Source organism: Drosophila virilis, chromosome 3 (assembly GCF_030788295.1).
Source record: "Drosophila virilis strain 15010-1051.87 chromosome 3, Dvir_AGI_RSII-ME, whole genome shotgun sequence".
NCBI classification, from domain to species: domain Eukaryota; kingdom Metazoa; phylum Arthropoda; class Insecta; order Diptera; family Drosophilidae; genus Drosophila; species Drosophila virilis.
Genome location: NC_091545.1, coordinates 5872738 through 5936466, shown reverse-complemented (window position 1 = coordinate 5936466; position 63729 = coordinate 5872738). Strand labels below are relative to the sequence as shown.

Here is a 63729-nt window from a genome sequence, read left to right as displayed (position 1 = left end):
GCCAGCAGCCACTTGCCACTTGCCAGCGCTTAATTGTGCGTCCACGCACCTGTTGGGGTGGCTGTGGCGCCACCAGCACGTGCAACCAAGCCAGGCTCCGGGTGCGGCGGCGGCGGCGGTGGTCGCGCCACGCACGAGCTGCATTTGCAAGTGGGCGTGCATAATTTATGTTAATTCGCCTGAGAAAGCCGGCAGCAACACAACTTTTCTGCAACAACTGCGAATTTGTATGCACGCGGAATATATATATACATATATATATATATATATACATAACATATATATATCTGCATATTTATGTATGACTGCACTTGCAGACAACTCAGCCAGCTAATGAGCATTAACGGCATCATGAAATAAATATGAAATGCAAATGCCACAAAGTCAAGATGTTGCACAGATCTCAAGAGATGAAATAAACCAAATTTTCCAAAAGGTAAATTTTCCAAAATTACATATTAAATGATGTGCCAAGTGTTGCCAGAACATTTTAGCAGAGCTGCAAAAAGTAAAAGTCGCTGGTTCGAACTGGCTTTAGATTCGATTCGTGTGCAGTTGCTTTTCTATATGCTTAAATCCGCGTTTACTTTGGTTTATCATATGTTAAACAAAACGAATTTGGTTAAAACAATTTCATTTTTAATTTACTGCCCTTTGAACCGAAAATATTGCTAGTCATAAATATTTTCATATCCAAGATGTGGGCTAGATTTGTTCCGTACCCATAATTGGCATCTGTCAATGTGTTTAGGTAAATGCCATACTTGGGACAACAACTATTTATACTATTTGCCCTCAAAAGTCTTACAGGATTTCGTCTGATTTTTGGGCAATTAATTTGGTTAAAGGTAGCCTTGAGACTAAATTGTAATTGTAAATCGATGAATTAAATTTTTCTTTATTTTCTGCAGACTATATGTAACTATATATTCTATACTACTGTCTGGCAGATGCACTAGTACATCCTTCCTTGTAATTTATTATATTATATTTATATTTTCTGTATATTATATTTCTTATAAGAACATATTACTTCCTGTCATGAAGACTAGTACAGCTTAACTTTAAACTTTTTACCCATTGCTAGATTTTTTTCAGCTGCAACATACGCAAAGCATAACATTATTCTATCCTCTAACAATCATTTGCTGGACATAGGGTATTCGAAAACTAACAGTGCTCGACGTTTCACGCTTCATGATTTGCGTCCATGTCAATTGGCAAGAACATCATAATTATTGCTACATATGCGACGGGACAATCAACCCAGAGTGATTAAAGTTAATTTTTAGGTGTTGTATTTTGAATTTCTTTTTTATTTTTGTTTTTTTTTTTTTGGGTTCGCTTTCGCCTTGGCAATTAAAAGATCATTGTACGGGTCGCGCACTTCATTAAATGTCAATTTGTTGACGTTCATTGACGACCCTAATAACTTCATTAGGTGTTGTAAAGTTTCATAAAAGGGTTGACACATTTAAAAAAAAAAAAAAAAAAAAAGTGCTCTCAAGTGCCCAGAATATGTTGTAGACCCGCATAGGAATACCCGTAGAAAGTTAATGTTTAAGTTAAGAATTAGGATGAACAGCCTCGGACCGGGGCAATCTATGGATCTTCTTCTTCCTCTTCTTCTTTTTCTTGCCCAACGTGCAAATGCAGTGAAAATTTCCTCAAACTTGTCGCACAAAAGTTGCTGCTGATTTTTATGAATATTTCCGGTTGACAGGCGACACGAATTTTCCATTTTTCATTCTCCATTTTCCATTTTCCATTTGCCTCCTCTTGGCATTATGCACACTGCAGTGATTTCACAAAAGACGCAAGACACAGATACACACACACACACACACACACACACACACACACACAGCTTTCAAAAAATATAATGTATAAAAAGAAAAGCGAAGGGAAGGAGCATAAGCCCCAAAAGGACGAAGAGAAAACTTTGCTGCTTTGTACAAAATTCATAAAACTTCCGCTTGGTCAGATTGGGGGCGCTTGTGGGCGTGGCTGTGTTGGGTCAGCCAGCACAGGCGGTTTCGGAAGCGGAGGTGGGGTGTTTGGGTAGCCTGTGCAAACAGCAAAATGGCGCATTTTAAAGCGCAGCGCCCCAAAGAAAAACTCAAGAGCTCTAAGCATGAAAATTTCCCATGCTAAGCAGCGTTGAAATTTTTCCTTTTACTTTGTGCAAAGTTGGCGCCCGACGCCATTTTTACTTGTTTTCTTTTTCATTTAGCATTCTCTGTGGCCGTCTCCCTCGCTTTCGCCGGGGGTTGTGCGTGCGCCGCCCCACGGGATGTTGGGGGTGTGGGCTTTGCTTCGAGCAAAAATAAACAAAAATCAAAGTTGCAAATAAGAAGAAACTACAAAGTAAGTTAACATAAAAAGTTCGACGCCTTCGCCTTGTTTTTCCCAAGTTTGCTACGTTCCTTGGGGAGGGCGGGGGCGGGCTGGTGTGCCGTTTGTATTTTTCAAGGGGTGTTTTTTGGGGATACGGCATACTTAGCTACCCCCCACACACACACAGAAAACTGAAGGGAGCGGGAGATACACACAAAAGATTTTGTCGAGCACTTTTGGGCAACAAAAGCCGGAAACAGTCTCGGGCAGAAGCAGAAGCAGCGGCTGCGGCAGCGGCAGCGGCAGCAGCAACGCTGGCAACATCCTCTCAAGTGCTTCCTCGGTCGTGCTGCGGCTGCGGCTCCTTCTCAGCATGCAGCCAGCGATGTGGCCGCTCAGCCAAGCGCAAGGACGACAACGACATCGACTTAGCTGCTGGCAGCTCCTTGTTCATGCTGATCACGTCTATTTATTGTGCACATAATATGGGCGCACAGTGCTCATCCTTGTCGCCGTCTCCATACTTTTCGACTACTCCTCCTGGCTACGTGCGACGCATGCATCGCTGGACACGCTGGCTCCAACTGAGTCTCTTTCTAGTTCGTGTTACTTTTTTTTCTTTTTTTTTGCTGTTCCTGCTCCTGCACAGAAATTCAATTATCGTGAATGCGAATTTTTGCCCGATTCCGATTCCGAATCCGATTCCGCTTCGCATGTTTTGTTTCAGCATCGAAGACTCGACGAACTTTCAGCGTATCAGCATTTTATTTGCTGTTGATTTATGCAATGTGCCCCCCCACAACCAACCACCTACCCATCTCCATCTATCGAAGCCCGTCCCTTGGCTGCCACACCCACTCATTGTATACCGCCCATTGCCAGGGCTGTGCTCACTCAAACAATCGCTGCTGCCAGCGCTGTTGAATATTTGCCAAGTATGCTGATTGAATTTTTTCCAGTTGACTAAATGATATCAAGGATATTTGCCCAAGCGGCGCTCTGTGCCGCCTCTCCTGAGCCGTGTCTGTTTTAAAGGTATGCCTTCGACTTTAGTTCAGTTTTAGTTACAGCTCAATTCGCTTAGATTGAATAGTGGAAGACAACAGCATTACCACTGATATGCCTCAGAATGTAGCTATTTTCCTATTTAAAGCGAGGCGCTCTTCTATGCGATTTTCACGAGTTCATGTAATATTAATTTAAGTTTTTGCATATTGACTTGCTTTAGCTATGCCTTCTTATCTGTCTCTCTCTCTCTCTCTCTCTCTCTCTCTCTCTCTCTCTCTCTCTCTCTCTCTCTCTCTCTCTATTTGCTTTTCTGGCTTGCTTCATATGTCTCTTACACAGTAATGAGCGAATGCTTGTTCTTTACATCCCAATGATAGCCTCTCTTTGTGATTCTCAAAAAGTGAAAATGTGTTTATAAAAGGTACATATATGGGTATCAAAGGTTTGTCTGTCTAATTAAGCATTCTTGACTAGATCCGTTCAAAAATTGCCTAAATTGATAAACTATTTTTAAATTAGTTAAAATTTCTTCATTCAAAAGTGAATATACTCATATGTATACTCGTCCGCATCGAAACATATCATATGTTCTTGATATCAATAATTAAAATTCGTCTCTGCCTTTATAGAGCTTAATTGATATCAATATTCTAGCTTTGCCAGAATGGTAATTGGAATATACTTGGGTGTATATAACATATGACAACCCACATTTGGAGACTTCAATTAAATTGCAATTTGTTGCTCATTCAGCCACACAACACAAGCTTTGGCAAACTAAGAACTAAGCATTTTCCTGCTGCCTGCTGCCATTTGATACGCCAAACGAGAAGCAGAGTCAGTGACAGACAGACTGATCCAAGGGCATGCCCTTAGTATTATCAATATCCAATATTTAGACAGGCGACAAGTAATAAACACGTTTGTTGAACGTAAACGAAGCACACACTCTGCAAATACATATTATCGAGTGGCTATCCGACTGCCAAGAGTCCTGCTCCGGAGTTCTGCAAGCGGCGCGTGGGCGTAATTAACACTTTGTGCCGTGCAGAAGCAAATCGAGCGGGTTAAACTGCACAAATGTTGCTTCAGAGCACAACTCGGGGCAAAACCATCGAATGCAATAATTAATATGCCCAACGTGCTGCAGCTCCTGCTGCTGCTTGATAGTCCTGCGCCGGGGCGGGACGGGACGAGACGGGCCGGGACGGACACTCGCTGTTGGCGGGGGGTGCCATAAAAGGCGTTAAATTGACACAATTGAACACACCCTTGAGATTTGTGCTGTGTCGAGGGTTTGTTTATTGTTGTTGTTGTTGTTGTTGTTGTTGCCGCCGTTCTCATGCCTCGATTGGGGGCGAGTGCGTTTAATCGGAAATGCTAACATCTTCATCATGGCGCATAATGGCACCAACGTTGAAAAACTGCCAAGTGCCCGAGCCCAAAATCGTGTCCCACTCATCGAATTGCCAAAATTTTGACACCAAATTTCGCATCGAGATCCAAGCCCTGCTCTGCTGCACGCTTCCGCTTTGTTTGGCCCATGCAAATACGTATGTGTAACAATTGATATTTTGGGTAAACATGTGAGCCATCCACAACGTGACATGGTTAATGTCGCGGCTTACAGTTCACACTCACACACAAACACATGCACTCACACATGCACAGACTTGGTTTGAACTTGGTCTGTCGGCGTGCATAGATCCTAATTGATTTAAGTACTCTTATGGTAATATATATATATTCCTTTTGTTAAGAATATGCACATATTTCCAATATGTCGAAGATGCTAGCATTATCCGGCTTTGCCCGGCCTGGGTATATTTCTTAAGAATATAAACAAACGATTTGGCAACCGTATATCATATATTTAACATACAAGATATTGGAATAATCAGCCGTAAATTATGTTTTGCTTTAGCAAGTCGAAAAAGGTTTTAATTGTTGGGAATTAACATCTTTTAACCCAATCAAAGCCTCTAACTGATCCAATGATATCCTATTGCCGTTAAGCTGTTGGCCAGTGTTCTGTTTTTTTTTTTTTGGCTCCTCTGAGCTCTGAGCTACTTACTCGGACTCGGGGTTATCTGGCTACCATATCTGTTTCAATTTCAGCCTCTAAGCATGGCTGTCAAAACAGGCAAACAAATTGTGCAAATAAGTCGAGAAAATGTTATTTATGCTCAGACAATTTCAGTGATTAAATAACTAAGCCAATCGAGACCCCTAGATATCGAATTACAAATAGTAAAATGACATGAAAGTGCGACTCGGCAGCCCGGCCGGCCAATCCGGAGCTGGACTTGTCGTGTCAGCCAGCTTCGGTGCATATTAATGGCCCGGAGGTGTGCATGCCAATTGTCATGCGCTGAAATGCTTGTTAACAACAGCGATTGCTTTCTGGATCGGCTCCCACTCGTCGAAATGGTCTTTTCCTCTTTATAAATATACCCTCAACCCATTGAAAATGCTTGAACGGGGTATAATTGTTTTGTGCAAATATATGGAATAGGTGGAGACTGGCATGGACAATCCTAGATAGTATATATATTCCTGATTAGGAAAATAAGCTGGGTGGATTGAGCTATGCTAGTCTGTAACTCAAGATCAAGAGTCTTTGGTCCTTAAGCATAACTTTAAATATTACATATTTACGAAGATTACAAAGATTATTTTGATCGGACTGCAAAGACCGAAGTTAAACAAGACTGTCTTTTCGTTCCCATATTTGTCTTAATACGTTTGTATAAAAGAAAGCTAAAATGATTGCAATGGCAGGGTATTTTCTAGTCGAGCACTAACAACATTATGGCTTACTTACTTGTTTTAATCAAAGCCAGAGTCGAAGCTGCTGCTGTAGCGACTCCTGCTTTTGAGTGCTCCGGCTTCGTCCACGTCTCCGTCTCCGGCTATTGCAGCTCCTCCCCCGTGGCAATAACGCCACACATTTGTAATGTTGCTTCTGTTTGAGCCGGCAGTTCAAGTCGAAGTTGGCTCGAACTGCGCTTAGAAGCATTTTACAAGTTACTTTAAGGCAATCAATTTGTGGCCCAAGCAGCTGGACCATAGCTGCAGTAGGCGGCAGGTGTTAGGTGTGGTGAAGGGGTTGGAGGGGGAGGGCAGGTCGAAAAAACCAATCAAAAGAGCGTTGCGAACGCAAATTGAACGCCAAATGGCTGGAAGATGATATTTCAATACTTGAAGCGGTCCAGGCTGAGGCCATAAATTATGACCGGGGCGACGCCTGCGCGTAGTTGCTTACTTTTTTGCAGTTATGATTATCGCGCCAGGTTCAGACTGAGCACCTGAGAGACAGAGAGATAGAGAGAGACAGAGAGAGAGAGAGAGAGAGATAGGGAGAGAGAGAGGGAGAGGGCGAGCTGTTGTGTTGTGTGCAAACAAATGTAAAAAATTTTTAATTGACTTTTGGATTTGCGCCACCGCCAGTTGCACTTTTTATGGCCCCTCGCGTGCATGCAGCTTAAAAGTTAATAAAACACGCCCAATGATAACAAGCCGCAAACCACAACAGAACAGCGCATATATTGCCCCTGAGGTCTTCATCATGCCCCAGCCCAGCCTCAGCGTAATCATCATCCCCATCCTCATCATCATCAAGAACTTGCTGCTGCTGCTGCTGCTGGAAACATTGTGAGTCCGCGCCAGCTCGTAGAAAAACAATCAATTAAGCGTGCAAGTAGCTGACACAGGAGGAGCGCCAGTTGCCAATGGCAATGCCAATGCCAACTGGCACGACTTCAGCTCCAGCTCCAGCTTCAAGTCCGACTCCGAGTCCGACTTTGACTCTGACTCTGATTCGCATTCGCATTGGCCCCGTGGCCAACGTGGCCGGCTTCGACTGGCGTTTTATGGCCTGTTTTGGCAAAATTTATGTTACATTTTTATAGTTCAGTGTAAATTGACTTTTAAAATGTAAAATTTATCATAGCAAACGGCGGCCCGTTGCCGGGCTTAGGCAACACTTTAATTGCTTTATTTTCGTATATGCCGCCCAGATCTGGCAACGCTGCGCTCCGAATGCAGAATCAGAAGCTTCCGTTAAAAGCTCGCACTTCGCGATAAACATCTGCGCGTTCTCAAGCACAGCCAAAACAAAAACAACCCTCAAAAATTGAAAAACTCTTAAGTCGAAACATGAATACCCTTTAGTAAGGCTTAGATATCAATAATTTAGTTTTTGATTAAATATAATTCAAATATGCTTGCATAAACAATAATATATCAAAAGTAAAAACAATGATGCATCCAGTTCATTTATTTTTAACTAATATTTTTACGAAGGGATATAAGTAATATATATATATATATGTGTGTGTGTGTGTATGTATGTGTGTGTGCGTGTGTGGGCGTGTGTGTGTTAGTGTATGCATGCATGTATATATGCATTTATGTACATATGCTTGCAGCTTATTTGTCGAGGTGCTGCAAATTTAAATTAATTTACACCAAGTGCTCTTCTCCTCGATTCTCAAAAATGCAAGTAGGCTGTGCTGAATTTCAACAAGGCAGGAAATGTTAGCTCCAACGGCCGGTGGAGGAGCAGCGTGCGGCGGTGGAGCAGTCGAAGGTGGAGCGGCTAAGTATATAAGTAGAAATGTATGTAGATGTATGTGTGTATGTAGGTGTATGTATGTATGTTTGTATGTATGTATGTATGTGTGTATGCATGTATGCATGTATGTTTGTAAGTTTGTATGTATGTATATATGTATGTATGTAAGAATGGATGCATGCATGCATACATGTATGAATGCAGGCATGTATGCATGTATGAATGCATGTATGAATGCATGCATGTATGCAAGCATGTATGCATGCATGTATGCATGTATGAATGCATGCATGTATACATGTACACATATGTGCTTCCCCGACATGTACGCATGCCTGCATGTTTGCATATATGCAAACCAAACATGCATAGATATTATATGTACAAAAAGAAACTAAATTTATCAACCAAATCATTCACTATATCTAATAGACCTCATAAACGAAAGGGTATAGATAGTTTTCATAGAACACAAACAAGTAAAAGCTTTTTGAGTATCATAACAAACCTTGGAACAATTTCCAATACTAGCGTTGGCTTCGCCGTGCAGCAGCACGAAAGCTTTTACGTGGGAGCCGTAAATGAAGACCCACCCTCGAAGCTTCATTGCCAATTGGATGACGAAACAGTTCGCTACCGCCAGCAGCTAAAGTTGAGAGCCAACGGAAAAATCCATAAATTGATTGAAGAAGCAGAAGAAGCTTGGAAAAAACTCCGGAAAATGCTGCTGCCCAAGGTCAAAACAGGTGGCATCTGGAGCTGTCGCCAGCTCTGGGATTTGTTAATGTCACCAATATCACCTCGCAACTTGCGCACCACAGCTCTGCTGACTAGCATCTACCAGATGGTAAGTCCATATCACCACCACCTTCCACTCTTATGCATGCAGCTGCAGTCTGATAGATCAATAAATGGGGGCGCAGCGCACGGACCACCGACACGCAGACAAATCCGCAATTCGGTTGTCACCAAAGTGCAGCCGCCTGCCCCTAAATACAAAAATTACGCACTGGATATGCAAAGCCATACCCCACTGAGCACGCCAGAACCCATCAAAGGCGGCAATGTAGCGCACGCCCCCACCCACGAAGAGCGTATGGATGAGCCAACGGCGCAATGCGTCTGCAATCAAGCTCCTAACATTGGAACGTGCTAAGACGAGCGCCCTTTTTAATTGAGACCTGACACGAGACGCATATTCATCTGCACAGTGCTAAAACCGGTTGTGAATTATTGGCGCAACTGCTGAAATATGTGTCCAGAGAAATTTGACAGCCCTGCAAGATCAGCAGAGTTTTATTTGAGCATATTCAAAGAGGAATTCAAATATTTCTATACTCTATTATTTTCCTATTTTCCGCAGCTCATTGCTCATGCTATACTTTTCATGGTGATGCTCTGTCTATCGCATGCGGAGCAAATGCGTCATCTGCTCGATTTGGATATTCTGGATCAGAAGGACAGCGGATTCTACAACATGTCACCATTTCACAATGATATGCGCCTCAAAACCGCGGCTCAACTGGCGGATGCTACCGAAAATGCACTCTATGTATTGGCAGGAATTACCATCGCTTATGCCCTGAGCACCGTATCCTTGTTCTTTGGCGTGTTCAAGAATAAACCTGGTCTAATTATACCCTGGCTGGTGTTCGAGTTTCTGGGTCTGATTGCCCTTGCCGTTTTTGTATTTATGCTAAAGGATACCAAATTGACCATGATATTTGGCGGGCAGGACTCCTATTGTGAGTATATCATGCACATTTTTGGAGGTTATGTTTAGAGTTAAGAACTGTTTGTTTATTTATTTTTTTTTAATTTAGTTATCATCTGTTATACGCTGATCTGCATAGATGGCATCAAGTGGTATGTAATGCACAGCTTCTATCAAAGTCTACGCACAATGAACAAATTGCGAGAGATTGCAACAGTTGCTATACCCTGCCCTGCCCCGGGCGCTGTAAGTATTAACGCTCAACCCAGATTATAATATATGAAACTTATTCCAAGCAGCTTTCTTCGCAGGTACCCTATCAGTTCCGCAAGGAGCACATGTATTTGGGCAGCAACGGCTACAAACATATTCTGACTGAGTCCCCGGATGGCCAGGGTTAAATACGGCAGTCACTATAAAACGCTTCGACGAATTCATCATACCCTCCCAATCCCCAACGTCATCGAACTTCCAGCATCAAGTGTCTTAAAATTTGTTTCCAATTTCTTTTATTTTTCATTAGTTTAATCAGCGTTATTGGAACGTGTGTGATATGGATAAAGAGGAACTGAGAGATAACTATTTTAGATAGATGCAGCGCAAAAAGGGTTATGCACACAGATACACTATATTCTTATGGCAATATATACACAACACATATACATAACCCGACCCGACCCCTAGCAATTTATTATAGTATGCTAGATACTCATTAACTATTTTCAATGTAGAGCGCTTACAATTAAATATTTGATCTAAATGTTTAGTAGCTGTAGACAATTTAACTTTATTTAAATAAACATAAAAATATTCATGTGTTAAATGGGATTCGAACCTAGTGTCTAGTGCGTTACAATACCAACTGTTATGCGCTGCGCTACAGCTCGAGCGTTTCGCGGCGTACCAAATGCTTATATGTATGATATACGGTATAATAGCTGCCCTTGCTTATGTAGCCGTCTCTTTCACTCACATTGCTGTGTTAACAAGGGCATTTCCCATTGGCCAATTGTTTTAGACCGTTTAATTTGAACATTAATTTCTGCTTGAGTTAAAGTTATAAAGCATTTTGGTTAAAGCAATTTTATTTAAAAAAATGTTCGAATGGCCTTTTTTTGTGGCATAAATAACAAATATTAGAAAATATGTTTCATTTGGCTTGTTGCCTGTTAAATTGTTTACTTCTAATAACTATGCTAATACATGTACATATATTATTCTCTAGTTGCGGTGCAGGTTTTGTTTGTTTTCCTTGGGTTTTTTTTTTTATTGTTGCGGCCTTACAACATTTACCTTGACCCATTTTAACCCTTGCGGCCACGCCCAGATCGGCCTACTGGTGTTGTTGTAGGTGTGGGTGCCAGGGTGGAGCTGGGCGTGCCCAGCAAGGTCATGTCATTGCCCAAACTGTCCATCAACATGTCGGCCACGGTCACATTTGAGTTGCCAGCGCCGTCGCCCTTGTCCGTCGGAATGCTGATCTGGAACTGCAGCAGCACCACCAAATAGGTGACCATGGTGGTGATCAGGCCCTTGAACAGAGTGCGATTGACATCAAAGAAGCCGCCGCAATTGATGTTCGAGGGATTCATTTCGGTGGCGCGCAAAAACATATTAATCTCCGTCTGGGCGTCTGAGTTCATCCAATTGAGTTCGACCATCAAAAGTTTCTTTTGGAAATTTGTGCGCACATTAACCGAGGCATAGTGGGCCTCATCGCAAATATAGAAGAGCAATCCGATATTCCAGAGCGCCGTTATGGTCAATCCGATATCCTTAATGCCGAATCCTTCCGAGAGCTGTGACATGAGTCCATAAATCGACAGAGTGATGATAAAGAACAAATAGAGACTCATGAATACAAAGGTGTAGCACAGGGCATTGCCCATGTCCCGGGTCAGCTTGCTCAGACGCAGCCACAGGACACGATAGTCTGCCACCATGGCGGCGGGACCGATGTGCTTCAGTGCCTTCTGAAAACGCTCCGCCAGCAGATAGGCCGTGGTGCTGATTGCCTCGCAGATGAGAAACCACCAGCCGCCCAGCATGGCCGTCAGATTGTCCAGTATGCAGTAGGGCACCACCTGATTGAGATTGAAATCCGACATGGTTATGTGAATGATGACCACGGACAGCACCGAGAGTATGGGCAGCAGGATGGCAATGTAGATCGCCTTCTGGCGGAGATTAAGCGGCAAACTGTGACCTGAGATCTGATAGTAGAGCACCTCAAAGTCATCCCAGTCGTTGAACAAGAGCGCTATCTTCTTGGCCTCCAACCATAGTATGGGTATTATTATGATTGGCAGAATATTGACCAGAAATAGATACGCAATGACTGCCTCCTCGAAGGGTCCGCTGAGCGAGCGCACAATGTGGATTCGATTGTTGGCCACGTAGCCAACATAACACTGCATCAGTCGTATGATTAATCAGGAATTCCCTTTATGTCCCTAATGGAAAGGAAAACTCACCGCTAGAAAAACGAAGAAAACAACCGAATAGACGAAAGGCGCCGAATTTAAAGCAAATTTGGCGCGGGAGGGACCGCGCCGCACAATGGGCAGAACCCCGATGATCCGTAGGAACCAATTAACCGGCGCAATGCTGCGATAAAAAACGCTCTGGCAGAACAAACTCCAATTAATTACAATTAAACTCATTTGATTTGTTGCTTACCGGGGTAAAGTCGGGATTATTGGAGCCCACCGTGCTTATGGAACCGCGTTTCTTATCATTTGCCGGCGGTATATAGTCGTTGTCCAAACGTTCAGCCAATCCAATAGAATACTTCCGGACTCCTTGAAGATAGGCCTGCGCATTGCCGCTGTTTATGGGCTTGGCATTCAGGAATACCGTGTCTGCCTTTTTGCGTCTATAATAGCTGGCCATTGTACTTGAACTGTGAGTATTTTTTACACCTTACTAACTGCCTTGGCACAGACATGGCCATTAAAAATGCATTTAACCTCGCCCTCTATTTGTTTCTTTGTGTTTGCATTGCAAGAACAACTTGAGTTTCCTGTTGATTTCGTTTGTTTGTCTTCTGCATGCATTAACCTTAACCATGTGTCCCAATTTCAAATTTCCATGAATGGCGCGCAACTGCTTGAACTTTCGCAATATTGCTGTTTGCCAACACTGTGAAATCTATCGCAATCGACTGAGCTATCGATGAATTGACTCTCTAGAGCGAGCCAATTAAGTACGCTTATTTCATGAAATGGACGTCATTGTTCAAGTGTGATCTTCATATTTAAGCCAGCTTCATATTCAACTTTAAGAGAAGCATATCATAATTTTTTCACCGAAGAAGCTTTAGTTATTTAAGTCACTGATACAGTGTCAGGTATAAAAACCATCGATATTAAGCAGCTCAACCAAATATAAATTCGTTCATCGATAGATTGATTTTAGTGCATCACTAGCTACATTTCTAGAACTTGCAGAGAAAAGCCGAAAAAAAAACAATAAAATACAAAAATTCAATAAGCAATATGGTCGATTATAGCAAATGGAAAAATATTGAGGTGCGTAGCTTTAAAACAAACGTGAGAAATTAAATTAAGCATAATTTGAATTTCTCGCAGATTTCGGACGATGAGGACGAAACACACCCAAACATCGACACGCCTTCGCTGTTTCGCTGGCGACACCAGGCGCGCGTGGAGCGCATGGCCGAGTCCGAGAAGGAAAAGGAGGAGCTGAAGAAGAAACGACAGAGCTATCAGGCGCGACTGATAAATGTCAAGGAGCTTATCAGTAAAAAAGAGGGTGACGAAGTGGCACTGAAGGTAAATTTGTGCTGAACAACCTGTTATCAATATTTTATTAAATCTCGCATCCGTTAATTCTCTCTCTTTATATATATATATCACAGAAAGAACTGGAAAAAATTGAAAACGAGGGAAAGGAACTTGATCGCCAAGAAAACGAGCTGCTGAAGCGAGAGAAGAAGACACCGTGGAATGTCGACACAATAAGCAAACCTGGCTTCGAGAAAACAGTTATTAACAAAAAGCCACCACGCAAAGCGGCCGAGGATCTGACCGAAGAGGAGCGCGAGCAGCGCATGAAACAGTTCGTCAAGGAGAACGAGAAGCTGTGCAAACAGTATGGCATGCTGCGCAAGTACGACGACTCCAAGCGTTTCCTGCAGGAGCACTTGGATCTGGTATGCGAGGAGACGGCAAACTATTTGGTTATCTGGTCAATCAATTTGGAAATGGAGGAGAAACACGATCTGATGGCACATGTGGCGCATCAGTGCATCTGCATGCAGTACATTCTGGAGCTGGCCAAGCAATTGGATGTGGATCCGCGCGCCTGTGTTAGCTCGTTCTTCTCCAAAATTCAACAATGTGTGCCTGAGTATCGTCAGCAATTCGAGAGCGAAATTGAGGGCTTCAAGGAACGCATCCAGAAGAGAGCACAGGAAAAGTTACAGGAGGCCATGGCACAGCTGGAAGAAGAGGAGAAACAGGAGCGTATGGGACCCGGCGGTCTGGATCCCGCTGACGTTTTTGAATCCCTGCCCGAGGTGAGTTTAATTACGACTCAAATAAAAATGCATACTATATGATAGCTTTCTTGCCTCGAACAGGAACTTAAAGCTTGCTTTGAATCGCGTGACATTGAGCTATTGCAGAAGACTATAGCGACCATGCCGGTGGATCAGGCCAAGTATCACATGAAACGTTGCGTCGACTCTGGCCTGTGGGTGCCAAATGCCGCCGATGTGCAACTGGGCAATGATGAAACGGAGGCCAAAGATGATGAGACCACGACGGCGACAAATGAAACCCCAACGGAGAAGGAGAATTCCAAATCGCAAAACGAAAAAAGTGCCGACGCTGCCAAGGAGGAGCCCCTATATGCTGGCGTTAGCACCGACGACGTTGACTGATCCTTCAGCGCTGTTATTGCATGTTACACTATAAGTTTAATCTTAATAACCCGCCCATTTGTTCAACAAAATCAGTTGGTGTGTAGTTTGATAGAAAACCAACTAAATTTTCAGTAAACTGGGCTTGAGCTTTCAATCAAATTCAAGCTGTCTCCGTGAATATATACTCCCGATAATTAAAAATACGTTTATCAAGTTTCTATATATATATATATATTTAACTATCGCCATGAACCGCCCCGAGCTGGACTACTATGCTGTGCTGGACATGCCGCGCAATGCCAGCAAGGAGCAAATCACGTTGGCATACCGCCGCATGGCAGTTCGTTTGTGTCCGCATCGGGACAAGAAATACGAGATGGACTTTGTGCCGCTGGCGCAGGAGGGCAGGCTGACGCACTTGTCGCCCATGAGCGAGACCAAACAATGGGCCTATATCAATATGGCATTCGATGTGCTGGGCCACGATCTATACCGTGCCATCTATGATCGCTATGGTGAAGCGGGCCTATTCGAGGGCGTGATGCTGCCCAATGGCTATTTTCCGCCCTATCAATATCATGGCGATCACATGAAGGTTTACGAGCAGGTCTTTGCCAGCTACTCGCCGTTTGCCAATGTCATAGACGCCATTACAAATCCGCCCAGCTTGTATGCCACCAGGGAGCACGGCATTGGCGTGCGCCACAAGGATGCCAATACGGAGCGCATTATACATTTGTCCTTGGAGGAGGTGCGCACTGGCTGCGTAAAGCTAATGCATGTTTGGCGCCAAGAGATTGTCGATAAGAAGGAATCGCGTCTGGAGAAGCGCAAGCACACGCTCAAGCTAATCATACGACCGGGAACCACAGCCGGCACGCGCTTCTGCTTCAAGGAGGAGGGTGATCGGTATCCCACAACCATACCCGGCGATATTATATTCATTGTCGCCGACAAGCCGCATCCGACATTCGAGCGGCGCAATATGCACGACCTGGTCTATCGCTATGACATCAATCTGGCCCAGGCTTATACGGGTTTCACATTCTTCGTTGATACCCTGGACAAGCGTCAGCTGAAGATTGTCATATCGGATGTGGTTACTCCGGGCTACCAGAAGATCATGCCACTCGAGGGATTGCCCAAGTGCCAAAATTTGGATGCGGTGAAGGCAATTAAGCAAGCCAATAAGAGAATTGAAGACTTTGGTGATCTAATAATTGAGTTTAATTGTAAAAAAAATTGTTAAGAACAAACAATAGCGCGAAAAGTAATTACGATTTATTTACAGACTTATTCCCAAAATATCTGACACCAGAGATGAAGACATTGACCCGTAATTTCTACAAGGAGTTCCGTAGGATGGAACAGGCGCTGGAAGATGAGGAGAAGCTGCATATGAAGTGATTAATTGTATTTTATTTGATTTAAATTGTGCAAATAGAAATTAACTGTGATTTGAAAACCGCTCTAATTTGGCATGCAGCAGCATACTGGGCGTAAGGTATCGATAGTTTTGTATGGTATCGATAAATCGATAGAGTGTTCAATTTTTACGAACAAGTAAAACATAGCATAATTAAAAAACAGCAAGAAAAACAACAAAGAATAATAATTTGTGCTAAAACGAAAAACACATAAAAAAAACTAATTATATCAGAGTGTTAAATTTCGACGTAAGCTCGTAGAAAAAAACACTAGAAGTGCAGCTAAAAACCAAACTGATTTTTGGCCTACATAATTTAATTACTGACACCTGTGCAGTACGCCCCCCTCCAAGCCAGCCCAGGGCCAAAGCAACGGAAATACCAGCGATACGCTTCAGTGCAAGTGGAGGCCAGCTAGCTGACCACACCCACATCCAAAGCAGAGGTAAAAATGCACCTGAGCGCCGATATTTCCAGTGCCTTGCAGCAAATCGAAGCTGTGAAAAAGGGCATCGACGAGTCCGAGGATGTGAAGCTGCAATTGCAAACGGCGGACAGTTTAAATACTATACTGGGCATACTGACAGATCCGGTTTTCCGTACCATTGCCCATGTGCAGGAGTCGCTGTACGAGCTGGGCATACAGCTGGGCCAGCATCCGTCCATGTTGCCCAACGACTTTGACATCGATGTCAGCGGGAATCTGGTGCTTAGCCTGAATGGCGGCGATGTTATGTACGATTCGTCGGCGCCAGCTAGTCCGGACAAGTCCAGCTCAACGGGCGAGGTGGAGGCGCGTCCACAGAGCCAAAACTCCAAGTCGGCCGCTGCCGATTTATATGCCACGGACTATGCCCAAATCCAGGCCATTGAGCTGGTTAACGATGGCACTGGCCTGGGCTTCGGCATAATTGGGGCACGCAACTCGGGTGTCATTGTGAAGACCATCTTGCCAGGTGGCGTGGCAGATCGTGATGGACGCCTGCGTTCCGGGGATCACATTCTACAAATTGGCGATGTCAATCTGCACGAGATGGTGTCCGAGCAGGTGGCCGCAGTGCTGCGGCAATCGGGCACACATGTCCGTCTCGTGGTGGTGCGTCCCATTGAGCAGAACCTGCCCACGCCACAATATGCCTTAGAGCCGGGCAGCGCTGTGGTGCCCACGCGCGTGCTCGTCGATCCTGCCGAGCTGGAGCGCTATCTCATCTCGACCGGCTATCCGGAGATCTTTGGCGAGAGCTCGACGGCCTCCACGCCGCAGACGACCACGGAGGATGAACGCTTTGTGTATCGCGGCGAGACCTCAATGCTCATTGATCCCAGCATTGATCTGGACGAGCTGCTGGCCCTGCCCGAAACGGAGAAGCTACAGGTGGAACTGAAGAAAGATGCCAACGGCTTGGGCATCACCATTGCCGGTTACGTGTGCGAAAAGGAGGAGCTCTCGGGCATCTTCGTGAAGAGCGTCTCACCGGGCTCAGCGGCGGATCTGAGCGGACGCATACGCGTCAACGATCGCATCATCGAGGTTGATGGCCAATCGCTGCAGGGCTATTCCAATCACCAGGCTGTCGAGCTGCTAAAGAAGTCCGGCCAGGTGGTCAATCTGCGCCTCGAGCGCTATTTGCGCGGTCCAAAATATGAACAGCTGCAGCAGGCCATCGCCGCCAATGCCAATGAAAAGCTGCCCGCCAGTGCACCTGGCACACCCTCGCGCGCGCCCTTGCCAACGCCTTCGTCCACTGCCACAGCTGCCGCCAGCATCTCGTCTGCAACAGCGACCTCCAGGGAGCTGGAGGATGAGACACTGCCCGCGCCAGACGCCTTCATGATGACCACGCCGCCCTCCAGCTCGCTGGCCACCACCACAACGCTGAGCAGCTTTGGCGCCGGCAAGCAATTGGTGGCAGTGCGAGATTCACTCGAAGGCGCGCCCAAGATTATACCCACGGATGTGGTCCAGCTGGCCGATAAGCAAGAGGTAAGCATCGCATAAATTTGATATATTCCTGGTGCTCACATTTTCTGTTTGCAGGCGGCTGTGCATGCCAAAAACTCTAGTCTTATCACGCGCCACAAATACCACATGGATGCGGAGCTCAGCGAGGAGATCGAGGCGGAGATTGTGCGCAAGTGGCAAAAGATTGTGGGCTCCGACATGGAGGTGATTGTGGCGCAGATCAAAAAGTTTGCCGTCGGCGGCCTGGGCATCTCGCTGGAGGGCACCGTCGATGTGGAGGGCGGACGCGAGGTGCGTCCACATCATTATATACGCTCCATACTGCCCGACGGCCCGGTTGGTGTCAACGGCGTGTTGCGCTCGGGCGATGAGCTGCTGGAGGTTAACGGCGAGCGATTGCTAGGCATGAATCATTTGGAAGTCGTGGCCATATTGAAGGAGTTGCCATTGGACGTGCGCATGGTGTGCGGACGCAGCAAGGGCACCACGCTGCTGCCCTTCTCGGATGACACCTTAAAGAAACTGAGCAACAATTTTGAGAACCTGCTGCCGGCCACGGATCGTCTGGTGAAGGCCAAGTCCGACGGCAGCCTGGCCACAGCTGGCTCAGTGGCCGATTCGGACAACGTGGCCGTGGCGGCCTCGTCGTTCAACAAGCTGAAATCTCGCTCACTGGAGCCGCTCACCGGCCTGGCCATGTGGTCGTCGCAGCCGCAAATAATTGAGCTGCTGAAGGGCGATCGCGGTTTGGGCTTTTCCATACTGGACTATCAGGATCCCTTGGACTCGAACGATACGCTGATTGTCATACGCTCGCTGGTGCCTGGCGGCGTGGCTCAGCTGGATGGCAGGCTGATACCGGGCGATCGGCTGCTGTTTGTGAACTCCATTAATTTGGAGAACGCTTCGCTGGATCAGGCCGTGCAGGCCTTGAAGGGCGCACCCAAAGGCGTGGTGCGCATCGGTGTGGCCAAGCCGCTGCCAATGACCGATAACTCGCTGAAGGCGTGCAGCAATACCAGCACCACCAGCGAGGAGACACTCGATGCCCAGCAATCACCGCCAGCGCTGCCCACAGCGGCGCCTCCAACAGCAGCCAAGGGTGCAGAGCCGGATCTGATACCCGACTGGCGCAAATAGACGCTGCATCATTATGCTGTTATTATATTTATATAGGAATTGGGCGCAAGTGCACCAATAACCAAGTATGTTATGCACCAATTGTGTTGACCAGAGCCGCTGCAATGAGCGCGGCTCGGCTTGTCCCTGATCCGGGACAGCTGCATTCCCGATATTCGCAATATATTCCATTCCCCCGAGTATTAGTTTAAGTGTGTGTGAATTTAATGTACTTAAAGCTAAATAAATTATGCAAATCGTTTACAATAGTTTAATATATATATATATATGTATGTACACAATGATGCGTTGAGTATCCTTGGCATGGCTGCTGCTCAGCGGCTACTGCACCCGGTTCAGCTGACGCTCGATGCGCATATAGTTGCGCCTGGAGAGTATACGATCCCGGGCATAGCTCACCAAATAGCTGAGCACGCCCAGGACAAATGCTATCGCCTCGAATTTGATGAAATTCCGCTGCTCGATGAGCGCCACTCGGTCGCAGCTCTTGGTCACAATCTCGCCGCTTTTGCAGCGCAGCACCTCCTTGTAATGTGTATGGATGCAGACGCCCAGACTGCGGCTGACTATGTCGAACTCGGAGCAGGGATGACACTCCTGGACCACGGTGTAGCTCTCGTGTCTCCAGCAGGTCGAGTTGTTCTCTATGACGAACTGTTGGCCGCGACGACGCGCTAGGCTGCCCTCCGCAGCATAACGGGATTCGATAATAAGCACTAGGATCGTCACCAGGGTGAGGGCAGTCAGGCCCAGGACCATGTGATGCCTCTGGCAGTTTTCGAGCATTTTACTTTTGCTTATAAGTGCAAAACAAAAAAAGAAACTAAAATGAAAGTCGAATTTGTTTTTGCTTTCACAGCTGTTGAGTCCAGGGCTGCAGGCAATTACTCATTAAGTTTACACGATACCAATAAGTATAAGTATGCTGAAAGTTGCTTTGCATATGTGTGTTGGCCTCAGTAAATACATAAACAATTAGGTTTAGGAAAAAAGCAGAGAACTACAAGTTATTCATACAATTTAATTTATAATTATCAACAATAATGAATATTACAAGCATTGTGAGTTGTCAAAAAGGTATCGTTACGTTCGTTGATTCATTACAGCAAGCATCGATGCCCGACTATCGATATTCATCGATAGAACAGGCTGTTTACGAAAAAGTAAAACATGCAAATGGCAAGGAAGGGACAGAGACCAAAACAATTACGAAGATAGCCTTAAAGAGAAACGTGGAAAATTTATGAAAAACTGTGAAAATTGTGTGGTGGCGCATAGAAAATGGTGCTGCGGTCGGGAATTATAATTCCATTTCAATTTCGCGATACTAAGAAGCTGCTCATGATTGGTGTGCCCGAGGAAAATCGAAATCTGAACATATGGGACTTGAAGAATGTTGGTAAGCCTTGTTAACGGACGAAGTGCTAGTGCGGGTGCTGCTTGTCAGTGCCAGCGGGCAGGGGGCAGGGGCAACAGCGCGCACGCTGCCGTTACTGGCCGCCCCCAGGCCCAGGGCAGGTCGTTAAACTTAATTGCCTTCGAAAATGTGTGTACCGAGAGCACGAGAACACCCAACTGTATAAAGGCTGCAAAGCAGCATAGCAAATACATAAATTTGTGAATTGGACATTGGAATTGAGCGATTTTCTCGGTTCTGTTTCTATTTCTGCTTCATTTCGTTTGCAGTGCGCGCCGCATTTGGCATCTACAATTTCGAGTTTCGCAATAAAAAAATCGGCTTCAACATACCCGATGAGCTGCTGCTGCATTATTTGGCCCAACGTCACGACCTCACAAATTTCGTTATAGAAATCAGCCAAGGTAATTGCATTAGCCATATAAGTTAGCCGCGTTACACACTAGCGTTTAAGCCCTTAACAACCTGGAGCCATTACATATATACATATGTATATATCAAAAGAACTACAATATATATGAATGCCATGTGCGTTTATTGATCTGTGTGTATATAGATGCGGCAGCCGCAATACGTGCTTTGCTTGTAAGTCTCTCACAATTGCATTGTAATAAAAATCCCCATTGAAAATGCTTCCTTTTGCAGCCCTAGACGATGGCCATGCCAAGGAGCTGCTCTCTTATGAGCCTTCCTGCTCAATGGCTGCGTTGAAGCAGCAGCAGCAGCAGCAACAACAGCAGCAGCAACACCATCATCCGCATCCGCTACAGCACCATGTGCCACTGCCGCAGCGCTCTAATGAGAGCGGCAGTCACGCCCACGATTATGTGGGTGGTGGAGCAACGGCCTTGCCCGGATCACAGCCGAATTCGCCAGCGCTGCGCGTTTGCAATGAACCTGTGGACTCGCCGTTGGAGCATGCCAATAACTCGAATTCGGAGCATGCAGATGCTGGACAAAAAATGCGGCTTACACAGACATATGCGGAACGCACGCCCGAATCGCTAACACAATCCATAGATCCCATGGACATAATACCCAAAGCAGAGTCCGAATCCGAGGCGGAGCGTGTAGCGCGTGCGGCCCGCTATCAGGCACGGGTGCAGCAGCAGCAACAGGAGCAACAGCAACACCAACAACAACAGCAGCAACAACAACAGGCACAAGCCTTGCAGCACGCGCTGCCTGCTCAGCAATTCTTTTCAAACTACACGCACAGTCTGCCGACTATGACGCCACCAAACACTTCGCAACAGTCGCCCTACACGCCCGGACTGATGAGTCGCTTTAGAAGTGAGTAGTACCCGCGAAGATGGGAGAGCATTTCGTAAGATTTATTAATTGATCTTGCTTGCAGAACGCGGTGAGCGCATGTCCAAGGATCAAAAGGAGCTGTACGTCAAGTTCTTTGAGGACAATCCCTGCATGCTGTCGAACCATCGCCGCCACGATGGCCTCACCGAGCCACTGTGGGCCAAGCTGGCGCACATGCTCAATAGTGTGCCGCAGGGCGCTGTCAAGAACGTGGAGGATTGGAAGCAAACATTTGATGCCTGGCGCTATCGCATTTTCATGTACACACGCTACAACTCCAAACTGAGCATGTCGGAGACGAGCGATCCCAAGAACTTTAAGCCGCTGACCGCAACTGATCAGAAGGCGTACGCCATGTGGACCAGTCACAAGCACATTGCACCGCCGGACTACGACAAAATGGATATGTTTGTGCCACTGGACGAGAGCACCACGGCAACGAACAGTTACGACTACTAAGGCCAAGTCCAAGCCCAAACCCCAGTGCAAATGTTAATTGATAATCAGAACGAAGATGACGTGTACTTTAACTAATGCTAAGCGCTAAATACATTATGTTTAAGCAACATATATGAAACACAAACCTTTTTTTTTTGATTAAGCAACTAGATTTAAGTATCATTTTTGTGTGTAATTCTTGCAACTAACTCGCCTCTTTTTGTTTTCAGTGTACGATGCCGCCTTGGAAAACTATGTGCTGCATCCGCAGTGCCGCTGTGGCGCCCAAAAGCTGCTCAACGATTCGCCCACACCGGAGGAGCCCACGAATTTGTGCCAGAGCAGCAGTGTCGTGGATGCAGCGCCCTCGGCCTCAACGCTGGCGCTGCCCAGTTGCGACGATGATGAGCAGGAGAGCATGAAATACCGCATCGATAAGGCTAGCAGCGGCGCTGCGTCTGCGGAGCTCGGCATGCCCGCCTATGATCCGTGTACGCCCAAAATGGACTATGATACGCAGGACGAGCTACCGGATTCTCCGCACTCGCAGCACCAACAGCAGCAGCTCCAGCAGCAGGTACCAACGGCGCCCTTGCCCTTGCCGCCGCCACCCACACATATTCCGCATCATCATCAGCACGAGGAGGAGCAGCAGCAGCTGCTGCAGGAGCGTATACAGCACGAGTTTATGCTGCAGCAGCAACATCAGCATCAGCATTTGCAGCAACAACAGCATCTGGCGTTGCTGCAGCAGCAGGAGCAGCAGCAGCAACAACAGCAGCAACAACAACAACAGCAGCAGCAGCAACAACAACAGCAACAAGGTGTCAGCATGGCCATAGGAACAACGGGCACAAACAACATTCGACGTGAGTTGAACAACAGATATGCAGAAAAGTATGCTATATTGGGAAATCAATCAAAGTCGCAAAGAAAACGAATCATTTGAGCTCTGTAACTGTAGATGCGTAAGAATGTTGTCCGCCCTCAAATCAGAGAATATAAAAGCCAGAGATTTCCCCGTCCAATAGAAATCCATAGTCAGAGCTGGGGATACCAAATTTAATTTGTATGACCCATAGCTACAAGTCGTGCATGTTTTTGGCAGCATTCGACAAAGTATTAATATTAATCAATCTTGCTCTTTACAGAACGTAAGGAGCGCATGTCGAAAAGGCAAAAGGAGCTGTACGTACACTTTCTGCAGCAGCATCAGTTCATTAACGACCATAGACGGAATGATCCGGTGCTGGATCCCTACTGGCTGAAGCTGGCCAATCTGTTGAATGCTGTGCCGCAGGGCGCCGTCAAGCATGTGACCGAATGGAAGCAGACGTTTGACAATTGGCGGTATCGCATCTTTTTGTATGCGCGCTACAACTCGAAGCTGCAGGATGAGGAGGCGCAGAATCCGCGCAACTTTAAGCCGCTGACACGCACCGACAAACAGGCATACATAATGTGGATACGCAATCCGGACACTGCGCCGCCGGATCTGGATAAAATGCGCAACGTGTTCTGCAATCTGGAGGAGAATACAACGCATCAGGACTAAAAGCCGGCCGGTCTTAACCGGGCCGGCTGAAACTGAAAGCGCTCTCGCTAATTGCCATTGTTCTAGTTCATAAGAGATGGTTTTCTATACGACATACATTTTATTGTTTTCATGTTAACGCTGTGTATTTTATAGCTGGAAATGCATTTTTCCTTTCTTTTTCTTTTTGTTATGCTAATATATATATATATTAATTGAACGGTTTTTAACTTAACATGCAAAAGCTTCAAGTGTGCAGAACTTAAGAGACAAGTTTTTATGAAAGAACTCGAGAGCTCTTACTTTCGCAAGGCTTCTAAGCTTTGGGCAATATGTTGATTATTTGAGAGCATGTTTGTAATAGGTTTCATATATAGTTTCGTTATATTTTTCCGGAAAGCGAGTTGTTGCTGAAAAACATGAACTGTGCAAATATTTCGTAAATCTGTCATATTAGGCTAGTTTATTTAATCTTTAATAACTCGAAGATACTTTTGCTTTTACTTTTGCTTAAGCTTAAAGTCTCGCAAATCTTGACAGTCAGGAATGGAATGTTCAAGATCATACAAAGAATCAGTTCTGGCTTGAGTTAACTTTCAAACTCCTTTCGAGAATTGGCTGAAGCCGGTTATGCAGGGTGTCCCTTCGTTAAGGCACCTTGAACTTTAATGGAGTTTTGTTTTCGTTCTGGCTGCACTTGTTGGCCTGCACTGCGCTGTGTCTAGAATTTAAAGTTGACAAACTCCTTTCGATATTGCAGCATTGTTGATTGTGTAAAACATATTGTACTGTGTACTTCCCTATCTGAGATATACAAATCAAGATCTCTAGACACCTACGTCTCTCTCTCTACGTAGACTTCTTATGCGTTGATTAATTTGCTGCCTGCGGGCGTACAGCATCCAATCTGTGGGTACTTGTCGCACATGCTTGGATTTGCTGCTCCGGCTGCTGCTGTTGCTGCTGTTCGAAACTAATCCGGCGATCATTAATTAACAGTTCAATCAAATCCGATACGCTCAATGCCTGTCGACTGACGACTTTTTGGGCGCTACACAGAACATTCTCGGCTTATCCGACACTTACAAACATATCAACTTATGCGCTTAAATAACTTAAAACTTCATCTTTTCTAAACGAGCCGGTTGGCTTTTTGTCAGCATTATAATTTATTTATTATTATTGCAAGTTTTTTTCTTCATTCTATAAAAATATAACTGCAAGAAATTGCATTTAATTGTGCAAAGTGCAACAATATAATATAAATCGTGTTTGGAAATAACAGAAATTTTATATATATTATATGCCACATAAATTAATAACTTAAATGAGCGTAACGGAGTCTTTGCAAAATGGCTCGTAAACTGCTCCAGCTGTTCGAACAGCACGTCCGTTCTGTCCGACTCTCCGACTGTCTGTCTCAGTGTCTCTTATCGTCGGCCAATTGCCATTACTAATAAAGATAAATGAATGTGCGCTCATTAAAAATGTGTTCCAAGACATTGAGTTAGGTTATTGGCTGTGAATCGACTATTGATTCGCGGCATATTCTCCGAACTACCATCTACTCGATCTGGCTATGGCTGTCAGGTCATATCTATTCCAGATCTGTAGCATTCAGTCAAGCGTTCAAGATCAATATTCTCAGTAGATTTGCATATACACACACGGCACTCCGTATTGAAAACTGTAGGCCGTGCTAGTTGACAGCCTCCGCTGGGTGGCACTGGATTTATAAGTTATGACAAGTGGGCTAAAACAATGCTAACTGTAGTAGCAATCAATTGATTCATGCATAAAACATGATGTAATTCTATATAGAGCATATAGTTAATGATCTTGCAACTTGCACATGTTATCTCAGATCTAAGGACAGCCCGCAGGCTAGCCAATGCCAAGGTAAACTCAAGTCTCTTAACATATCTGTCTATTGGGGATACTATCATATATTTGTATAATTCATATAATGACAGTAGGAAAATAAAATTAAGATAATTAAGTGTTTATATATAAATCACTTAAAATACTATGATAAGCCTCAAATTATGTGGCAGCTGCATTTGACTAAAAATCCTCAACAAATCCCATATTATTTTTACTGCAATTCTTTGCGCTGCTGTGGCAGCTGTCTTGAAGCCTTGCCCAATCTTAAAATGCTGAAAATAACATAAATTAGCCTGCCTGTCACTTTCGATAGTTTACAAAATTACCATCAGATTATTTCGTCTCGAAGAATTCTCCCACACTCTCTAAGCTGCAAAAAAAATCTGCTGCTAGCGGTAGCTGCCACTTGTACGGCCCACAAAATCATCAGATCAATCATAAGCACATGCGAGCAACAACAAAAACTGTGCTGTAAAAAAACGATAAAACGACCATAAATGCGATAGAGATCTTTTGTAAGACCTGTTTTGTCCATGCCGGCCCCACCATAAAATCAACTTGTCAAGCCAAAGCGTTTTAAGCAGACATTTCTGTTGATTTACTATTGGAACAAAAACACATAATTGCAAAAACTTGTGTATGCTAATCGATCGTCCGCCCGATTGATATGGCTTTTTAATTATATTTACATTTTAATTATGGCATCTTAAGTGCCCTGAACCTGAACTACATGCATACACAAACCAATATCTGGCCTGATGTTTGCGGTACAAATCATTTCAGAATGTTTTTTTTTTTTTTTTGAATGAGGAAATCCGATTTGAACATAAATCTTGCGAAGCGCATCAAAAGGCAATAAACAATTCTTTTGCAAACTCATAACATTTAATGGGAACAATTTGTACGCAAACAAAAATTGTTCAAACATATACAATTTAAATTCGGTTTGCTGTCCGATCAGGCTTGGATGATAGCATTCGCTGTACTTAAGATGTGCTAGGAATCGTTTCCAGAGGCGTTGACAATAGGGCAAACTTTTTAATTGGTTAGCCTTCATTTAATGCGTAAAGTGCTGAAAAGAAATACAGACCATAAGCCTATATATCAAATTTCAATGTCGCGCACGTAACGACAGCTAAGCGGTAGGCCTTTTTTTTTGCCAGCCCAAAACGTTTTGGGGCCATAAAGAGGTCAGGGCTATTTAAAGAATGCACGTGTTGACAATACGATAAACATAACTGATCGCAAGCGGAGCATTGGCCAGCCATTTTGGCATCCTGCTTGGCGGGTTCATAAATAAGTTCCTAAATGCAGCCAACATTAACATATTTAATGTAGAAACTTTGTATTCTCGTGCTACAAATATAAAATATATTATTGATTAATTAATACAAAAAACAAGTAAATACGATTTATGTATACGCAGCGCAGCGCGCTTCCATAAATGCTAATTGAAAGTAAAAATTAAACAAATCGCATGAAAATCCCAGCAATATGTCCAGCCGGAAGCTGCCCTAGCAACATTTTGCACAGGCACATATGAAAAACCCGCTTTGGCAACAATGAAAAACCAAAACAAAAACCAAAATCAAAAAAAAAAAAAAAAAATTGTAATAATAAAGAAAAAACGCAGCCGAACGGGCCGTCGGCAGCGGCTCGTGCTTCGTGTTCGTCTTTGAAACCAGCTGATGAACAGCCGCAGTCGCCGTCGCTGTCGCAGTCGGGAGACCTGAGACCTGAGACTTTATGCTGATGCTACCACAGTTGCTGCTTTCAGTGTGGCCCGTGTCTCCAATGTGTTTTGTCACGCTTTAAGCGCTGTCCTCGGTACAAAAAGCAAAAAAAATAATAACAGCCCAGCAACAACAACAAACATTCAATAACTCAGCAGCAGCAACAACTACACAACAGTTAAAAATATCAGCAAACGTATGTGCAGTGTCAACTGATGATGCAAATTGCGAAACTAAAAAATAACTATCAAGTCGCATGGTGTTAATTATGACAAACGTACACACACACACACACACACACATGGTGTTGTTCTAACAGAGTGCAGTGCATAAATGTTGTACAATCTGAACAAAAAAGCCAAAAGCTATAAAAATTCCTGGCAACTAAACAAAAGACTTAGGCAACGAACTTGCGTGTAGCAATGCAGCATCGCCTGTGGGCAGACAGGCACAGCCACAGCCACAGCCCAAGCCGCACACAAAAAAAAAGAGAGAAACACTCAACTGCTGTCAGAGCCGTGTTAAATTTATGCATACAAATAAATCAAAGCCAGCCCGAGCCTGAAAAGGAGGCGTTCTTGTCGCTGTCTTTGTCGCTGTTTCTTGTGGCACGCACAAAGCATTTGTCTAAACGGAAAAATCTACAAAAAAATAAAAACAGCAAAAACAAAACTGTTCATATAATATTTTCAGTAAATGCTGCAGCTTTAAGGCCACATAAATCAAAATTCGCCAATCTAGGTTCACCACCAAACAAAAAAGGAAGGGAAAATTTTAGTTAATTGAAAAAATGAGAGAAAAATATACACAAAACTCATATCATGTGCATAATAACACGAATTTAAACGCCTTTTTTAATGGCAAACAACATTGAAATGAGTTGGTTTTTTTTTTAAAGGCCTTTAGATGCATAGGCAGGCACTCACTTAGATATATTGTGGTTATGCTGTTTATAAGCCGGAAACACTTGCTCACACTTGTGGATAATTGCAGGCACTTAGCTATGAGTACGTAAAAATTATAACTAAGACTTCTTAAGAGCTGGCTAATTTTCATTTATTATTTGTGAATGAATTTAAATTAGAGATAGAGAGAGAGACAGATAGACCAAACGTGATTATTAAAGGAGTCTATATAAAGAATTGAACTGGAATGCAAATCTAATCGAATTCTAGTTCTAGTTGTTGGTACTTGTTGCAGTGCAGCTGAAAACAAGTTAACACAAATAATTAAACTCATCTTAACTAAACTAGTTTCTCGAGCTAAAGAAATAAAACAAACTAATTAAATATATATATGTATGTATGTAAAGTTCTCAATACCCATTTAAGGTCAACTGCATTTGGCTTACTTTACACCTTAGCCGCACGTCTTAAAGCCAAGACTTTATTAGACCATAAAGTTTTGGCTCAGGGATGTTTCTCAGTCGTATCGAGCGCCCCCTATAAAATCGCATGCGATAATATATGTATTGGTCAGGCCGCAGTTGATACATAGTCACGTCTGGGCTGCAACCATGAGGCATACCTATTTGCACATGGTCAGCACACAATAATTCTTCTGATTTTTTTGTTGGACTTTAAAGACTTTTGGAAATTTACGATGTCAAGTGACAGAGAGACGGAGACAAAGACTGAGACCGGGACTGAACTTAAAATGCGTGGCATGCGCGCACATTTGGCTGCATTTGCGACACTGAAAGACAAAAAAAAAAAAAAAACAACTAAATCCAAGCCAATTTAAAATTACTCGCACTTTTAAATTTAAAAGCAAGCGCAGAAAAAAATTGTCATTTAAATTGTTATTTACGCATGCGCGTCAGCTGGCGGCAGCGCAGCAGCGACGACGCCGACGCCGCCGCCGACGTGAACGCCGACTGCGAGGCGAACAACAACAATAACAACAAAATAAATATTTGACTAGGTCAGTTTGAAAGCATACGAACGGGGGTTTTATTATCAGCTGTCATTTCGGCACAGATCTATTTACGAGTGCCCGCAATTGAGACTGCAAATTGTCAGCGTCACCAATGCAAACAATCGGAGCAATCTGATCAATTTCGACGACGACATTCACTGTGACACTAGGGTCCAGTCCCGTCCAGGGCAGGCGGGCCAAATGCTGATTGCATAAGGAGCGGACGGTTCATTTGATATTGCTTCAAATCTGATTTGATATTTGTCGCATTGAGCGCTCTGCACGCGTCATCGTCATTCAATATGCGAACAATGCCGCGCGTCTACAATTACCGGACGACCAGGCCAGAGACTCGCCGTACCGACTCCAAGTCGAACTTGTAGTCTCTCTCTCTCTCTCTCTCTCTTTATCTGTCTCTGTCAATGGAAAATGTTTTCATAACAAACTCTGTCAGCAGCTGTGTGCAGTGTGAAACTCGACTACAAACTAATAACAATCATTATAAACATCTAAAATAGAGGACAGCAGCACAAACAATTACATGTGCATTAGAATGCGAATGTGTGTGTGTGTGTAAATCTTATAAATTTGAAATCAAATGCCAAAATAATTGCAACGACAGCGACCCTCAAAAGCGACACGAATGAATTAAAATATTGAGATACACATATGTTCACATTATGCGTACAATCATAACAATTAAATATTAAATAACAAATAAAAACAAAAATAAAAAACAATTAATTTCAAATATTTACAGCTGAACGGCTTGGAAGTTTTAAATTTCATTAAAAGTTTTAAATTACAAAAATGGTAAGTACACCAATGAATTATTTTATTTATTACTTTAACCTTTTTATTGATAGTCAATAAAAGTGATTAATAATAAAATAAGAAATACTTTGAGTTTAAAATACAAAGGAAATAATTCAATTACATTGCCTACAAAGAAGCCGAAAGGTATTTTGTTGCTGCTGATCAAAAGTTTATAAATAAAGATCCATATGATTAATGTTCTGGAATGTGCTGCGATCTTTCGACTCATTGACTGCAAGTCCGGTGCAAACTGGATGCCAACAATAACAAATACACTCGGCAAAATATCGTGAACGAAATTGAATTCATAACGTTTTGTGTCAAAAATTGCATGTCAATTGTTTGTTGTTGACTGTTCTTAAATAAAATGTGAATCATGCTTGACTGTAAAATTGAGCAAATTTTAAAAATTAAGCTTGGATTAAGTAATAAATACTTATTAAAAGATTTTACATGCCTTAAAAAAGCCTTGGACATTTTTCCTCATTTCTCAGATTGAGTTCCAGGCCTCATTCTTGTATTTTGAATATTAGAGAATGATTTTCTGTGCCTGAAACGTCCTTCGTCATTTCTCAGATTAAGTTTTCATCTTCACTCTTATATTTGGAATATTTAGTAATTAGAATAAATATTGTATTGTCAACCTTTGTACTTGATTTGCTGGCAAATTGTGTGGCTTTTTTGTTTTTTTGAGTACAGCACATATGTATAAATTTTGTAAGCACACATATAAAACAAACAATTTCTCACACTTTTATTCGAAATTATAATATTTATTAAGCTGCACAGCCGCACGATCTGATTTAATCAGCAAACGTAACCACAAAAAAAAATAAAACACAAAAAAAAAAAATTGCACACACACGTCTTGGCTGTAAATCATGATGAGAAGGCAGCCACGAAACAGATTAAACAATGCCTTAGAATACGAGAATAGCCATAAACTTGGGATGAGTTGCGGCGACGACATATTTACGCAATTTTAAAAACATTAAATCTGTATCGTACTTAGCTTATTAGAAGCGAACTTAGCGCAATAGGGGTGCTCAGGCTTTGGTTAATTGTTTTTCGAAATTTGTTTTCATTTTATTTTGTTTTTCGGTCGCACAAAAAAAAAAACAATTGACAAAAGGCAATGACCTACAATTGTGTTTTTGCTGTTGTTGTTGTTGTTGTGGCTATTGTTTGTAATATTCTTGTGTCTTGATATTGTATTTACCGTTGTTTGTCAGAAGCTTTTGCCGATTTATTGACAGCTCACACAGCTTTCGTGCATGTCGCTGGGTTTGTGTCTTAAGTCTTTTGTTTTGCACCTTTTACAGATGCGCACCGGAAACGTGTTTTGTGTGCTCTTGGTGAAATCAGCGTCATTAATTGACAAAATGTACAAAAACAAATACATAGCCATATTTGTGCAACATCATTTAAGTAATTAACGTTTCGGCTTTTGTGAGTTATTTTTTCTTATGATTTTGTATGCTTGATTTTATTTTTTTTTTTTTTGGCAATTTATATAATGAAACTTGCAATGAAATACGAAAATAACTTCCTCAAATAATCTCATTAGATTAAGTAAGCTGTTAGTTAATCTCTCATGATTTTGAAATGGAATTTAATTGATGATACGCTTCGCACTCTTATCTAAATGCCATTAAGCATTTTGTTGCCACATTGAAAACAATTTGTCAGCCAATTAAATGATGGGAAATGAAAAACAATACCCATTATCATTAACACTTTCATTGTTATGCTAATTTGTCTAGGGCCTTTAATGGGCTGTGATTATTAATTTTTCTAATATGAAATGATTCGATTTTGATAGACATCTTGTTTGGGCTGCAACTCAAATAATGTGCATGTCAAATTATACAAATTGTTAAGTGAATCGTTTACAAATCCGCACAAAATGCATATTTTATGCAAACGCAAATTATGCAAATTATCAGCTCGGCTTGTTTGTTTTGCTGTGACCCATAGCTGAAATCAATAGTACACTCAAGAAATCAAATGCTGCATTTGAATAGGCGGCCAATTTGGTTGGTCGGTAACGGTAGCACATTGACCTCTTGGCCAGCAGGGCAGAGCTGCAGCAAACTACACTGCACTACACAAACGCTGCACTGGGCCCATTGTTATATAGTATGAAGTATGGAGCCGAAAGCAGTTCGATTTATTTATTTATTTTTACATTTTCACAACACAAATTCCAGACAGACGTCGAAAAGTTCAAACAGCTAAGTGCCTGACAGGCATTAACTTTTAGGTCTGTAACCGTTGATTAGCAGTTGTTTTTGGTTGTTGTTGTTGTTGCAGTTGCGTTGCAGATTTATGATTAGCGCCCAGTTAGCCTCTGAGCCACAGCAACAGCCACAGTAACAAAAGACGCAGCGAGTGCCCTACTCAAAATGCAAGTTATTATGTTTTGAAGGTTTTTCTTTTTTGTGATTTTTTTGCGAAACAACGGTTACGCCCCCAAATGCCACAAATTCAATGAGCCGTGCTGATATCAAGCTGACCAATCAGACCTGCAGCCGCATTAAACAGCAAACAAAATGTTGAAATTTATTATATTTTATTGCCCGATGATGCTGGTTGGAATCTTGAGCCTTTTAACAGAAGACTTAAGCTTAATTGCTTTTAATTAATTTTTGACACGGCAATTGCATGTTTCAAGAAATCATCATAGAGGTCAAGCTTACACACAACTGGCCACTAAATACATACATGCATACACAAAGAACTAGTCACACCTGAAGCAGCAGCAGCAGCAACATCAGGCATTGAGCTGTCTGTGTATTCCATGGATATTTGCCATTTCATTAACCCCATTGCGCGCGCGGGCTTGCCAAAAAAACAAAAATGTATTTATTTATTTTGCCAACGTAATTGAAATCAACATGATGTCTATTTATTTATTAGCTTATTTTTATTATTTTTTGGATTATTTTTGTTTAAATTTCGCTTATTATTACTTTTTTGGCTGATTGACTCCCACGTATCGAGCTTGGGTTTGACTTTTGGCATCGCAAATCATTTTTGGGCATCAAAAATTTTTTGTTGTTGTTTTTCTCAAATATTTATAAATTGTATTTTATATTCTTTTGTTAGGCGAATACGCAGCTGTGCCTGGGAACATGCTGGCAATTAATCAAGCTATTCGCCGAAGAATTTAAATTGTTTGATTTGTCTGGTCTGGCCTGGAAGGCGGGCAACATTAATGAATAAAGTGAAATTTGCCGAATTGTTGGCCATGTCGACTGAAAAGATGAGTTTGCTTAAATCTTAACTTTTAAGCAGACATTCTAAATTTAGTTTTTAGAAAGCTCAATACCCCTCGACAGCTGGTACATTCACTAAACGCGATCAAATCCAAATTCACGCCAATCAACTATCATAAGTCAAGCATCTTCTGTAGTGTGCGATGCACGACATCGACACCATCATCATCGTTGTCGTCGTCGTCGTCGTCGCCTTCGCCATCTTCATAATTTGTGATCCACTAAAACACTAAAATACTTCAAATACCAACAACAATTGTACACAGGCAACAACATTCAAAAACGTGTGCGCTCAAATGCCTCACAAGGTTGTTTTGTCGGCGCGAAAGACAAGAGACTTGTTGTATTATATGGTTAATAGCTCGGGCTGGCCAAAAGCTGACGAGGAAGCCGCCACCGAATGGAACTGTGTGTTGTACAATGCGAGCAATGCAGCGAATCGAAACCCAAACCAAAATCTAAAAATGTTGAAGTGCTCTAGGCGATAGTTAGAAACTCGAAGATATCCTGTACCATTAAATATATTGGAATTTATTGCTCTTTTTATATGCAGTGTACAGAGTATTGGCATAGTGGATTAGCTGATGTGTAGGGTTTACACGGAAAATGGAAAACTAACAAACTAGCTATTCTTAGCCATATCTCTTCTTAGAGTTACGTTTTCTCAGCCCCCTCCATTTAAAAAATTCAACTTAAGATAACTTCGTTAATTATGCTTCAATATTTTCTGTTATTTTTAGCAATTTTTTCCCATGTTTTTAATAAGGAGGAGGGTGGGATCATGGTGGCGTGGGAAATATGAAAATATTCGCGATCTCTACAAGAACTTCATCCCGAATTATAATAATTATAATTTTAAATAAACATAAAATATGGAAAAAACTTTTAAAATAATATTATATTTATTTTTAATTATATTTTATTTTTGGTTAATCTTAAATCTTAAAGAGATAAGAGCAAATTGTTTCTGCAGAAGACAGATAGACAGACTTGACTTGACATTTGCACAAAATGATTAAACCCCTTTCTGGCCATTTTCAATAGCTAGGGTATAAGAAACCGATCAATGACTAAGCCCATAGGCGATCTAATGCCAAATAGTTTGAACAAATGTTTCAGCTGTTAAAACGTGAAACAAGTTTGCGTTTTTCTTTTTTTTTTTTCTCTTGATTTTTCTTCTTTCAAATTGGCCAACATTAAGCTGTGACAAACGAGCGCAACCGCGGAAAATGTAACTAACTGCCAAAAACTACGGCAGCTATAAAAAAAAATAGCTTGGTGTTAAAAAGCCATGTCAAAATTTAACGCCAGCTTTGACGCATAGACGGACGGCCGGGCGGACAGACGTATCTGTGGGGGCGATGTGTCATGTTGTTGTTTGTTTGTTGGTTTGTTCTGGCCACAAGGTCGTTGGAACACGCTGCGCTAATTGATGGATGAATTGAATGCAGTGAGCGACAATTTGCCAAGCCTTGAACTTCTCTACTGACGGGAGGATGACGACAAGCAAGAAGAAGAAGCAGTCAGCAGTTGGTGCAGCCAAGACTTTCAACTGTCTGAGTGGGGGGCTAGGCCAGGTCAATGGTTAGCCATGATAGTCAGTGTGTATTTGTTGTCGTTGCCGTGGTTGTTGTTGTATTTTATATGCAAATTAGCCACATTAACCGCGACGTTGTAATGCAGCAACTAATTACCAGACACGCTTCGGCTATTTACCAGGCAGATGAAGTCATTTTGTTGTTGCTATAAGCCCTTTATTTATTGCTGTGTGAGTGTTTGTGTGTGTGTGGGATTCTCGTGGCGGTGGATAAAGTAAGCGTCAGCTTCGCTTCAAGCGTTAACTGAAGGTCAGCCAGACAGACAGACAGACGGACGGACAGCAAGACAGTCAGTCAGCGAGTCAGCTGGGCCTGAAGAACACGTCCGTCTGTCCATTTGTCCATCTGTCTGACCATTCAGTGATCTGCCGGATGTCTTCTTTGAGCTGCTCTTTGCCGATTCAACTGTTTGATATGTTAGTTGCCTTTGCGCGAAAAACCGATTAAGATGTAAATTTAATGACTATGTACTGTAAGGTTACCAGGTTGTATGCTAAATTTATGACTAATATTTCAATTTTGACATATTCATAGCGCACCCACCTTTAGATAAAGTTGTCTTGCAAAATATATACCTATAATATATGTAACTATGAATGTACAAGCAACAATCTCGCATGTAAGCTGACATTTCCTGTTTTTTTTTTATTATTATTTTTCATTGTAATCCCCAACTTATGCTGTATCACAAGAAGTTTTGTTTAATAATGGGTATGACTAGGCAGAGCTTATGAAATAATGTTTCTGGTATAATTATTTTTAGTTAATTTTACTCGAAATTAAGTATTTATATATTTTAAATTTATAGTTTTTGGGATTTGGTGAGATATTTTATATGTATAATGTTGTCCTTGGCTCGCTTTGGAACCTAGTTTTCCTGTTTTTTCATTTTATTTATTACAATCTAGAATCTTGAGCAGAAAGATATTTTTAGGTTTGTTTATGAGATAGTTTTTAGATTTTAAAAGGCTAATAGGATAATTATTTGTCTGTTCTCTTACTTTAAAATAAGTATTATATTAACCAGCGTGAATAGTTGTGGGGAATTGGGTAAATATTTTTCTATTTTTTTTGGTCTTGTCTGGCTCAAGGTCTTGAATTATATTTATTTATTTCTATAATTATTTGTCCCTTTTCTATCAGAATTAAATATAAATTGTTTTTATGGATTGTTTCTGTTAACTCTTAAAACGAAAAATCTTAAGGATTGAATGTTACATGCTTGTTTTTTTCAGAGTCTCTTGACAAGACATCTGACTTTTCCGTTCTCTGCAGTAGTTTTAATCCCCGATGTTAAACGTTCATCATACTTGCTTGATAACAAATGTATTTGTATAATAAATACCCAAATGAGTATAAAAATTGTCCAAGCAATAAATCAAATATTAAATATCAGTGAACAATAAGAGTTGAATGAAATATCATTCAATGGCCTAAAGAAATGAAATTTGGCGGCTCATTACGAATTTAATTGTTTCGAGGCAGATCTCATATTGAAAGTTATTTGATTAATGGTCCTTCTTTTATTCATAACCACAATAATGCACCTTTCGACTTTCATTGCTAACCATTGTTGATCTTTGATATTTATACCTTTGACTTACTTTCATCACCCACATTTGAAATAATTCATGAGCAAGTTTCAAATATTCATTTATTCCATTTATCATTATGCAACGGTGGCCCGCATTGTGCGCTTGCAAAACCCGATAATGCCTAAATGATATTTATTACCAGCGTTTAGTCATGCTCCCAAATATCCCCAATATCTAATAATATATATATGTATAAAGTCTCCATATCAATAAGTAAGGTGCAATTTAAGCCAGCCCGCATGCTGCAAGAGCCACAATCTAAAAATGTTATAAAACAAAATACCAGCAGCTGACTAAAGCTGACTTATAAGGCCATGTCTGGCCGAATGCCCTCATGATAGATAGAAATAAATGATTTCAATTAGGGCGTTTAAAAAATGATTATGGCATACTTATTATCGTATTACAATTTGAGCTAATCGTTAAATATGCCGGCACCGAATTATTTTTTATTTTTATTTTCTGTTGATAATGTCGCTTTTTTTTTTGCATTTGTAGTTGTGTAATAAAAGACAATGCTCATAACGGTTTGCTATGGTGTTGGACTCGATGCCAGATAAAAGATTGCCCCCGTCTGCTGGTGGACCACACCGGGCAGCTGGCGCCCCCGCCTTGCACACTTTGCTCTGGCCACATTAAATTAAATCTAAGCTTGACCCAAAAACTGCAATAGTACTTAAACGGTTTTTGGCTGCACAAAAATTTCGCAAAAATATTTTTTGGTTTTTTTCTCTCTCTATAGTTTTTCTTTTTTACTTGGTTTCTTTGACTAAGCACTTAATTTGCAGCTGAGGTAGCTGAGAAACTGTGGTAAGCGCAAACGGAATGCCGGCCAAGTCGTTTGATAATAAATGATTATTTTCGTGCTAAACTGCGTTAATCAAAGATAATGATAATGCCGCGTAATGCGCGCACTGAGGCTACGTGTACTCGGAGCATTTGTTATTGATTGTTTTTAATTAGTGGGCTATTGTTGGCTCTTGTGGTTAGAATTGAACCCGCCCCCAGCCGCCTTAATCGCCAGATCAGCTCAGCGCCTTCCTGCTTATTACGCCAAAGAGACGCCGAAGGAGGCGGCATCAGAGACGTGGGCCCGATATCAAAGAAGGAGTGCCGTCCAATTAATGCGACCCAGAGGTGCTCCACCTTTTCACATGTGCACGAATTCGCAGTTCATTCAACCGGGCCGGTACTTAAAAACATCTACCATACATTGCGGCGTAATTCTGGAACTTTGAGTATGCCGCCAGCACACGTACAGCTCCCAGCCTTTAATCCCATAAGTCCGACCCAAGCCCATTGTGTGCTCTCGCACTTTAATTAACAAGATAAATGCGAAAGCCGTGAGAGTTGGCAAAGAAAACTATGCGAAGGTTCAGATAAGTCTTCACACTGGAAAAAACTTTATTCAAATTGAAGAACAGCTCAGCAAAAAATATATTCAGATATTACTTGTATAAAATCACAAAGGCAGCAAAATATTCATTGAACGCAAGAGCTCAGGGTTTCGCAGAGAGACAGACAGAGGTAGAGAGAGAGGAAGATAAATGTTTATTTTCAATTCTTCTTTCTATCGTATCCTTACACGTTCTTGGCAGCACATGAAATTGAAATTGAAATAGATTTAAAATTGGTATTATTATTTTTGTTGAGTGTACCTATCTTTGACGCTAAGTGAATTTCAAGTTCAAGGCCATTGTCATTATGTCTCGGAAGTGACAAGAGCCTAGACAAGCCAAAGCTCTGATCACCATTGAGTGACCCCATTGTTATGCAACATTTTTGATGCCGTCATGCTACTTAACAACAAGTCTTGACAAACCTGAGCCGCCCAGCGCGGGCAACTGCGCCATTCAATTACCTCATCGGGGGGGTCTTTGACTGTTGCTTTGATCTCATTATTGAATTATAGGATCGAGTGTATTATTTGAATGCACGAATTTGATATGCAGCTGAAATAATTAAAGTGCCCGACTGATATGATCTTTATTTTTTTCAAGCATTTTAATACAACTTAGTCTGAATTACAACATCACCAAACACAGCTTCCAAATAAACTGAACTTAATCTAAGATTTCCAAATTTAATGGAGCCCCTCGTCGCTCATTAAATCAGTAGGTAATGAACCGACCCATAAAAAGAGAGACTCCAAAACAGACATTACTTGCATATCTAGCGCTGCGAATTTGGCTAATCGATCACAGTACCTGAATACACAAATTCCTGTTTACTATGCACAACACAATGTCGACATGCCTGAAATTGCAATTGTTAATTGTTATTATTTTTTTTATTGTTACCTTGTGCAGTCAGCAAAATAATATAAATATTGCAAGCAAAAAAAAAACACATTTGTAGATATGTAGATATACCCTAACCGATTATTTGCTAATTAACTGATTTATAGGATCAGTCAAAAGCGGTTTCTTGGCCAGGCCAACTAGAAAAGAATCGATTTGCAATATTGAAATGCAACGGTTACACGACTTGCCAGACCTGCCAACTTTATTTATTGTGACTTACAGTCATAAATATATATATAGATACTAGCACAGCATACATATGTTAAAATATGCATGGCAATTGTTCAAGTAGACATATTCAATTTGCAATGAACAAAACCCAATTCTCATCTTCGCGGCGGAGCGAGCAACAAAAATAGCAAAAATAAAAGAGGAGCAGTCACTCACCCACACACACACACACGTACAAAGATACGTACACATATGCCCATGCACATGCACTTGCAAATGCACATGCACATGAACATGCACATGTACACATGCACATGTGCACATGCAGAGCAAACGATACTGCGATGCATTGGCATATGCTGCAGGTGGCATCGATAAATCACTTTGGTATCGATATCTTTTTGTGCATATTGTCAAAAGCACCGCCGATTGACAAATTGGCAACAGGCAAATTTGGCCAAGGAGAGCGTCGTCGTTGTTGTCTGAGTTTGCCACGTTAAGACCAAGAAAATTACAATGTAAGGTCTGCTTCCCGTTTCCATGCCTCCCCTTTTGCTGAATTCTCTTTGATTAAGGTTGAGCACCTTTAAGCTCATTGTGCTTTTTATGCAGGAAATGTCTAACGCTTAGCTGATGTATATACATATATTCTTGATCAATGTGAACAGCCGAGTGGATATAAATGTAGAAATAGCAATAATTGGTCTTACATGCATTGGCTTGTTATTGCATATTGTTCTATGTTAAGAATTATGCAAAAAATCCAATTTATTCTTAATATATCGAAAAACTGTATCCAACAGCACTTCTAGCCATATAAGTGTATATATTCTTTGGCGTGCCGAAGTTAGCCATTCCTTATTTTTTTTTTATTATTGTTTTTGCAGCATTTTTGCTGCGTTTGAAAGCTCATTTCCATGTTTAATGGCTCGTAATTGATCATTAGTCGCAAAAACACTTGAAAACCGGTGACAATGTTCACAATGCATAAATAAATACTAAATGGTCACAAGCTTAGCTCGGAAATTTTTTTATATATAGTTTTAAAATGAATTCATAAAAATAAAAAATGTTGGACAATAAAAAGACTCGCGCCTCTAGAAGGCATGAATGCAACCCAATTAATCAACATAAATCAATTATCTAACAAACCAATTCAATTAATAAAGCAAACACCGACCATATATGGGCAGAAATATTTATCAACACAAATAAATCATAGGCCGAATTGGAGGCAATGACTTTGAACTTTTCAACATATAAATTTCTACAAAATATGCCTAAAATTGTGTTAGTATGTTGAGAAATTTTCACATAACAACAACAATAGCGACAACAACAACAAACAATGACACAAAGCTTACAACAATTTGTGCCGGTTATTAATAAGTATTTTTTTTATTGTTATTTTGTTTACACTTGACATTGTTGCAAGACGCGTAATTATAAAATGATTATCGGGTTCAAGAGCAAAAATATGTTGGTTAATTTGATATTTGGTGGCATCTAACTATATAAAGCGCATTTAATTGGCAGCAGAGCGTTAAATACGAATTCGATTACGAATTGGATTTTGTAATGTTAAATAATGTTGCAATTGCATAAACTTTAAGGCGAAGTGAGTCAGTCTCATAGAGACTGTGGCAGGCAGACAGCAGCATCAAGTAAATTTGTACACAACTTGTTCTACATACATGTTATTGGGGGCGATTGCTTTTCAAGGCAATGCCTAATCGAAGCAATCACTGCAATCTATTACGATTGACAAATTGTTGCCACATCCATTCACTTTATGCCTCCAACTATTTCTCTTTCTCTTTCTTGCAGCCCTCCTTTTGCCTGCTGCTAGTCATCTGCCTCGCTGCGTGCTGCCAAGCGATACGCGTGGATTGGGGCACCAATACGGGCCCAATTGTGCCGCCGCCGCCACGAACGACGCCCACGCCTCCACAACAGCCATACCGCGAACCGGCACCTGTTTGGGAGGATCAAAGCAACGATGTGCCTAACCCCAAGCCCTATGTGTATGTGCCAGCTGGAATTTTCTAGTCATGTTTCATTTCACCTTTAAATGGTTTTTCTCTAGTTATGTGCTGCCGCCTCCGTCTCGCCCGCGCACTTGGATCATACCCGCTGGCCCCTATGCGCCGGCCAACTACAATAATCTACCGCCCAAGTACAACTATGGCCAACAGCTGGTGAATCCGTACAGCAATGCAGGAGCCACGGGCACTGTCAGCGTACCCGCGCTGGGGGCCCAGTATGTGCCCGGCGTGGGCATCAAATACACCGCCATTGTGCCCAGCAAGCTGCAGGGCAAATACAATGCGAAGACCAAGAAATACAAGGCCTACGAGAAGGCAAAATATGCGCCATGGAACTATGTAAGACAATATGATAATCGCAAGCGTTATCTGCGCTACTGATAGTGCCTACCTATAAGGAGTCGTCTGTCGCTTTGTAAATTGCGTGTACAACAACAAATTAAAGCCAAAAACAAACAACATACAACAAAAACAAATACTGCAAACTGCAACAACAACAACAACTAAACGCTTTTGACACTTTTATAAATGCTTTTGCACAATCGCCTGTACTGTGTACACCCACACCCATGCATAAAGACAGACAGAGAGAGAGAGACACACACACACAAACACTCACACACACGGATAGACAGACAACAACCCACCACCCACCACCCACCCAACAGTCGCCACCACCACTCGCCACTCGCCACCAGTCGCAATCGCAATCGCATTTGCTTTCATGCTCATGTACCATGTCCCCACGTTCATGTCCATGTCCATGTCATAATCACATGCATCATCTCTTTGCAGTTGCAGCTGCTGCCGGTGGAGGAGAAGGCGCTGGACTGGCAAGCGCCAGAGCAGGAGGCGCACACCGAGCTGCCGCTAGACACACTAAGCTCCTCCACGACGGCAGCGCCCAGCGGCAGCAGCAGCGGCAGCCCAGCAGAGCTGACTGCATTTAATTCAACAACAACAACGACCACAACGCAACAGCCCACAACAACGACAACAACAGCAGCAGCAGCAGCAGCAGCTACAACGGCTGCAACATTTGCCAATTACAAGCTGGCACATGAGAAGAGCGCCTATCTGAAGAAGCACAACAAGCTGAAGAAGCTGCTCGAAAAGCTGCAGGCACCCAGCAACGAGACGCATCCGACGGCGACCTCAAGTTGAGCGTTGCACAGCGAAAATAAATGGAAAAATCAACATAAAATCAACGCAAAACAAACGCGAACTTTACGTTAAGACTTGCCACAACATTTTTGTAAATACGTAAAAATAAATCGAATAAACATTTAAAAAAAATATTAATAATAATAATAGCATATACGAACACGCCATGTGCGATTTTCGCTAGGCTTCTTGGATTTGGCCAAAAATAACCGATTGGACGCTTACATAAAATCAAAAGACTCAGGCAACAAACTTGAAAGCAGCGTGCGTGCGCTGCAACGGCGTCAAATTGTGCCATAATTGCACGCTGCATGGCAAAAGGGTAAACACTCATTTACACACACGCACACACACACACACGCACACACACACACGCACACACACAGATTGGCAAGGTAAGCTGTTAGCCATGTTATGTTAAGTGAAACCATGATTGGTACTTTCTTGAACGGCTTTTCATAGCTGGAGGCAAACACAATTAGCCCGCTCAATTAGTCAATGAGTATCAACGGCTTCTGGGGGTCCATCATTTAAATGCCGGTCGGCCTGTTGATCACAGAGTGCGGCTCGCTGCCCGACTGGCGACCCTGACCGCAGCTACCGCTGCCGCTGCTGCTGCTGCTGCTGCAAGACATCATTAGCAGCCGCGAGCGGTCAACTGACAAGAACAACAATAAGCTAAACAACTGCCGCTTATAACTGTGCTTTTTTTTGCGAGAGTGTGTTAGTGTGTGTGTGTTTTGGACGCTAGAGTCATTAACCGGCGCTAATTTCCGTCGCATTGTCAACGAGTTTTGTTTTAACTTATTTTATTTTTTGCTTAGTTTTAATTGCGCGCGCTTCGCACCGTCCAACAACAAATGATAGCAACAACTGTATAGCATATGGTTTTGTCTGCACCCATTAATAATAATTAAGGGTACAAATTTCAGACAACATTTTGCTTGTATTACACAAAACTCTTTAATTAAATTCAATTTAGCTAAAAATTGACATCAATTTAACTGGTTGCTGTTGCTCGTTGTCTTTGCATTGTGTATCGCATGTGGGATTATATTTTTCATTTTAAACATATGGGGTGTTCCCGCCAAGTGTTCTACATTAGCAGAGCTTAATATTTATTTACTATTATTTCATACATTTATTTGATTTTAAATAGCTTTAAGGCCAATTAATTGAATGTGTTTCTTTCTGTTAGTACATGTTTACTTAGCATATTGTATGTTAAACTTATGACCTCTGCGTTGTCATGAATTTTTTCAAAGCTTCCTGCTAAAATACCTTAGCGTTCCATTAATGACTTATTTACTGGTTGAGAGTTTATTCACTTTATGTATGATATAAAAATTCAAATGTTTGCGATTAAATTATTCAATTTAGAATATTGTATATACAAAATTAAATATTTCGCAACTTAAAATGGGAGCACAGTCTAAATATTTCAGCCCCATATATCAATTTTATTTTGACATTTTTTTAATAAATAAAACAGACAGGTACACGGTGTTAATTTACCAAAATTTATCTCGTATCTGAACAAATTTGCAAGTTGTTTTTTGTTATTGTCAATGTACAATCTACATATGTAAAATTGATTTTCGAAAAATGTCATTGTTGTCCATCTGAAGTCCATTAACTGATGTTAATTTACGGCAATTGGCGTGAAGACAAATTAAAATTTCACTGAATACGCTTATTGATTGTGAGTGTGAGAAACAAACGTCGATAATGCTGAACACGCCGAGGACGCTTATTAAATCACAAAAGCAACCGACTGTGCCAGGGGCAGAGCTCGAGGCCCGGTGCTTCCGTTTGGAGTGCAGCGCCAGATGCACCCGACTGTGCGTTGAGCAACGACAACGCGATAGCCTTGGGCACCTCTCACCTCTCATGGTGAACGCTCCAGGTGAGTGACTGTGGCTGCCATAGACATCATTCCCCACATCACGATGCAAAATGTGCACACGGCTGGGAAAATCCGAAATGTGGCAACGGTGGGTGTAGCGTGGTTAATTTTATTAGATTGGAATATAGTTATGATATTGTAAAACCTAAAAAAATATTAAGATACAAAATATAGAATATAATGATGATATAATACAATTTAACGAAATATTCTCGTAATAAAGAGAAGTAATAAATAAGACAAGAGGAAAGAAATAGTTAAAGTATTAAAAAGGCATTTTGAAAAGAAATAAATAATGAATGAATTAGATAATCGAATGTTCAGAACGTTAAATATTGCATACTAAGTGAATAATAAATTAATATGAGTAGAAAATTAAAAAAAAAAGTGCTTATGAAACACAAGTGAGTAAACGAGTTTCAGTAGAGCATTAAATTAAAAATGAATGAAAAGAAATATGAGCATTTGAATAATGCCTCTAGATAACTAAATTAACAATCGAAAGCAAAGGTAAAGAGGCAGAATATTTAATGTCAAAATATAAAAATAAGTAAAGGCAAAATACTAAATACTCAAAGTAGAAAAGTGCAGATACAAATGATTAGACACATATCTGTATAAAAAACGAATATCTCGTTTAACCTCTCACCTTTAAGTCACCTGAGTTTCGTCATGATTGTGCTTATGGTAATGGTAAAGTCGCCGAGCACACTCTGCGTATGCGCAATGTGCAGACAGCAAATCAGTGCCAGGCCCAATCCCAATCCCCATTTGAGTCTCATTTGGCGCGGAGAAGTGTGTTTGTGTGTGTGGCTGTGTGTGTGCAAAGTGTTGAGCATGTGCAGCTGGCGAAATTAATTTGATTAGAAACGTAACTAAACGAGTCTGGCAAAATGGTTTTCAAATCATTTGCCGCTTTTGGGACAACAGCAGCCGGACTGGGGGGCAAAAGTAAAAATAATAAAAAAAGCCAAAAGAAAAAAAAAGCTAGCCAATAAAGCAGCTGCCGCTCGGAGCTGGGCGACTTCCTAGCCTCGCCGCTGATGCTGATTACATAGTCACGTTGTTAACTACATCTTCACGGTGCTGAGAGCTGCAAAAAACTAAGAGGAAAAAACCTTGCAGCGTGTGCTGCTGCTGGTGCATGCCACAGTGGCGCAATCGAATCGAATCAGCGCCGACATCTTTCACACTTCGTTAAAGGTAACGCGAGCAAAGCCACCGCCAAGGCAATTTATTGTCAAAAGCGAGAAGCGATAAAAACTGCAATATGCACATTATGGCCAAGTCTCGAGGCCGACGCCGCTGCCGCCGCTGCTGCTGCTGCTGTTTTTGGCTGCAACTGGTTGCGGCCCTAACGTGACGGGCCGCACCACACAGGCTTGACCCGTCATCAAAGGCACAGACCCGGACCCGGACCTGGAGCCGTACCCGAACCCTATTTTTTTTGTGCTGGTGATTGCTCCGCTTATGAGCCAGGCCCGCGATCAACTTTCTTTCTGCCGCTCTTGCATCATGATGGTTAAGTTAAGCTAAGCTTAGTTTAGTTGTTTTTTCTTTGGTTTTTTGCTGCAGCACGTTTTGGGTAAATGCAAAGATTTGTACAGGTGACGCCATCGCGCCATCACCAGGGCAAACAATTGGCCAGTCGCCAAGCCAGGCCCATCATCTAGGCGAGGTTTAGGCGCAGAGCCCATCTGGCGATGTTCGCAGTTCATAAAAATCAATGCCCTTTTGATTAGCCACAGCTGTAATTGCGGGTTGAGGCTTTTCAGCTGTTTGTGAAAGGCATTTGCTGTGCTCCCTTCCATAATAGAGAAATTGTCTAATTAAGCCTGCACTTTTGCGCGGCTTTCAATTAGCCATGGGCCTTATTACGCATACGCCCCGTTGCAGCTGCAAATAAAAAAAAAAAAACAAAAATAAATCTAGACATTTCTGTGAGCTTCATTACACAATACGCCAGCTTAATTTTGGCCTGGATTTTGTTTATCACCCAAAAATGTTGCCTGTGGCGTAACCAGTCAAAAAAAAAAATGTAAACCAAGCGAATCGTGGACTCGATTGGCAATTGCTGAGCCCAAGCACAAAGTTCAGGTTTTGAGTTATTAACATAAAATTATTGTCATCACTCACAGCAACGAGCCGTAATCCATAATCAAGGCGCATCTTTTGGCAGCTGTTGGCCAGAAGGCAACAGGCATTGCAGTAATCAGACAGACTGACAGTCAGACAGTCAGACGGATAGACAGACAGGCAGGTCGACATGGAGCCTGGCAGACAGCAGGCAGACACTAGGCCAGGAAATACGAGTTTCGGCTGGAGCGTGTTTCCTTGGCTAATTGCAAAACGAAAAAGAAAAACACTTTGCACTCTTTTCGTTTTCGTTTTCATTTTAATTTTCAGTTTTCATTTCTATTACAATTTCCAGAGCTGGCCAATATTAAATAAATACGCCGAGAGACAGCGGCAACAGCGACAGCTTACATGTGCCGCATGTTTATTCATAATGGCCAACACGCAACTGTGGACCCAGTTCAGCCTCCAGCCTGCAGCCTGCAGATGAGATTGCACCAGTTACAGATCGCACCAAGAGACGTGCTCATATAGCCTGGGCTTAGTCAGTCGGTCAGTTACTCGCAGTCGTTAGTCGCCCCAGTTAAACTCGACAAGTCCGAGTTCCACACACTCGCCCCACACATATGCCCCATCAATGAGAAAAATGAAAACATTTTATGTATTTCTTTTTTTTTGTTTTCTTGATTTTATTTCTGTTTGGACTGTTTTTTTTCTATTGATTTGTGGCCAGATTTCTTGTTTTCCTTGCGCGCTCTGTGTTTACATAATGAAATGGCCTCGCTGTCCCGGCCTGCTTTGGTCAGTTGCAAGCCACGTTTTCGAAGAGTTTGCTCAGCTATGCGGGTGCTTATCTCACATGGTCCAACTCGTAACATGGCACATGGCATCCAGTGTTGCCAACTGATGCTGGCTGAATCCAATGTTGAAAAATAGCTGACAATAGGTGAAAGGACAAAGCTGGAAAATTGAGACGCAAAGAGCTGCAGTCTATTGGTTTATTAAAGACAGTTCTACAGAATTTGCATAGCTTAGACTATACCAATATTTATGGGCAAATAGACAGTATTGGGAAACAAAATATCGAAATGCCAGCTGTGGACCTAAGAAAATAGCTAAATTGAGCTGGAAAATAGCTGAGCTGACACAACACTGATGGCATCTATAAAGGGGCAAGTGTGCGACAGTGAGAGTAAGACCGAGTGAGAGCAAGTGAGAAAGCCATAGCGAGAGAGCTGCATTCGTGTCATGCGATGCTAACCTTATTCAATGCTTATTGTTGTTATCGCTGCTAATGTTGTTATTGTTGCCATTGCAATTGTTGTTGCTGTTGTTGCTAAGGCCTCGCAATGTCGTGGTGCTACCGTTAAGTTGTAAATGTGGATGTTAAGAGCACTGTTAAATCCATTGTGCGAAATTAAAGTTAACGATGGGTGTCAAATGAAATTTGCAGCTATAAAAAGCCACAAAAGTTGCAAAAGAACAAATTTGATATTATCTAAGAATCAAAAGAAACGGAAATTAATGAGCTGTACACCAAAAATATTCGAAAGTTGTAGCTATATTTTGCCTTAAGCTGGGGCCAACTATAACAAGATGAACTAAAATGAAACCTGCAAAATTTTAGAAGGTAATGCTTGCATTGAGGTACAAAATTGATCAGTTAGAATTTAGATACTACAACTGCGAGGAATACCAAATTATATTTTATGGTTCTATATCTCTCGGTTCATTAAGATAGTCCCAAATATATCACTCAGCTTTCATTGGCGCATCCATATCATTTTCAGTTTCTTCTTTTCAACAGAACTGAGAGATATTTGCTTAAACACATACAATGCCATCATCCAAACAGCTTTCGGCTCCCGCTTTTATTTCGAATTCAATGAAATTTTTATTATTCTGTTTATATATTACAATATTAACGCAGTTCTTCTGTCGCACTCGCTGCACTTTAGTTGGCACTCGACGTAATCAAGGCATCTTTTTCGGCTTTCTCAAGGTACCGGTTTTTTAAAAATGATTTCTTTATTTTTTTGACAATCACAAATTGAAATCAAGGGGGACCGTGACTGATGTAAAATACAACGCTTTAACTTGATTTACATTTACTTATTTTGTTTTAATTGAATATTTTGACGTGGGCTTGAAAAAGTACAAAACTGAGTATGTACCAGTTAGCCTGATCCCATTAGTAATGGGTATTTAGCTATATTTTGGGCTCTTTTGGCTGCTCGGGCTTAAGCATTTATTTTGATTATGTTTTCAGATTTAATTACGGTGAGTGCACTCTGTCTGCACCCTTTTAACGTATCCAATTGGCATCTTTTCCGTTTCCTATTTACCCACCTTGACGCTCAGTGGTTAACACTCGGCTTAATTGCTTCACTGCCATTAAAAAAGTGTTCACTGTGCGACTGTTTTGGCCAATTAAAATGGACCTAGGACAAATCCGAGAGAAAAACAACAACAACAACAACCACAATACAAACGCGATACAGATCCAACAAAAAATCGCTTCGATTCCGCCAACAAAGCGAACGAAATTGTAAACGCGAACCAGTTTTAAATGCAAATTTACATAATGCGCTCCAAATGGACAACAGGTAAATATAAATCTCCAGACGGGTCAACAACATAAACAACAACAACAAAAACCGACAGCAATGACAATGACAATTGTATGCGAAAACTGCGGAAAAAGGCCAAAGTAGCCAAAATAAAAAAGAAAAACATTTTGGAGTGCTCTAGCCGGGAGGTCGCAACTAGCAGATACCCTGAGCCCAGCTTCTCACTACGATATAAACGTTATATGCACTTCTGCTTCATTCTTGACAACTTCGGTATTTACAGTCCGATCTGGTCGGACCAGAGTTGAGCATACAAAGCGCTGTTAAAAACGTAACGTGAAGTATACAGTATTCTTTATGTGTATAAACATTTCTAGAAAATGCACTCTAAGTTTGGTGTACCTTTTCGAGTTATGTTCAAAAAAGCTAGATTGAAAGGCTAGATAGATACAGCTCATTGTACTGATCTCTTTCATCGGTACATAACTCTTCCGCTTGTTACATAGATTTGCACAAAATTATAATAGCCTTACTGCCCAGCTTAAATATGTTTAGGGTATAAGTAAAAAACGAAGCTTATATCTAAACAAGTCGAACCAAAGGCGAGACATGCAAATTGAAGTTCATGGAAAATCAATTGCATGAAAGTTGCCCCAGACCAAATGAAGGGGAACTAGAGCTCCAAGTGGAGCTGAGGCTGCAGCCTAGACTGGCGTTTGAATATGAGTCTTAGACTGAGCCGGAGCCTGACTCTGAGCCTGTGCCTGTATTCAATTTATGGTATTGAACTTTGCTTTATGCAAATTGAAATTTACAGTTAAGAGTTGATCTTTTTTTGGTAATTTCAACTGTTTTGTGATCTTTCATAATTTGTTGTTGTTATAGTTAGTTGTCAGCCAGAAAACGAAAGGCAGCACCAAGAGTCTTCCTTTTACACTTGCCAGCTGGCTGTGTATGTGTCTCTTTTATGTTGCATAGTGTAGTATATCAATGGCAAACACTTGAGATGAAACGTTTTGTTTAACTGCCACGCTTGCGCTTAAGTGTTTGAAGTGCACTCTTGCTTTATTTGCCCGCGCAAAGATGTCTCGAAAGTTTGCCCAAACAGCCAGCTCCATCTAGCTACAGCCATTTCGTATTTGCCACGAAAAACGTATCATTAAAAAACATAATTATACCATATATATAGGTCTGTGGCTAATGCAGTTGTTTTCTAGCTGCGAAAATTAGATCAGCAATAATTCGATTTAGCAATATGCCAATGCCTGCCCCTCGGCCCCCGGCCACTCGACCCAACCGTTTGTTAGTCAACTTTTGGCGCTTTGTTCGACTATAATTGCCAATGGGTGCACTCATATGTGCACTCACACTCACGTTCGTGCCCTGCTCAGCTTCTATTCAATAAGCACCCACCAACATAACAAAAAAACCAAAAAAAATGCCAACAAAAGGGCATGATGCCGCAGTTTGTGCTTTTTTTTGCATGCCTCGAAACAAAAATAAAAAACAGGCCAAGAGGGGCTTGTAACCACAAATTAGTTTGAACACCATAAAAAGCTGGCTACAAAACTGCAACAACGGGGCTTGCAAAATTTCTGAAAATGAAAATCCATTGCAATCAAAAAAAAAAAAAATCCAGGCCGTCCGAACGTTGGATGGAAAATCGGCGGGCGATGAGCGCCTTGTGTAGATTTTTCATGGCTGATAGTAAAAGTGACGCATCATATGGGAAGCTCAATTGTTGTTGTTGTTGTTTTGAGTCAATGCCACACAAGTACACACACTCACACACACGCGCGGCATGTTTATAAGTCATTTTGCAATATGCAAAACGTGCTTCTGTCCCACTGCGACAATCTCTTTAAAAGGGTCGTGTGTTTGAGTGCGCTTCAATTGTATCTCATGGATGCGAGCATCTCGAGATATTGTGCTCAATAAGCCACAGAACAATCGAATCAATGCTCGAACAACATTAGCATAGATGAAGCCATCATAACTGAATTTCAAAGATGTTCGAATTTAGCCGCTTTTTTCCATTTTGGGCACATTGACGGGTATCAACTATTTCAGCAACAGCAAAAGTTTCATTAAATAACTTAACAAATATCATTTAGACTTCGTTTTATTTATATTTGCGCATCGCAACCGCAAACGGGGTTCAACAGAGTTTGAGTTAATGAAAAACGCGATTTATTTGTGGTTTACACAGCAATTTCGTATTTTGGTTTTGATTTTTTCTCACAACTGAGCAGTTGGCACGTTTATTGTTCGCTTTTGAGATCAATACGTGGCTAATTTTTGTTTTATGATAAAGGAAGTGCCCGTAATTATAACAAATTGCCTACAAATTAGCTTAAATGGGCGATAATGAAATGCAATTTGGCATGCTGGGCTTTGGAAATATATTGATTTTTATATATATTTGTAAAAATATACTATTAAAAATATTCACAGAAATTCGATCTCTAATCAGGGTGTGCTGCAAGCAAACGGAGGATCAGCAAAAGTTTCTATGAATATAAAAATTACGACATTTTTTGACAAATAAAAAACTTTTTATCGGTTAAATTTTCATACTTTATGATTGCTTAAAATTAAGGTAGGGCATTTACTGTGCTTGTAGCAATTGTTGTTATTTGTCAATTTTAGCATGATTTTTCACAGAAAACCCTTACAGTTTTCAATAATAAGCTTTAATTTTGATTGGCCCACAGAATAATTTTCCAAATAATTGTGTAAATATAAATTTAAAAAAGGACAATTTATTTTTGTTTAGCTCAATTAGGAAATATTGTTTTGAGATTTACGACTATCTTTCAGATAGTGTTATAGCCAAAAACTGTTTAATTTTAAGTGCTGTCTGAAGAAAGCGTAAAAGGTCGTTAACCTGGTCTGTGGAAGATATAGGAATAAACACTTTGGTGTGCTATTTCGAATTCTACTTAGCTAATCCATAAAAATTTCTATAATTTTGTAAGCCCCAGATATAAGCCCAATGCGCCACATACCACCCATCAAACATTTCACAGGCAGAAATGAGGCTTAAATTATTGGCCTGGCATTTAACATGACAGCCACATTAAATTGTCCACTTTGGCAACCTGTGCCGGCACCATATACGAGTGTATGCGAGTACATATAGTTAATATAGGTATATAGCCAAGTTGGCTGCCGGCGTTGCTATAATTGAGGTTTGGCGGCGTTTGCCATGGCGCTGACATGGCCCGGCCCGGCGTGTCTCGGGCATGGCCTGGGGGGTAGAGTAGTATTTGGGCGCGCAGCCGACAACGGCAAGTCAAGAGTTAAAAGATTTTAATTGTCACTTTCGTTGCTTTTTCAGTTACCGGGCGAAATTTCAAAAATTTTAATTCAAATTTAATGCGTTCAAATGAGTTGGGGCATTGTGCAAGAGGCCCCCACCAACAGACTCTGGACCGCCGCCAGCTGCAAGAGTGCGAATAGCATAACTTGTGTACTCGTATTATTTTATTTTTTATAGAGGTGTTTGTTGCCGATGTTGCAAGTGCGGCTCGTAAGTCAATCAGTTTGAATCCCATTTAAAAGCACTTACAAAGCGTTTCAATCCGCTTTTTAATGCAATACCAGCCAAATACAAAACGAATCAGAACTGAGCCTTAATTAGGAGCAGCTTGAACCTGTTCCGCGTCAAGCTCGGCCTTGAGCCAGTTAATCGTTTGCATTAAGAAGATGCCGTCTGCTTGCCAATCTGTTGGCCATCAAGTGTTGAGCAATGGCAAACATATCTGTGGATTAGCCGCTTGCCTGGAGATCTTGTTGGCTATCAGTCAGTTGCTTTTTCGACTTCGACCGGTTGTAATTATGAGCAACGATTACTGGTTATTAAAGTCGTATACAAATTTAATTGATTTGTTAATTAGTCAAGTGTTAAATAAACGATTTGCTCAGCTTTTGCTGTCTCCTGATCCAGTTTCGTGTGCAGACAGGAGATTTACTATTCCCATTTAAATCGGTTCTCATTTGTACAACATGTATTTTCGGGGTGTGATACAGTCAGGCTGCAATATAACATATAAGTAATGCGTAGACTTCATAATTGCAACGAGCTTGATTGATAAAAACTGGCAAGACTGCTCTTGTTTTGAGTAACCGACTAGGAGTTTCCCCGGGTCCAGCGACAAGTAGCTCCTGTGGCGCAAAATTTGTCTTATCTGGCAGACAAAAGTGCGTATATACCATAGGGAAAATTATACTTACCAACTGAGTTTGCTGAAAGAACCCTAAACCACAAGAAAAACTCTTTCTTATAGATATTATTTATTATTTTTTTTCAAAAATTGTATTAAGTCTGCAAAATTAGGATGCATTACAACACAAATTCAATTAAGTTTCTATATAATTCACCATCTAAATAATTATTTGAAATTACCAACAAAAAATTGTTTTTTGTTATTTTAAATATTTAAATTATTGACAAAAAGTCTTCTATAACTAATTTTGAAAGCACATAGCCTTAAAGTATGCAAAATGTATAGTACTCTGAAGTAAAGTATACAGTTCAGCTTGACTAGAAACCGGAAAACGGCTGCGAATATTAAGAGTGACTGGAAAGTAAATTATTGTTAAAACCAGTTATAACTGCACTGAAATAAATCTTACTGCGGTGGCTAATTTTTTATAATATAATAATGGGAATTAGAAAGCGAGAACAAATCGCCGAGCCAAAAAGCTACTGCATACCTTCAAGGGCATCTATTTTGGGGTACAAATTGCAGGCGCACTGAAAAAAAAGGTTCAACGAAAGTTAAACAATTTACTTTCGGCGGTTGCGATTGTAGTCAAAGCATATACTATACGTATGTAAATTAACACACTGGGACAGCATGAAGTGGTGCTGGGGGCATCTGAAATTTCTTGAAAATTGAAAAATCTTCACAGTAACACATCAAATTTTAATGTAACTTTCGAATTTATGTCGAGATAATGTCGTTTTTAACGGGATGTCGCTTCAAACGGACATAATCTCGCCATTATCATTATAACGGCGGAGTTATGTCGTTTTGAAACGACACATCTCTCGCTTTTAGCGCGAGGGAGCAATCTCGGCCAAATAATGTCCAATTTTGTTTTTTTATACCATTTTCGACTCCTAACGATCAGTACTATCGATTGGCATCAAAAATATTACAATCTAAATTTTGCCCCAAATCGACCAAAAAGCAAGGGGTTACATCACGTTTTTTGTCAAAATCGGGGTCGGCTCGAAAATCAAAACTTTCTTGATTCTTTTTTTTAATATCTCGGGTAAATATTGTCTGATTTTGGAATGTTATACCTTTTTACATTCGTACGGATCTTCACTATCACATTCTATCGCATTCAAAGAAATCCAAAATCGATGGCTTAAAAAAAGTTGTTGACCGAAAAACGATTCGTTTGTAAAGTCAACCTTTTTTGATGATTTTTTTGTATATCTCGGCCAAATAATGTCCGATTTTATTATTTTAAACCATTTTCGACTCGTAACAATCAGAACTATCGATTGGCATAAAAAAATATTGATATCTAAATTTTGACCCAAATCGACCAAAAAGCAAGGGGTTACAACTCGCTTTTTGTCAAAATCGGGGTCGGTTGGAAAATCAAAATTTTTGGATGCTTTTTTTTTTAACCGACCCCGTAAATTAGAATTTACCTGAAATATTAACTCCCCGCGGAGATATGGCGTTTTAAAACGACATAACTCCCCGCGGAGATATGACGTTTTAAAACGACATAACTCCCCGCGGAGATATGACGTTTTAAAACGACATAACTCCCCACGCAGGTATGACCTCCGCGCGGGGATATGACGTTTTAAAACGACATAACTCCCCACGCAGATATGACCTCCGCGCGGAGATATGACGGTTAAAAACGACATAGCTCCCCGCGGAGATATGACGTTTTAAAACGACATATGTAGCTCCCCGCGGAGATATGACGTTTTAAAACGACAAAACTCCCCGCGGAGATATGACGTTTTAAAACGACATATGTAGCTCCCCGCGGAGATATGACGTTTTAAAACGACATAACTCCCCGCGGGGATATCGTAACAATCAGAACTATCGATTGGCATGAAAAATATTGATATCTAAATTTTGACCCAAATCGACCAAAATGCAAGGGGTTACAACTCGTTTTTTGTCAAAATCGGGGTCGGTTGGAAAATCAAAATTTGCTGATGCTTTTTTTTTTTACCCGACCCCGTAAATTAGAATTTACCCGAAATATTAACTCCCCGCGGAGATATGGCGTTTTAAAACGACATAACTCCCCGCGGAGATATGACCTCCGCGCGGAGATATGACGTTTTAAAACGACATAACTCCCCGCGCAGATATGATCTTCCAAATCATCACGTTTTTTTTCAAAAGCGGGGTCGGTTCGAAAATCAAAACTTTTTTGATTCTTTTTTTAATATCTCGGGTAAATATCGTCTGATTTTGGAATGTTATACCTTTTCACATTCGAACGGATCTCTACTATCAAATGGCATTTAAAGAAATCCAAAACCGATGGCTTAAAAGAGTTGTTGACCAAAACACGATTCGTTTGTAAAGTCAACTTTTTTCGAAGATTTTTTTGTATATCTCTGCCAAATATTGTCCGATTTTGTTATTTTATATCATTTTCGACTCGTAACAATCAGAACTATCGATTGGCATAAAAAATATTGATATCTTAATTTTGACCCAAATCGACCACAATGCAAGGGGTTACAACTCGTTTTTGTCAAAATCGGGGTCGGTTGGAAAATCAAATTTTTGAATGCTGTTTTTTTTTAACCGACCCCGTAAATTAGAATTTACCCGAAATATTAGCTCCCCGCGGAGATATGGCGTTTTAAAACGACATAACTCCCCGCGGAGATATGACGTTTTAAAACGACATAACTCCCCGCGGAGATATGACGTTTTAAAACGACATAACTCCCCACGCAGATATGACCTCCGCGCGGAGATATGACGTTTTAAAACGACATAACTCCCCGCGCAGATATGATCTTCCAAATCATCACGATTTTTGTCAAAATCGGGGACGGTTGGAAAGTCAAAACTTTTTGATCCTTTTTTTTTTTAACCGACCCCGTTAATTAGAATTTACCCGAAATATTAAAAAAAAAAGCATCAAAAAAGGTTTGATTTTCGAACCGACTTGGATTTTGAAAAAAATCGTGATGATTTGGAAGGTAATATCTCCGCGCGGAGATATGACGTTTTAAAACGACATAACTCCCCGCGGGGATATAGTAACAATCAGAACTATCGATTGGCATAAAAAATATTGATATCTAAATTTTGACCCAAATCGACCAAAATGCAAGGGGTTACAACTCGTTTTTTGTCAAAATCGGGGTCGGTTGGAAAATCAAAATTTTTTAATGCTTTTTTTTTAACCGACCCCGTAATTTAGAATTTACCCGAAATATTAACTCCCCGCGGAGATATGGCGTTTTAAAACGACATAACTCCCCGCGGAGATATGACCTCCGCGCGGAGATATGACGTTTTAAAACGACATAACTCCCCGCGCAGATATGATCTTCCAAATCATCACGTTTTTTTTCAAAATCGGGGTCGGTTCGAAAATCAAAACTTTTTTGATTCTTTTTTTAATATCTCGGGTAAATATCGTCTGATTTTGGAATGTTATACCTTTTCACATTCGAACGGATCTCTACTATCAAATGGCATTTAAAGAAATCCAAAACCGATGGCTTAAAAGAGTTGTTGACCAAAACACGATTCGTTTGTAAAGTCAACTTTTTTCGAAGATTTTTTTGTATATCTCTGCCAAATATTGTCCGATTTTGTTATTTTATACCATTTTCGACTCGTAACAATCAGAACTATCGATTGGCATAAAAAATATTGATATCTAAATTTGACCCAAATCGACCAAAATGCAAGGGGTTACAACTGGTTTTTTGTCAAAATCGGGGTCGGTTGGAAAATCAAAAATTTTTGATGCTTTTTTTTTTAACCGACCCCGTAAATTAGAATTTACGCGAAATATTAACTCCCCGCGGAGATATGGCGTTTTAAAACGTCATATCTCCGCGGGGAGTTATGTCGTTTTAAAACGTCATATCTCCGCGGGGAGCTATGTCGTTTTAAAACGTCATATCTCCGCGGGGAGTTAAGTCGTTTTAAAACTTTACAAACGGAGATATGACCTCTGCGGGGAGATATGACGTTTTAAAACGACATAACTCCACGCGCTGATATGATCTTCCAAATCATCACGATTTTCTTCAAAATCGGGGACGGTTGGAAAATCAAAACTTTTTGATGCTTTTTTTTAACCGACCCCGTAAATCAGAATGTACCCGAAATATTAACTCCCCGCGGAGATATGGCGTTTTAAAACGACATAACTTCCCGCGGAGATATGACGTTTTCAAACGACATAGCTCCCCGCGGAGATATGACGTTTTAAAACGACATAACTCCCCCCCAAAATCGATGGCTTAAAAAAGTTGTTGACCAAAAAACGATTCGTTTGTAAAGTCAACCTTTTTTGATGATTTTTTTGTATATCTCGACCAAATAATGTCCGATTTTGTTATTTTATACCATTTTCGACTCGTAACAATCAGAACTATCAATTGGCATAACAAATATTGATATCTAAATTTTGACCCAAATCGACTAAAAAGCAAGGGGTTACATCACGATTTTTGTGAAAATCGGGGTCGGCTCGAAAATCAAAACTTTTCTGATTTTTTTTTTTTAATATCTCGGGTAAATATCATCTGATGTTGGAATGTTATACCTTTTCACATTCGAACGGATCTCTACTATCAAAAGGCATTCAAAGAAATCCAAAATCGATGGCTCAGAGAAAGTTGTTGACCAAAAAACGATTCTTTTGTAAAGTCAACCTTTTTTGATGATTTTTTTTGAATATCTCGGCCAAATAATGTCCGATTTTGTTATTTTATACCATTTTCGACTCGTAACAATCAGAACTATCGATTGGCATAAAAAATATTGATATCTAAATTTTGACGCAAATCGACCAAAATGCAAGGGGTTACAACTCGTTTTTGTCAAAATTGGGGTTCGGTTGGAAAATCAAAATTTTTTGATGCTTTTTTTTTTAACCGACCCCGTAAATTAGAATTTACCCGAAATATTAAAAAAAAATTATCAAAAAGGGTTTGATTTTCGAACCGACCTGGATTTTGAAAAAAATCGTGATGATTTGGAAGGTAATATCTCCGCGCGGAGATATGACGTTTTAAAACGACATAACTCCCCGCGGGGATATCGTAACAATCAGAACTATCGATTGGCATAAAAAATATTGATATCTAAATTTTGACCCAAATCGACCAAAATGCAAGGGGTTACAACTCGTTTTTTGTCAAAATCGGGGTCGGTTGGAAAATCAAAATTTTTTAATGCTTTTTTTTTTAACCGACCCCGTAATTTAGAATTTACCCGAAATATTAACTCCCCGCGGAGATATGGCGTTTTAAAACGACATAACTCCCCGCGGAGATATGACGTTTTAAAACGACATAACTCCCCGCGGAGATATGACGTTTTAAAACGACATAACTCCCCACGCAGATATAACCTCCGCGCGGGGATATGACGTTTTAGAACGACATAACTCCCCACGCAGATATGACCTCCCCGCGGAGATATGACGTTTTAAAACGACAAAACTCCCCGCGGAGATATGACGTTTTAAAACGACATAACTCCCCGCGGAGATATGACGTTTTAAAACGACATAACTCCCCACGCAGATATGACCTCCGCGCGGGGATATGACGTTTTAAAACGACATAACTCCCCGCGGGGATATCGTTAAAATCAGAACTATCGATTGGCATGAAAAATATTGATATCTAAATTTTGACTCAAATCGACCAAAATGCAAGGGGTTACAACTCCTTTTTTGTCAAAATCGGGGTTGGTTGGAAAACCAACATTTTTTGATGCTTTTTTTTTAACCGACCCCGTAAATTAGAATTTACCCGAAATATTAAAAAAAAAGCATCAAAAAAGGTTTGATTTTCGAACCGACATGGATTTTGAAAAAAATCGTGATGATTTGGAAGGTAATAACTCCTCGCGGAGATATGACGTTTTAAAACTACATACCTCCCCGCGGGGATATCGTAACAATCAGAACTATCGATTGGCATGAAAAATATTGATATCTAAATTTTTACCCAAATCGACAGAAATGCAAGGGGTTACAACTCGTTTTTGGTCAAAATCGGGGTCGGTTGGAAAATCAAAATTTTTTGATGCTTTTTTTTTTAACCGACCCCGTAAATTAGAATTTACCCGAAATATTAACTCCCCGCGGAGATATGGCGTTTTAAAACGACATAACTACCCGCGGAGATATGACGTTTAAAGACGACATATGTAGCTCCCCGCGGAGATATGACGTTTTACAACGACATAACTCCCCGCGGAGATATGACGTTTTAAAACGACATAACTCCCCGCGGAGATATGACGTTTTAAAACGACATAACTCCCTACGCAGATATGACCTCCGCGCTGGGATATGACGTTTTAAAACGACATAACTCCCCACGCACATATGACCTCCGCGCGGAGATATGACGGTTAAAAACGACATAACTCCCCGCGGAGATATGACGTTTTAAAACGACATAACTCCCTACGCAGATATGACCTCCGCGCTGGGATATGACGTTTTAAAACGACATAACTCCCCACGCACATATGACCTCCGCGCGGAGATATGACGGTTAAAAACGACATAACTCCCCGCGGAGATATGACGTTTTAAAACGACATATGTAGCTCCCCGCGGAGATATGACGTTTTAAAACGACATAACTCCCCGCGCAGATATGACCTCCGCGCGGGGATATGACGTTTTAAAACGACATAACTCCCCGCGGGGATATCGTAACAATCAGAACTATCGATTGGCATGAAAAATATTGATATCTAAATTTTTACCTTAATCGACAGAAATGCAAGGGGTTACAACTCGTTTTTTGTCAAAATCGGGGTCGGTTGGAAAATCAAAATTTTTTGATGCTTTTTTTTTTAACCGACCCCGTAAATTAGAATTTACCCGAAAGATTAACTCCCCGCGGAGATATGGCGTTTTAAAACGTCATATCTCCGCGGGGAGTTATATCGTTTTAAAACGTCATATCTCCGCGGGGAGTTATGTCGTTTTAAAACGTCATATCTCCGCGGGGAGTTAAGTCGTTTTAAAACTTTACAAACGGAGATATGACCTCCGCGGGGAGATATGACGTTTTAAATCGACATAACTCCACGCGCAGATATGATCTTCCAAATCATCACGATTTTCTTCAAAATCGGGGACGGTTGGAAAATCAAAATTTTTTGATGCTTTTTTTTAACCGACCCCGTAAATCAGAATGTACCCGAAATATTAACTCCCCGCGGAGATATGGCGTTTTAAAACGACATAACTTCCCGCGGAGATATGACGTTTTCAAACGACATAGCTCCCCGCGGAGCTATGACGTTTTAAAACGACATAACTCCCCCCCAAAATCGATGGCTTTAAAAAGTTGTTGACCAAAAAACGATTCGTTTGTAAAGTCAACCTTTTTTTGATGATTTTTTTGTATATCTCGACCAAATAATGTCCGATTTTGTTATTTTATACCATTTTCGACTCGTAACAATCAGAACTATCGATTGGCATAAAAATATTGATATCTAAATTTTGACCCAAATCGACTAAAAAGCAAGGGGTTACATCACGATTTTTGTCAAAATCGGGGTCGGCTCGAAAATCAAAACTTTTCTGATTTTTTTTTTTTAATATCTCGGGTAAATATCGTCTGATTTTGGAATGTTATACCTTTTCACATTCGAACGGATCTCTACTATCAAAAGGCATTCAAAGAAATCCAAAATCGATGGCTCAGAGAAAGTTGTTGACCAAAAAACGATTCTTTTGTAAAGTGAACCTTTTTTGATGATTTTTTTTGAATATCTCGGCCAAATAATGTCCGATTTTGTTATTTTATACCATTTTCGACTCGTAACAATCAGAACTATCGATTGGCATTAAAAATATTGATATCTAAATTTTGACGCAAATCGACCAAAATGCAAGGGGTTACAACTCGTTTTTGTCAAAATTGGGGTTCGGTTGGAAAATCAAAATTTTTTGATGCCTTTTTTTTTAACCGACCCCGTAATTTAGAATTTACCCGAAATATTAACTCCCCGCGGAGATATGGCGTTTTAAAACGACATAACTCCCCGCGGAGATATGACGTTTTAAAACGACATAACTCCCCGCGGAGATATGACGTTTTAAAACGACATAACTCCCCACGCAGATATGACCTCCGCGCGGGGATATGACGTTTTAGAACGACATAACTCCCCACGCAGATATGACCTCCCGCGGAGATATGACGTTTTAAAACGACATATGTAGCTCCCCGCGGAGATATGACGTTTTAAAACGACAAAACTCCCCGCGGAGATATGACGTTTTAAAACGACATAACTCCCCACGCAGATATGACCTCCGCGCGGGGATATGACGTTTTAAAACGACATAACTCCCCGCGGGGATATCGTAACAATCAGAACTATCGATTGGCATGAAAAATATTGATATCTAAATTTTGACCCAAATCGACCCAAATGCAAGGGGTTACAACTCCTTTTTTGTCAAAATCGGGGTTGGTTGGAAAATCAACATTTTTTGATGCTTTTTTTTTAACCGACCCCGTAAATTAGAATTTACCCGAAATATTAAAAAAAAAGCATCAAAAAAGGTTTGATTTTCGAACCGACATGGATTTTGAAAAAAATCGTGATGATTTGGAAGGTAATAACTCCACGCGGAGATATGACGTTTTAAAACGACATAACTCCCCGCTGGAATATCGTAACAATCAGAACTATCGATTGGCATAAAAATATTAATATCTAAATTTTGACCCAAATCGACTAAAAAACAAGGGGTTACATCACGATTTTTGTCAAAATCAGGGTCGGCTCGAAAGCCAAAACTTTTTTGATTCTTTATTTTTAATATCTCGGGTAAATATCGTCTGATTTTGGAATGTTATACCTTTTCACATTCGAACGGATCTCTACTATCAAATGGCATTCAAAGAAATCCAAAATCGATGGCTTAGAGAAAGTTGTTGACCAAAACACGATTCGTTTGTAAAGTGAACTTTTTTCGAATATTTTTTTGTATATCTCGGCCAAATAATGTCCGATTTTGTTATTTTATACCATTTTCGACTCGTAACAATCAGAACTATCGATTGGCATAAAAATATTGATATCTAAATTTTGACGCAAATCGACCAAAATGCAAGGGGTTACAACTCGTTTTTGTCAAAATTGGGGTTCGGTTGGAAAATCAAAATTTTTTGATGCTTTTTTTTTTAACCGACCCCGTAAATTAGAATTTACCCGAAATATTAACTCCCCGCGGAGATATGGCGTTTTAAAACGTCATATCTCCGCGGGGAGTTATGTCGTTTTAAAACGTCATATCTCCGCGGGGAGTTATGTCGTTTTAAAACGTCATATCTCCGCGGGGAGTTAAGTCGTTTTAAAACTTTACAAACGGAGATATGACCTCCGCGGGGAGATATGACATTTTAAAACGACATAACTCCACGCGCTGATATGATCTTCCAAATCATCACGATTTTCTTCAAAATCGGGGACGGTTGGAAAATCAAAACTTTTTGATGCTTTTTTTTTTAACCGACCCCGTAAATTAGAATTTACCCGAAATATTAACTCCCCGCGGAGATATGGCGTTTTAAAACGACATAACTCTCCGCGGAGATATGACGTTTTAAAACGACATAACTCCCCCCCAAAATCGATAACTTAAAAAAGTTGTTGACCAAAAAACGATTCGTTTGTAAAGTCAACCTTTTTCGATGATTTTTTTGTATATCTCGGCCAAATAATGTCCGATTTTGTTATTTTATACCATTTTCGACTCGTAACAATCAGAACTATCGATTGGCATAAAAAATATTGATATCTAAATTTTGACCCAAATCGACTAAAAAGCAAGGGGTTACATCACGATTTTTGTCAAAATCGGGGTCGGTTGGAAAATCAAAATTGTTTGATGCTTTTTTTTTTAACCGACCCCGTAAATTAGAATTTACCCGAAATATTAAAAAAAAAAACCATCAAAAAAGGTTTGATTTGCGAACCGACCTGGATTTTGAAAAAAATCGTGATGATTTGGAAGGTAATATCTCCGCGCGGAGATATGACGTTTTAAAACGAAATAACTCCCCGCGGGGATATCGTAACAATCAGAACTATCGATTGGCATAAAAATATTGATATCTAAATTTTGACCCAAATCGACCAAAATGGAAGGGGTTACAACTCGTTTTTGTCAAAATTGGGGTTCGGTTGGAAAATCAAAATTTTTTGATGCTTTTTTTTAACCGACCCCGTAAATTAGAATTTGACCGAAATATTAACTCCCCGCGGAGATATGGCTTTTTAAAACGACATAACTCCCCGCGGAGATATGACGTTTTAAAACGACATATGTAGCTCCCCGCGGAGATATGACGTTTTAAAACGACATAACTGCCCGCGGAGATATGACCTCCGCGCGGAGATATGACGTTTTAAAACGACAAAACTCCCCGCGCATATATGATCTTCCAAGTCATCACGATTTTTGTCAAAATCGGGGTCGGTTGGAAAATCAAAACTTTTTGATGCTTTTTTTTTTAACCGACCCCGTAAATTAGAATTTACCCGAAATATTAACTCCCCGCGGAGATATGGCTTTTTAAAACGACATAACTCCCCGCGGAGATATGACGTTTTCAAACGACATAGCTCCCCGCGGAGATATGACGTTTTAAAACGACATAACTCCCCCC

The 63729-nt window shown here is 41.1% G+C and overlaps 8 protein-coding genes and 1 non-coding gene across 12 annotated transcripts; 6 read left to right on the top strand and 3 right to left on the bottom strand.

Moving 5' to 3' along the window:
* The first annotated feature begins 8515 nt into the window (after positions 1 to 8515).
* Fie (Fire exit) lies at positions 8516 to 10458 on the top strand. The gene is made up of 4 exons (XM_002046522.4): positions 8516 to 8768; positions 9285 to 9666; positions 9745 to 9881; positions 9947 to 10458. Exons 1-4 carry the CDS (start codon positions 8643 to 8645, stop codon positions 10034 to 10036), a joined length of 735 nt encoding a protein of 244 aa, XP_002046558.1. The 5' UTR covers positions 8516 to 8642; the 3' UTR covers positions 10037 to 10458.
* LOC6624705 (U11 spliceosomal RNA) lies at positions 8835 to 9093 on the bottom strand. The gene has a single exon (XR_048881.2). It is a non-coding gene; the product is annotated as a U11 spliceosomal RNA (small nuclear RNA).
* A 40-nt stretch (positions 10459 to 10498) lies between the features above and the next one.
* Positions 10499 to 12529, bottom strand: Gr63a (Gustatory receptor 63a). The gene is made up of 3 exons (XM_002046521.4): positions 12315 to 12529; positions 12110 to 12259; positions 10499 to 12046 (listed from the first exon to the last, which is right to left on the bottom strand). The coding sequence occupies exons 1-3, from the start codon at positions 12525 to 12527 to the stop codon at positions 10940 to 10942; spliced, it is 1470 nt and encodes a 489-aa protein (XP_002046557.1). The 5' UTR covers positions 12528 to 12529; the 3' UTR covers positions 10499 to 10939.
* A 477-nt stretch (positions 12530 to 13006) lies between these two features.
* On the top strand, positions 13007 to 14726 carry Cdc37 (cell division cycle protein 37). Its single transcript, XM_002046520.4, has 4 exons — positions 13007 to 13165; positions 13226 to 13429; positions 13516 to 14175; positions 14239 to 14726. The coding sequence occupies exons 1-4, from the start codon at positions 13133 to 13135 to the stop codon at positions 14539 to 14541; spliced, it is 1200 nt and encodes a 399-aa protein (XP_002046556.1). The 5' UTR covers positions 13007 to 13132; the 3' UTR covers positions 14542 to 14726.
* Positions 14727 to 14769: 43 nt separating this feature from the next.
* On the top strand, positions 14770 to 15988 carry LOC6624006 (dnaJ homolog subfamily B member 13). Its single transcript, XM_002046519.4, has 2 exons — positions 14770 to 15755; positions 15815 to 15988. The coding sequence occupies exons 1-2, from the start codon at positions 14771 to 14773 to the stop codon at positions 15928 to 15930; spliced, it is 1101 nt and encodes a 366-aa protein (XP_002046555.2). The 5' UTR covers position 14770; the 3' UTR covers positions 15931 to 15988.
* Positions 15989 to 16097: 109 nt separating this feature from the next.
* Positions 16098 to 19301, top strand: Patj (patj crumbs cell polarity complex component). The gene is made up of 2 exons (XM_002046518.4): positions 16098 to 17934; positions 17989 to 19301. The coding sequence occupies exons 1-2, from the start codon at positions 16402 to 16404 to the stop codon at positions 19051 to 19053; spliced, it is 2598 nt and encodes an 865-aa protein (XP_002046554.1). The 5' UTR covers positions 16098 to 16401; the 3' UTR covers positions 19054 to 19301.
* On the bottom strand, positions 19234 to 20063 carry JTBR (jumping translocation breakpoint protein JTBR). Its single transcript, XM_002046517.4, has one exon. It carries the CDS (start codon positions 19837 to 19839, stop codon positions 19375 to 19377), a length of 465 nt encoding a protein of 154 aa, XP_002046553.1. The 5' UTR covers positions 19840 to 20063; the 3' UTR covers positions 19234 to 19374.
* A 142-nt stretch (positions 20064 to 20205) lies between these two features.
* Positions 20206 to 23976, top strand: LOC6622824 (putative uncharacterized protein DDB_G0271606). Of its 4 annotated transcripts, none has more exons than XM_015175421.3 (4): positions 20213 to 20452; positions 20740 to 20874; positions 22453 to 23091; positions 23374 to 23976. In XM_015175421.3, the coding sequence occupies exons 1-4, from the start codon at positions 20335 to 20337 to the stop codon at positions 23775 to 23777; spliced, it is 1296 nt and encodes a 431-aa protein (XP_015030907.1). In that variant the 5' UTR covers positions 20213 to 20334; the 3' UTR covers positions 23778 to 23976. The 4 variants fall into 4 exon arrangements, with proteins under 4 accessions (XP_070064723.1, XP_015030907.1, XP_002046552.1 ...); XM_002046516.4 differs by lacking the exons at positions 22453 to 23091; positions 23374 to 23976 and adding exons at positions 21116 to 21763; positions 21828 to 22367 and having other exon boundaries at positions 20218 to 20452; XM_070208622.1 differs by lacking the exon at positions 20740 to 20874 and having other exon boundaries at positions 20206 to 20452.
* Positions 23977 to 27403: 3427 nt separating this feature from the next.
* On the top strand, positions 27404 to 42392 carry GV1. The gene is made up of 5 exons (XM_002046514.4): positions 27404 to 27569; positions 30051 to 30103; positions 40879 to 41075; positions 41138 to 41435; positions 41892 to 42392. Exons 2-5 carry the CDS (start codon positions 30101 to 30103, stop codon positions 42258 to 42260), a joined length of 867 nt encoding a protein of 288 aa, XP_002046550.2. The 5' UTR covers positions 27404 to 27569; positions 30051 to 30100; the 3' UTR covers positions 42261 to 42392.
* Positions 42393 to 63729: the final 21337 nt, after the last annotated feature.

Bases quoted from the DNA above. Each gene is read 5' to 3' on its own strand.
- JTBR (XM_002046517.4), bottom strand. From the start codon at position 19,839: ATGCTCGAAAACTGCCAGAGGCATCACATGGTCCTGGGCCTGACTGCC.
- Fie (XM_002046522.4), top strand. From the start codon at position 8,643: ATGCTGCTGCCCAAGGTCAAAACAGGTGGCATCTGGAGCTGTCGCCAG. The intron at 8,769-9,284 runs GTAAGTCCATAT...TATTTTCCGCAG, and splicing joins TGACTAGCATCTACCAGATG to CTCATTGCTCATGCTATACT. The intron at 9,882-9,946 runs GTAAGTATTAAC...CTTTCTTCGCAG, and splicing joins CCTGCCCTGCCCCGGGCGCT to GTACCCTATCAGTTCCGCAA.
- Cdc37 (XM_002046520.4), top strand. From the start codon at position 13,133: ATGGTCGATTATAGCAAATGGAAAAATATTGAG. The intron at 13,166-13,225 runs GTGCGTAGCTTT...AATTTCTCGCAG, and splicing joins GCAAATGGAAAAATATTGAG to ATTTCGGACGATGAGGACGA. The intron at 13,430-13,515 runs GTAAATTTGTGC...TATATATCACAG, and splicing joins GTGACGAAGTGGCACTGAAG to AAAGAACTGGAAAAAATTGA.
- Gr63a (XM_002046521.4), bottom strand. From the start codon at position 12,527: ATGGCCAGCTATTATAGACGCAAAAAGGCAGACACGGTATTCCTGAAT. The intron at 12,260-12,314 runs GTAAGCAACAAA...TTGTTCTGCCAG, and splicing joins ATAATCCCGACTTTACCCCG to AGCGTTTTTTATCGCAGCAT. The intron at 12,047-12,109 runs GTGAGTTTTCCT...CGACTGATGCAG, and splicing joins TTTTCTTCGTTTTTCTAGCG to TGTTATGTTGGCTACGTGGC.
- Patj (XM_002046518.4), top strand. From the start codon at position 16,402: ATGCACCTGAGCGCCGATATTTCCAGTGCCTTGCAGCAAATCGAAGCT. The intron at 17,935-17,988 runs GTAAGCATCGCA...TTCTGTTTGCAG, and splicing joins AGCTGGCCGATAAGCAAGAG to GCGGCTGTGCATGCCAAAAA.
- LOC6622824 (XM_002046516.4), top strand. From the start codon at position 20,335: ATGGTGCTGCGGTCGGGAATTATAATTCCATTTCAATTTCGCGATACT. The intron at 20,453-20,739 runs GTAAGCCTTGTT...TTTCGTTTGCAG, and splicing joins ATGGGACTTGAAGAATGTTG to TGCGCGCCGCATTTGGCATC. The intron at 20,875-21,115 runs GTAATTGCATTA...TTCCTTTTGCAG, and splicing joins CGTTATAGAAATCAGCCAAG to CCCTAGACGATGGCCATGCC.
- GV1 (XM_002046514.4), top strand. The intron at 41,076-41,137 runs GTATGTGCCAGC...GTTTTTCTCTAG, and splicing joins CCTAACCCCAAGCCCTATGT to TTATGTGCTGCCGCCTCCGT. The intron at 41,436-41,891 runs GTAAGACAATAT...ATCTCTTTGCAG, and splicing joins AATATGCGCCATGGAACTAT to TTGCAGCTGCTGCCGGTGGA.
- LOC6624006 (XM_002046519.4), top strand. From the start codon at position 14,771: ATGAACCGCCCCGAGCTGGACTACTATGCTGTGCTGGACATGCCGCGC. The intron at 15,756-15,814 runs GTAAAAAAAATT...ATTTATTTACAG, and splicing joins TCTAATAATTGAGTTTAATT to ACTTATTCCCAAAATATCTG.